Below are 71624 nucleotides of genomic sequence, written 5' to 3'. Positions count from 1 at the left end.
TATATAGAATTAATTTTGTAAATGGGTAGTTGGATTTATGGTGGAAATGATTTGGAATATGCTAATAATTAAATTAAAATGGCGAGAATAAATTCTAAAATTGGAATTGCAATAGAGAGAATAAATTGAAGAGAAAATCTATTAAATTGACGTACTTGGGTATCTGGATCCGTATCAACATGCATCATGGGCTAAATAATCTGTATTAATGCCAATTAAATCATGAGGGGGGAATCCACACCTCATGAACCACGCTCTAATCAATATGGTGCTAAGGGCTTATCGTGCCAAATAATAATAACCTTGTACTAGAGGGCCGGTGTAACCAAGGCGGTACTAGACAAGATTAGTATTATTTGTCGACGAGAAGTCAAAACATCCACAAAAACTAGAGGGGAAGAGAAAATAAATTTATCAAATTAAGCCCATGACACATGTTGAGACTTCACCTTCAACCCAAGCTTGAAAGAAAATTAGCCACTCATAATTGAACTAGGGGCAAAATGGAAATTTATTAAAATACGAAGAAAATACAAGATGGAGAGGGAATTACAGAAAATGGATCCCAAAAATGGATTCAGAGATATCAAATTAGGGGGGAGAGGCCCCCTTTTTATAGATACATGGAGTAAATCATGGCCATCGGATTAAAAACAGTTTGGACGCTCAGGATTGCGCCACGTCATCAGTCAACAGTCCACGGTTTGACCACGCGGATGAACAGTAACACGGTTTGACCCGACTTTGAACAGTAACGCGGTTTGGTTGAAAATAATCCTGTGTGATGCATGCACCATACGCGAGATTTTTCGTCCACTGATATGCTGCCACGTCACCATCAACAGTACATAAGAATTTTAGCCCAACAGGATCGTGACACCTCATCAGTCAATGCCACATCATCGGTCAATGCCACGTCATCGATCCGTCTATGTGAACAGTGTTGTGAACAGTAACGTAGTTAGTACCGTACACGTGAATAGTACCGTACATATGAATAGTGCCATTTTTCCTTTTATGCTCCTCCTAAGGTTTTCGACTGTCCTGAGTTCAAAAGTGATGTCCGTTTTGCCGTCTGATCTCTCCTTTATTATGAAATGACTATAATGCCCCTAAAATACATAAAATACTTAATTAAAATAAAACACATGTAATTAAATCACAAGAAGGTTAAATACATAAAAGTAAGGGTTGTTAGTAAGACTTGAAATATAAAATGACAGTTTTCTCCTTTATAAATATGCATTTTCTAACACTCAACAATACACACCTTTAGCTTACTCTTGTTTTTCATTATTCGATCCATTGCAAATAATCTTTTCAATATACTCACGAACAACACAAAACATACTGATCAAACTACTGACCAAAGTAAAATGAGAGCTCCGACGAGTTGCTTCAGGTTGTTGTAATGAACAAATTTAATTAGCTCCTGTACCAGTTTCGAGCTCCCCAGAGGCTATCAAATCAATAATTTTAGCCTCCCTAATAGATTTCAACGTATAATGACACTCATGAGAGGAACCAAAAATATTGAAAATGGAATTCAAAATTGAAAAAAAAAATTTATACATCAGGCACATCTTTGGAAACTTTCACTAATGCAAGTTATAACCGATGAGAAAAACAATGTACATAATATGCATATGGACAATCTTCTCAAAATAATACTTGCAATCCATTCCATACATCTCGCATATTACTAGCACCATTATATCCTTGTCCTCGTAAATCTTCAACCAAAAGATTATAATGAGTAAAGACGTTACATATTTCCTTTTTAAGAGTTGATGCACTAGTTTCTTTCACATTCACAACTGCAAAAAACCGTTCATTAACATATCTCAAAATAATAGCCATTTGTTCTTTTTTAGATTGATCTTGTGCTTCATTAATAAGAATACAAAATTTTGCATCACTAATTTCTTCACGAATCTTTTGCCGGACTCTATTGGCAATAATATTCAAAAGCTCTTTTTAAATATTGAATGAAGTATATTTTGCATTGCCTTGAGCATTTTCCAAGACAACTTTAGCAATATCTTTTTCCATCCTTGCCGAATACTTTATCATTTCAATAAAATTTCCAAGATTAGAAGATTTAATGGACTCATCATGGCCTCTAAAAGCACATGCTTGCTTTGCAAGCCATTTAACAGCTTATATTGAGGTTTGAAACTGTAATTTATTTTGTAAAATTTGTTGTGATGATTGTGCATTCATGACTCTATATATATGTTGAGATGAATTCTTTAAACCACCCTACTTTAGCATGGCCTTAGTATGATGTAAATTAAGCCCCCCTTCATCATGCAACAAAGAACATCTCTCTCCATTATCAATCATTTTCCAGCTCTTAAACCCTTCAATTGTAAACTTAAGATATGTTGCTTTTTTTCATCAAATAGAAAACATGCAAAATAATATGCAGCATCAATTTCTTTAGAATACTCAAGCCAAGGAAATTGTGCATACCAAGTGCATTGAAATCGATGAAATTGTTGCCCATTAAATGAATGTGCAAACTCTTCTAACTTTGGTTGATATGGACCCATGTTGATATACGTTCTCCTAACATCATCTTATTGATTAACATGATATGTCCATATTGGTTTATGTAACTTCGGATCCCGCTCTAATAAAGCAATATTTTCACTTTGAGCTTTAACTCTTCAAAACTTAGATGCGGATTGCTCATCTAGTTTAGAATAATCAACATCACATAAAACCTCACTTGACCACCATTTTTTTTCTTAAAAAATGAGAGAATATTTTTTTCTAGGCTTTAATGATTGATTGTTTGACATTAATTAACACATAAAAAGTAAAGAAGTTAATAGAAGTAATCACCGATAAATTTAACTAACAAATTAAGAAAAGAGTAGAGCCGTCAATCCGACACTGACACATTGACACTATCCAAAAGCCAAACAATAGTTGAATGGACAAATTAACATTATATATAATATACTAGATTGAATCTTAAAATTTGAATGCTAAAATTCAATGGCTAAATAATAATTTAATCTTACATAATCAGTTTTTCTAATCGAGTAATGTTGTAACCTATATATATTTCTTCTACTAAGGTAATTTAGTCTTTACTACCTTGCAATTTATAAATATATTATAAATGATTAAATAAAAAATAAATTTATTATCTATTCTTACTAAGAAGAAGACGAAGAATTGAAGAAGTCAAGAAAGAGAGCACAAAGAAGCCAACAAAGAGTGCACAATGATGTTCTAAAATATGAAATCTCGAATAAAAGGGAATCTTTTTCTTTTAATTTATTCATATGAATGGCAAAATTATAAATAATGGAGTGATATAGTTGTAAATAAAAGTACAAAACAATAACACTTTTGTAAATGGGGCACAAAGGTATTTTCATAAATTTTTTGAAATTTTGGACGGGCTGTAGCCCACTCAAGCCCACACATAGCCTTGCCACTGACCAGATGTTCTAACGTTTCAGTATTCTAAGCGAACGGCATGCTAGCAGTCTACACGTATAGTAATTGACGGGTCATCCGTGTAATTTACAGAAACGACAAGCATTAATAGTATGCACCGGCACATACTATGTAGACTCCATCATTTGAATTTTGATGTTGAATGATAGATCGTTTCTCTTACTAGTATTCAGACTTCATGTCATCTGTGTGTTCGCAATGCCAGTAATATGTCATCTTTTACGTTGAATTCCATGTAATTTTAATAAGAATAAGCGATTTTTTATTTTTTAATAATTAAATAGGGCAATGAAATATTGAAATTATTCATACAATTTTATATGCCTGTTTTCCCCAACACTGAAAATAAGTTATTTCTATATTCGCCTATAATTAAGGGGAAAAAAAACTTTAGCTTGAAGATAACGCTTATGTGTGTAAATGTATAGATGTACACAAAAACACACACACACTTTAGGCATTATACAGGAATGATCTCATAACCTCTTATTAGGCTCGTTCCAATTTTTCCAAAAATGTAAAAATTGTACATATTATATATAATACATTATATTTAAGATATTCATTTTTTCCATATATATATATATATAAATATTTTTTTCATAGTATATATATAATATTTTCATAACATACTAATACACGTGGAAAGAGATACCATTTATAGAACTAAAATTAGCAAATCGAAAGACCATTAGCTAAACCATAAGAAAATCAAAGGTAGCTCATTTTATCTCGAAATGCATTTCTCTTTTTTTCTTTTTTTTTTTGTTAAAAAAATTGTACTTTAAAACAAATTAAAAAAAAAGCACCATTTGCTCTTCATTGAACGAACGGGCATTGTATAATTTTATTAGACATGACAATTCATCTATTTTTATTTTTCAACAGCAATACATGCAATATTTTAAAATTTAAGGCTAGTAGGTACTAGATGACTCGCCATTTTCGATATTCCTGGCGAACAACATGACATGCGTTTACACATGCAAGAACCGACTAGTCATCCGCATCAATTAGGGAAATGACAAGTGTAAATAATATGTGCCCGCGCATACTATGTAAGCTCCATCATTTGCTTTTTGACAGTAAATGATAAGTCATTTCTTGGACCCTTATTTGGACAACGTGCCTTGTTTGTGTTGGCGAGGCTAGCAATATGCCATGTTTTACGTTGAATTCCACATGATTTCACATGATTTTAATGAGAGTAATAGATCATTTGTTTTTCTAATAATTAAATAGGGTAATGAAAAATTTTGATTATTCATATAATTTTACATGCTTGTTTTCTCCAACACCGAAAGTAAGTTATTTCTATATTCAGGTACAATTAAGAAAAAAATATTTAGCTTGAAAATAATGCATATTATACATACATACATACATACATACATACATATATATATATATATATTCATTTTTTCATAACATATTAATATACGGGGACAGAAAGACCATTTACAAAACTAAAACTAGCAAATCAAAATACCATTAGCTAAACCAGAAGAAAATCATAGGTAGGCTATTTTGTCTCAAAATTCAATTATCTTTTTTTTTTCTTTTTTTAAAAAAACTTGTACTTTAAAAGAAATTAAAAAAATACCATTTACTGTGCATTTCTATATTTTTTACTTTGAATCAATGACCACTGTGAAATTTTACTTTAGATATGATAATTAGTCTATTTTTATTCTTCGACGACATTGCATGCAATATTTTAAAATTTAATGGCCAGTAGGTACCAGATGACTTGTTGCTTCCCGTATTGTGGTGAACAATATGCCATGCGTTTACACCTAGGAGAACCAACACGTCTACTGTGTCATCCATGAAAATGACAAGCATAAATCATATGCGCCAGCGCATACTATGTACACTCCGTCGTTTGAATTTTGACCTTAAACGACATGTTATTTTTCTTACTGGTATCCAGATTTCATGTCATTTGTGTGTTTGCAGTGCTAGTGACATGTCATCTTTTAAGTTGAATCCGGCGTGATTTTAATAAGAATAAGAGATCATTTGTTTTTCTAATAATTAAATAGGGTAATGAAATATTTCAATTATTCATATAGTTTTACATGCTCGTTTTATCTAGTGCTGAAAATAGGTTATTTCTATATTCAGGTACAATTAACGAAAGAAAAAACTTTAGCTTGAAAATAATGCTCAAGTGTGTGTGTGTGTGTGTGTGTGTGTGCGCGCGCGCGCGTCCGTGTATACTTTTTTTTAGGAAAATGATCTCTTGGCCTCTCATTAGGCTCATTCCATATTATATCCAATAATCTAGAAATTGTACGTGTTATATGTAATATATTTTATTTAAAATATTCATTTTTTCATAATAAATTAATGCAAGCAGACAAACAGACTACTTATAAACCTAAAATTAGCAAATTGAAAGACCATTAGCTAAAGCAGAAGAAAATCAAATGTAGCCTATTTTGTCCTTAAATGCATTTCTCTTTTTTCTTTTTTATTTTTCAAAAACCATGTACTTCAAAGGAAATTAAAAAAAGAAAGCACCATTCATTGTGCTTTTTTTTTTTTAACTTTAAACAAACGACCACTATAAAATTTTACTTTAGACATGACAATTCATCTATTTTTTTTAACACCATTACAATATTTTAAATCAGATAAGCTCTTTCTGAAACCTAAAAAATATTTAGGGCTTCAACAATCCTTTGACCATGTTTGGCTATTACATAAAATTTGGAATTAGATTAATTCAAAGGATAAAAAAATAACTCCAATCCACAGTCATGTCTAAGTGTTAGGACTATTAAATTAACTCAAACTTTATTCCAAAATTTATGAGATTATTAATCTCCATTTTCACATGGGTTCATATAGGATTAATTATCTTATAATCTAGATTTGCTACTAATATAAAACAATTATTCAATAATTTATTTTTAACTTGTTTTAAGTTTAATATTAAATTTCAAATTTTTAATTCAATAATTTACTTTATCTAGTTTGTAATATTAAACATAAAAAAATTATTCAATTATTCATTTACAATAATATAGAATATTAAAATTAAATTTGACAATTATTAATACGACTTAAAAAATAATATATTATTTAAATAGCTATTTTAGCTTCATTAAAAAAATGAATATAACTTTATTTGACATTATATCAAATAAAAGATAGTACTATATAATTCAATCTAATTCTAAGAGTTAATATAGTCTTATATGTCTTTCAATCATAGCCTTAAAGAATACAAAAAATGTTCTTGATCACGAACAAAACTACAACCCAATAACCCATTAATCAAAACGTTAAAAAAAAGTCATTAATTACCTCTCATGAAATGCTTGTTCCTTTTGGTTCATTGCCTTAAATGGTATGAAAAAATTTTCATTTTACCACAGAGAAATTTGTTTTCTTTTCGACAACCAATCATCAAGTATATATTGTAACCATTATTATAATGTTAAGGAAATCTTAGCAAAATAGCAAGACTATCCCTGAAAATTGAATATAAACTTCATGCAGTTTGATGTAGTTTTCTAGATCTCTCAGATCATGTAGCAACAATAACTGTCATAAATGATTAAAATTGATAAAAATACAAAAATACAAAAGCCAAAGTCAAATTTACAACGCTTTTAAAAATGTTAAAAAAGAATTCATTATATGCCTTATTAAATTGACATACTTCAATTTACCCCTTAAAAGTGTGAAAACTTCAATTTACCTCTTAAATACCGTTATTTTTAATAGTTGACTAACATTTACCGATTAAAATACGAGAATGCCCTAATCCAATAACTACCAATTTTGTAGAGTTAACAAGAATAATTTTATTTCACCCCTTAAGGTCTGATATATTTTAAGTTAGATGACAAAAATAAATTTATCAGCGAAAACCCCTAATAGTAAAAGACCTGTAAAAGTTAAATTAATTTTTGCTTATATTTTAATTTATAAAACAATTATAATAATATCAAATTTTGTTTACAATATCACCACAATGAAAATAAAAAAAAATAATTTTTACCCTTATCTTGAATTTAAATATTTTATGAATATAAATCATTAATCAATTATTTAACTTTTACCATCCAAATTACCATTTTACCCTTCAAAGTTTTTAAAAGACAAATTAACCATAAATTTTGTTTACAATCCATTACTAACATTATTCAGTGGACTAAAAAATAGAAAATATAAAAAATTTAGCGAAATTCAAAAACTGAAGCCTTAATCTTAATCCTAAATTTTTGTCCTTTTCTTTTTTATTAATATTACTTATTATAAATTTTAATCTTACTTTTCTTAATAATAATTCTTTTTTTATTGAAGACCATTTTTCTTCCCAAACATGAAGCTAAGGGGTAAAATAATAAAATAATTTATAATTTATAATTATTTAAGTATATATAGTATTTATCATTTTTCTTAAAATAATATTTATCATTTTTTTATTTATTAATCATAGGAATCTTGAACAGTAACCCCTTTTAAATTTATAATTAAAATGTAAAAAATTAACAATTATAATCTTTTAAAATAAAATTTGAAATGAGTTATTGGAACAAATAATTTTACTCCTTATTTGAACTTTGAAATCTAATAAATTACCATCCACTACAATTTATCCTTAATTAAAATTAAAAATTGAACTGCATTTTCCTTTTTTTTTTCAAATTTGTTTTTCTTTTATTCTTCATCTTCTTTCCATTTTTTTCTCATCTTTGTCTTCCTTTTCCTTTTCATCTTATATTCTTTTTTTTTTCATTTTGTTTTTGTTTCTTTATCTTATTCTTTGTTCTTTTGCTTCTTACTTCTTCTTCTCTACACCAAGTTAACGATATCATAATCAAAGTTAAAGATCATAACATAATCAAAAATTATAAAAAAGCGGAATTTTTTCCCTTTCTTCTTCATCTTCTTTGTTCCCTTCCCTGTTCAACTTATTCTTCATTTCTTTTTTTTTTTTCTCCCCTCTCTTTCACACACTTAAAAACTCCACAACCACTTTCAAATCTAGTGTCTATAATCCCACATTGAATTCACTATTTAAAAATGAAACTTAATTTCTACAAATCAAAGTATAATAATCACAATCTTCATTTCCTTCTTAGAGAAAGACTTGGTCTTTATCACAATATTCTAATCGAAACCCTAATAAGGAAAACCCACTCAAATTAGCAACACATATAATTCAAACTCTGCCCATTGTCCGACAAAACCTATGGCTGCGCTCGGCCATGCCGAGTAAGTCCATGGCCACAAATAGCCATTCGAAACAAAACTATGGCCGCGCATGGCCATGTCGACCACACAATGATCCAAGCAATGGGTGTTGATGATTTTAATGATTAGTTTGGTTTTAGTGTTTATTGGTAAATTTGGGAAGAAGTTAGGGTTTGTTTAAAGGAGAAGATGGGCCAAGATTTGGAACAACGGTATTGGCACAACATTGTTCGATTCCAAATCTTCGTTGCGAGTTGCTGATGTGGCTCTATAGTGCTTGAAGAAGATGAAGCATGAAGCAGGTGAAGAAAAATGCAGTAAATGGAATTAAAAAAAGGAAAAAAGGAACTGAAGAAGGTGAACAATTTTTAGAAAATAAAAAATAAAAAAAGTGAGAAAGAATTTTGTTTTTCTTATTTAACAAGGAATTGATTTTTAACGCTTCTACAGTTAAAAATTAACTAATTAAAAAAATAAAACTTATCAATTTGGGTGCAAAGAAAATTTTATTGAAATGCTTGAGTGTTTGTTGCAATTTGTTGAAATATTTGGGTTTTGTGAATATTAGTTTATACATTTTAACTTCTTGTCAATAAGTTGATTGTTAAGAGAATACACCAATGTAATATTGCCCTTTTGAATGTTAAAATTAACGGAGGGAAAATAATATTAATAAATTATAACACATATTATTAACCCACAAAAATTTAGGATTAGGATTAGGGGTTAAGGTATCGGTTTTTGAATTTTGCTAAATTTTATATATTTTCTAATTCTTAATCCATTTAATTATATTAGTAATGAAATTTAAATAAATTTTAGGGGTTAATTTGTTTTTTAAATACTTTGAAGGGTAAAATGGTAATTTGGATGGGAAAAGTCAACTAATTGATAAATGATTTATATTCATAAAATATTTAAATTCAAGATAAGGGTAAAAATTAATTTTCTTGATTTACATTGTGGTGATATTGTAAACAAAATTTGTTATTATTATAATTGTTTTATAAATAAAAATATAAGTATAAATTAATTTAACTTTTTAAAGGACGTCTTTTACTATTGAGTGGTTTTCATTGATAAATTTATTTTTTATCGACCTTAAAACATATTAGACCTTAAGGGGAAAAATAAAATTATCTTTATTAACTCTAAAAAACTAGAAGTTATTGGGTTAGGGACATTTTGGTATTTTAATCGGTCAACATTAGTTAACTGTTACAAATAACGATATTTAAGGGATAAATTGAAATTTTTACATTTTTAGAGGACAAATTGAAGTATGCCAATCTAATAAGTGGCACGATAAAATTTACCCCACACCATAAATAGAGAGAAGCAAGGTAAGGATTTGCTCGTGTAGTAAATTGGGCTAGTTCTTGAAAATTTTCTTTGAAACCCAATGATCTTTTAAAAATTTCTTACAAACCGTAGTAAAATACACGATGTTCTTATTTTTCCTTAATATAAATTTCTTTATAATCTCAATAAAATTTGTAATGGACATGTAAGTCCCTAAAAAAAATTCATGTAAGTATAAAATTAAAAAAAAAATCATATTACTCTCAATGCATAATCTTTATTGAAAATTTATTTTAGTTTAGCCTGAATTAAAATAAGTTATTAGCTTCACCACTAATACGCTGCTGCTTATTTCATACATCATGAGGCAGAAGCTTGAATTAATAAAGAAAATTAAAAAACGACAAATACAATCTTTCTTGAATTAATACACTTGAAAATATTGCAAATACAGCAAATGGCAATTTCTGATAGATTCTTCATGATTAGTAAAAGAACATACACCATCACAAAACCAACCAAATCAAAAGGCATAAATACCGATCGATCATAAGCTAGAATTAATCATACAACAAAAAACAGATCAACAATCAGAAGTTCTTACAAAGATAGATGGGTTTAGATGATGTGAATGATTCTAGTACATTAATCATGACTTGAGAATTTATGATATCAGAAATAGAAACTCCACTGATGAATTATTTCATACATAATAAGGCTTTGATGAACCAACAGAACAAAACCAGAAGCAAGGACATGCATATAGAATCTCTCTAGCTAGCTCCAGCCACATATATATGATACATATATAGTTCCACAATTATTATCATCCCTCATTGATGCCTGGAGAGATTCGCAGAAAGTAAAAGTTAATTATGCCAAAAGATAGAAGTTGCCCTGTGAGAGAAACCGGCTTTGATCTTCTCCTAGAATCAAGAGATAATTAATTAACCCTTCATTGCATCACAAAATATTCCCATTTCTCCCATTGTAACAAATCCATAACCTCATAGATTATTCAGCCACCGCCACCGCCACCACGACACCGGTTCAATCGCCGACCCGCTGAGCGAGGGACCTCATCAGTGCCATGGTGGGGTGGCAAAAGAACTAAGCAAAAGGAATGGAACTGGTCCTCATCATTTTTCTTGTGAAGTGGCTTTGATGAGATGGAGCAGAGAGAGAGCTTTATATGCAACTAGTTTAGAGTTGAGAGGGGCATGGTTATATGATGAATATGATGAATTAATGTGGGCTGGTTATTTGTGCTTCTTCCAAGGGTTTGCAAAAGATATATAGAATCTTCCATGGTATATGCGGCGACCACCTCCATTGCCCTACAGTTGGTGATCATGACCGCACAGAACTTTAGTAGTAGTACTTCACTTTTTCTTATATTCTTTTTTTTTTTACTTTTTCTTATATTCTTTTTTTTTTTCATCTTTTGCCTCCTTTACGAATAATTAAATGTTACTCGACTCTGATTTTGAAATTTACATGCGCCACCCCATCACCCCACGAAATTATATAAAAACATCTACTCATGATATACAATAGTTCAATAATAATGCGGATGTCTGTATGTTTTAAATTTTAATATATTTAAAATGTTTGGATGTACACACTTGATAATTAAAAGACTTATATGATTTTATATAATTTTATGATAGTTAGTTGATTTAATAATTAAATTTATCAAATTTTGAGTTTAAATTTGAATCATTATTTTTTTTGTTTTGACCACGAGGTATCTTGGGGAGGGCCCTAACTGTGGGAGACACTTTTAAGCCCGTACCACAACTCAGACTAGAAGTCCCCGCTCGAACCGAGAGACACAGGTTCTCCCAACAAAGGCGACTTCCCTGCAACTCGAACTGAGGAGCAAACTCAGTCAAGCCACTTAAGGGGACTCCATTGCTAGTAGAGCCAACACTTTGTTGGTTAATTTGAATCATTATTTAATTCATAGTCCCATATATTTTTTTAAAGAAATAATAGTAAATGGAAATTATCTCTGAATCGTGGTTTCAATCAATAGAGTTTATGTAAGTATTAATTCAGTAATTCCAATAACCATAAAGAAAAATCATCACAATTATCATTACTTGGTTCTTGTCATATAGTTCAGAAGAAAAAAATCTAAATTTTATGATTAAAGTGCGAGACCGTGAGGTGATGATGGTGAGGTGCACGTGGTGCTTGGTGGTGAATATTTTTGATGAGCTGTGAATGTCTTTCACTTTGTGGTCTCCATTAATTAATTAATTAACCAAAGCAGCAATGTCTTTCACTGTTTGATTTAGAAAAAAATATATATAGATGACTCTTTTAGTAGAAGTTTCGAACCCACCCATGTGGCGTAATGCATTAAAAGAAATTAAAAAAAGATTGAATGGCCATGGCCCGTGTGAATGTCACCAAAGAAATAATCAACCAAAAGTGGTACTGGACTACTGGTATATAATATGAAAGATCATATTCATACCTAATTTTAATCCATGGATATTAAGCAATCACAAGTCACTAATCTTCATTAATCAAAGATTAATCCCAAGAAAAAAAAACCTTCTTATGTTTTGGTATGGTCGAGCTAGCTAGTTACTTGAGCACAGGCAGAGCCTATGACATTTGAGAAGGTATCTGCAAGGTATTTAAAGAGCTTGGGGTTGCTTTTGGAATACTTTGGGGAGAAGCAAGAATTATTAAATATGACTCAGGCTTGTTTGGTTTTACCTTTCTCGGCAGCCTAAAATTGATTATTTCTGACAACTGTTTGCTGGAAAATAAGTTCTAAAACCATAATAAATAACTTCTTTTTTTTTTTCTAATACACAGTGGTATTATTTACAAACACTTCTCAACTTTTTCTTGATAGTTGAGTTATTCATTCGACAACAATGGTCTTGTAAAACTCGCAACACCATATAACCAAGCAGAACCTTAACCTTAAAGTTGTACATTGAATGAAAAGGAAAAATGATTGAGGAAAGAGTACTGGCTAAGGCCATACTATACATACAAGCTCCACACAAATTTGAATTTATATCTGTATGTGTATTGAAAAATGTCAACAACAAAAAAAATTAATGGGAACTACCAAATAATGGTGACTCCCTATGCAATGCCAAATGAGAATGAGTTTCATTGCACTCATTTCCCATCGAGGAAAAAGAAAAAGCACTATGAATTTTAAAGGTGGTCAAGGAATGACTTGCAGGCAAGGCAAGAAACCATCCAGAATTAAAAACATGAACTTTCGTTGGCAATATTTAAAGCTGAAAATCTCTTTCATTTGTTTGGTGCATTAATTAATTGCTTCTTCTTCTCTTTTCACCTAGTGACCATGTAGTAGGGAGATACTTCGCATAATCACTTTAAAGTTTAAACTATGGATTTGATCTTACTTAACCGGATGACCCATCTTTGGTTTTATTATTTAATCTCCAGCTTTGCCGTCAATTTTGCTATCTTTAAAAAGCTAATTGAATTGTGATCAGATAGGCGGATGGCATCAAATGGGCACTTTTGTCTACATGGAAGCAAATTCTCTTCTTTGATTTAGGTCCAAAGTGAAGGATATAGGTTACTAACATAGCCTAGCCTGGCCTTAGCACTAGGGAATTAATTTTGGTTTCATGTAATGCAATTAATTAAAACTTTCTAGTTTGCAAATTTCCAGTAACGAAGGTCACAACACTGAATTGATACATGGAACGAGAATCTCTCAGATTTCTTGAGTTTCATGCAAGAAATGTTAAAGGAAAAAAGTGATCCATTTACAACCGTAAAGACAAAAGTGCGCTGCCAAAACATTCTCTTATATTAACTCACAGTCGAAGCCAAAATCTCGTACTAGCTTCTCATCAACAAAACTAACCTTATTGTACGCTTCTCGTTTAACATACATGGCGTCTAATCCCACAGCAACACAGCTTACAGCAGCCCCGGCAAAACGCACGGGGCTGGTCCGTTGCATCGCCATCGTCTTGCTAGCCCTAATTGTCCTAGCCGGTATAGTAGTGCTCATCATATGGCTCGTAGTCAAGCCTAAGCGTCCTGTTTACACCATTGAAGATGGTTCAGTCCATGACTTCAATGTAAACAACAACCACCTAAATTCCACATTTGGTTTTGTCATTAGGGCGCATAACCCTAATGGCAGAGCCTCCATATACTACGACTCCATTGAAGTCTCCGTTGCCTACGATGACCAAAACGTAGCGTTTAGCACACTTGTGCCGTTCCACCAGCCTACAAGAAATGTGACGCGACTAGATGCAAAAATTTTGGCACAAAACGTGGCCATATCAAGCTCGATTGCCAAAGATTTAAAGCTGGAAAAAACATCCGGGGAAATTGAATTAGCGGTTCGTGTCAAGGCAAAGATTCGGTTTAGGGTCGGGGCCTGGAAATCGAATCATAGGACACTCAGAGTTGTATGTGACCCGGTGATGCTGCACTTTTCTTCGTCCAAGAGTTTCCAACGGACTTACTGCGATATTGATCTTTGAGTTATTGGTTTTAATATCTTAATGTACTGATTTTTTTTTTCCTTTTTTCCCCTTTTATTTGTGGTCATTGGTTTATTGTGTGTGACTATGACTTTTTGTTTTATTTTATAATTATGTTGGGTGAAGAAAATTGTTGTAGCATTGTTGCTTTTATAATTAAGATTTGGGGTTAATTTTGTTCTTTAAAAAAAGTGTAAGGAAAGAAGAAATTGTTGTAGCACTTTTTATTATTCTTGTGTTTCGTTTAACTCTCCTTCCGCACATGTAATTTAATTTTCTTCACATTGGAGGGGGAAAAATCTTTTATCGTAAATATATCCTAATTAAAAATTTTAAAATACTTAGGAGAAAAAGCGAGCTAATTATACCTTGATCTTTGCATTTTCACTCTGTGGGTCACCATAAATTAAATTTAAAAACTATCAAATCCTCTTATAAGAAATTGAGAACTGAAACTTAGGAATGTCACATTTTGATCACTTGTTTGTGATTTGTGGTTGCTTTTTTGTCACAATTTCGTCTGCTAATTTCGCAATATTTCTTGCCACATTCTATTGTAACCTTCATTTTTTCTCATAAAATATCGTCATTTTATTATCTATTTATCTTTACCTTTCGTTTTCTTTGAACATACTAAACCATCTCAACTACCGAATTTTAAAAATTGAAGGGGTGCAATTACGGATTCTAAAGGCACTCACTATTATGTTGATCTGGGTGGGGGACGTTTAGATAGTGCGCTGGGCTTAGAGGCTAAGGCTTTAGTGATCATTGCATTTTCAAGCAATGGGCCCAGAGGCTGGAGCTTTACTGAGCATTAGGCCTAGAGCAACTGTTTAGTTAAGCCCGGAATGCATTGGCTTCTAACAGCGCTCCATTAAGGTTGATAGTTTAGCCGGACAGCTATTTACATGCATATAAGCCTTTGTCCGCGGCTGCTTAATTCAGCTGACAAACCTCAACTTTAAGTGTGAATTAGCCTCATCAGTTTCTGTAATAAGCACGCGTATGATTGTGTTTAATTAGGAAAATATACCTTATTTTCCCACATTAGTATCTTAATTTCCAATTTAGAATATCGTCCATGCCAAGTGAAGAAAAAGATAAACATGCCACTAATTTCAGAGTCATTTCTCTCTCTCTCTCTCTCTCTATATAGTTTAAAATAAAACTAAAGAAAACCCCCCACAAAGTTATTGTGACGGATCGATGTCATTTACACACCTTAAAGATGATTTGTTGTTGCACCTAAAATTGGAGGCTTTTTGTGAGGCTGTGTAATGTGTAAGCAGCTTACCCTCGTGCTTATGTAAAAAGGAAATCGTCTGTACATTACTTATGAATTTACTTAAGAGTTGGTAAGCTCCAAAAGCAAATTTCAGAGCGAAGCTTTGCGCGAGGTTTAGCCAAAAGAAATTCATTTCTATGTGTAATAAATTTCGCTTAAAACTCATTGATGAACTGTGCAGCAGAGATTACGACAGGGTTTGAATATGATGCCCCTTTGAATTAGTCATTAATTCTTCTGCCAATTGACTGACAACAAAGTTTTCCTACCACACATCACAGTCAGATTGAACAACCTCGAAGCGTCTAGCGCACAATTTTGCTATCAAATTAATTTCATCCGTGTGAATCACATTTCGATGACTCGGCATAACTCATCAACTTAACAATAATCTTATCTAGCAGTAAAACGGGACCTCGTGTAATTTCTGTTTAGTCTCGATCGACTTTCTATCATAAGATGCCAACGAAGCAAAGCAAACCGGTGAACAGTAACTCAGATTAAAACATCAATGCAAGACAAGCAAATAAAGTAATCCAGCTGTTCATTAGCCTCCCAAAAGAGATGGAAAACGTTTCTTCACCCACATGTTTACTGCATTATTTTTTGGGTCCTCTAACAAAGCATGTGTCGATCCCCGAGAATTTGCAAAGATGTTTAATAAAGTAAGAAGCTGTCGCCCTTACAAGCCACCAATTTAATTATGGTTAGCGATAACTTGTCTACACGTGCTTAAACTTTTGCTAAAATAAGAAAATTTTGGTTAATCAAAGGGAGGGTGATGTGAAGGGGAAAAGACTAATAATTCATGGACAAAGAGAAGAAACTGAATGACTAGTAACCTAACACAGATTTAACACTTCCTTTCTATCCTTAAGCCGTTGTCTCTATGTTTGTGGAGACATACAAGCATTTCCTTTTAGTTTAGGGCCATCAATCAACGATGTACGTAGCTTGCAAATTGCTTCATTACCATCAATGATAACAAACCTTTATACTTCTCCCAAGTGGGTTGAAGTTAGCATCTTTAGTAATGAGGTTTAGAAAGGAATAATTTAATGCTAAACTAAACGAAGTCGCAATTAATACAAGCTTTGTACGTATCGTAAGTGATATGATAACATGGGTGTCTCTCAATGAAGTTATCAACGTAGAAAAAAAGTCTTAGATGCTTCATAAGTATTGCTCTTTGTCCATTTACTCTTTACTATACGTATGTTTCAGCAACCAATTATGATAATATACATACACGCTTGACAAATAGTGAATAAATAACATGTAATGCTCTAGGACCAAAGACCTTCTTCAATGTAAAACTAACATACAAAAATAAAAAGTTTATAAAATCATTCTTAAATTAGTCATACAAATTCATCAATATTAGCACATATATGCTCCAAAACGTGAAGATGATGAAATAATAGGGATTTTCTACGTTCGTGTGTGTGTATAGCAAGACACAAAGCTTATATACAATCATGGGCTACTAGTATATATCAATTATAGATTAAATTTAAGTGGGTTATAATAATAAACATTTCTCAAATGTGATGTGAGTCTAGGGTGTGTGTACTTTAATGGTGACATGGGGTCCCTCCCATGCATGCATAGATACTCGCACGTCGGTTTAGAGGTGCCATTAACAAAAGACAACTAACACCATGTGTGGGGGACTTTGCTTATCATCTTTCTCAATTCTCCCGAGGTCTCTCATCCATAAACCGACATCGTTACCGGGCCCCTGCTCCGTGCTCATCAATCAATAATAATAATAATAGCACACAACTAACTTTGTGATATATCTCGCCGATTCGCGGTGCACCTGTCCTTAATTCTGTGTCCTTTTCTGTTTGTTCGTTTCTGAATTTCACTTCACAATATCCATGCTACGTTGCATTAATTGACGTTGCTTTCACTTTTCTTTTTTTTTTTTCCCTTAATTCTAAAACAAAAAATAAAATAAAATTTATTCCAAGTGACACTTTTGTTTATTGTTATTTTTTTATCATTTGAGTCCTCTATTAAATTTTTAATATTTTATTATTAGAGAAATTTTAGAGTATATGAGAAATATAGTTAATTAATGCATGTATGACTTGTGTAGTTCAATTAAATATTTGAATAAAAAATTCATGATTCAAAGAATGCTTTTTTTTTATGACATAATCTTCATTGTAGAAGAAATTATGTGAATACTTACTTACCCGTATGAATGATTAGTAACCAGTAAATTTTCTCAATAAAACACCCCCCCCCCCCCCAACCCCACCCCACGTCCCCACCCAACAAAAAAAAAAATCCTTCCTTAGAATTAATTGTAGTAAATTAGTGGTACACATAGCATACATAAATTAATTAGGTGTAGTATTCTAATATAATCTAGAATCTCTTCTATTTTGATCATCAGCATTCCTCCTTAAAATTAATTAGAATCAATTAGGAGTACATATAAATACATGAATTAATTAGGTGTAATATTCTGATATACTCAGAATCTCGCCTATTTTCATCACCTTTATCGTAAATTCGGTTAAGTGGTCACATCGCAATCCTTCATTGAAAAATATGTTTAATTTTAATTTAGTATTTGATAATAAAGTTGCCCGTATTAGAAATTTACAAGAGATCCAAGTTGTAGAATTTCTTTCCTATAACAGACGAAAGTGTTGTTGTTATTGGAACAAAAGAAACTCATTAATAAAAGAGTAGAAAAGTCATCATCTAATCGCTATAATGAGCCTTTATCATCTTTAAAACTTCATATTCATTTCTATTGGGTCAAAAATTTCGTCGGCTTTTCTATTAGAATTGCAATTTTGTTTTGGGAATTTTACAAATCACATTGCGTGGTGTTAAATTATGGAACGACACCTTCCACAATGGTGGATCGTTGTTGGCCACGCACAAATGTTCACCATCAAATCAATTAAATTAGGGTTTGGTCGGGGTTTGAGCTAACATTTTGGCTTATAATATTACTTATAATTCAGCATTAATTATTTCAACCCTAATGATGAGAGCCATGCACCGTCATCGTTGGCAAAAAAGATTAGTCAACGCATTTTATTGGGAATATATTTTAATCGGATAAGGTTATGAATTATCTTTCTACGTGCTAATGTGCCGTTCAAAATTAATATTAGTTGATTTAAGATTTTATTTGCTGAAAATATTAAATTAAAGCTTGTATTCCCAGTACTCTTACATGTTAAGACATAATTAGAGGGGTTCATTCATCTAAATTTAGTTATTATTGTGTTATTATTTGGTCTTAAAACAAAAAAAAAATTGAATTTTGATACTTTGAGAGATCTAGACTATATATTATGATAATGCTCTAATTTTATAGACTCCATGACGACAAGCTACAACAAAGCAACATGGTAGATGGGATTCAAGAGATTATTGTAATGTTATAATAAAGGATACGTTGAAATATAATAATGCATTCTTTATCCCTTCTCTTTATTGAAATAAAGAAAGTGATTTAGACATGCATGGCAAAGAATCTCTGAGTTTTAAATAATGAAGATCTTATAAAATACATATATTTGTAAGGTTTCTAAAAGGTATGCCTTTATTTGATTTTTATTTTTATTTTTTTACCCGAGGGTTTTTTCTCTACACCATTTTAATCATGTGAAAACAACTTTATTAAACTTCAAAATATATAAATATCTATTTACATAATTACATGCATCCTTTAGCTATTTACCAACAAATGATTAAGAAAGAATAAAAGTAAAAGTTTGAGGGGGCTGAAATTTTATATTCAAAGTTGCTTTTGGGTTCCCTTCAAACTCAAGTACACTCAATCTATATACAAAAGGAAGCAAAGTTAGGTTTTTGGGAAAATCGATCACTTAACTAGTTTTAAGGCATCTTTTAACCATCAATAGGGAAGCAATGATTATAATGACCAAGTAACTTTTGATACAATCTTATTAATATATATTTGGAATCACTTTTTGGTTGCACCAACTTTCAGACTGAACATAATCTAGTCATCAATTTCATTAATTAGCTAATTTGCACTAATCCAAAATATTGTTCTCATAATGGCTTGGAACCCACAAAAGGTACTTTTGGACAGTTAATTTTCTCATGAGAAGCTAATTATATTAATTAAAATACTTCACAAGAAGCAACCCTCTAACAATCTCGCTTCAAGTTCTCTTTTGAAGGTTCTTCAAAACAACTAGTTAACACTTTTAAGGTGTAAATTGTTCCAAGTCGATGCTTCACGAACACAATAAAATTGTGGATTGATACACAAACTTTTAACTGGTTCGTATTTCATTATATTTTAGGCTCGAATTCCAATTGACTATGAAAGTACGAATATTTAACTAATTATTTTTAAAATAATTCAAAAATAACACACAGCTATACACTTCAGCTATCTAAACAACTAAATTAAGAGAAATTTCAATAATATTTATAAAATAATAAAAAGAATTCAAAGCCAAACATTGACCACGAACAATATAGAGCAATAGATCTTGCCAAACCAATCAAGTTTGATGTAAGTACGATATGAAATATAAATGGGTCTATTTTTTCTTTTTAAATCAAATTAATGATGTGGCTCAATTTACTCCTTTTATCGTTAATTAATACAAGTGATTTTATTTTGTTTTTGAATTTTTTTTTTAACGAAGACATTCTCCTTTTAATAAGATGAAAATGTAAATAACAATTAAAAAAAAAACATAAACTTCAATTAATAATAATTTTAGTTGGATATTCTAGAAAAGAACTCAAACATGATTACAAGTATAATTTTTATACTTGTGTACTGACCGTGAGTTCTAGAGTCCACTCATTTTGACATTAACGTTATGCTCATAGTGAGAACCCAAGTGTCGAACGTTAGAAATCTCGCGAGGAGCGACTCACGCGCACCTGCCACCTACTTACCCACTCACTCAATCAAACGCTGTCGTTTTATTGAAAAGAGCTTGCTCCCCACTTCCCGTTAAATTCAAGATTTGGAAACTTTCCGTGGGCAGCCCCAAAAGACAGGGACATCCGCTACGCGTCACATCCTCATTGCTCCCCCCACCCACGAAAACAATTTTTTAGACGTTAGTGTTACGGCAAGATTTTATAAGCAAATGACAGTGAGAGACCCCCCCCTGGTGACGTGTCCCCCCCGAACATTTATTAGAAATTGCCTGCGTTTCCTCCCTCCCATTCTCTCTCTCTCTCTCTCTCTCTCTCTGTGTTCGTTTCTTCACAATTTCTCTCTCTCTCACTCTTACTTCAAAACGACAGCTTTTCGGTAAGTTTTACGCCTCATTTTTCGACATTTGTAACGTAGCATTTTGTGAAAATTTTAAGTGATATATACGAGTCGCGGATCTCGATTCACTTGTGCTTTTGTGAACTGATTTTAATTTTTATAGTTTATTTAGTTTCTGTTTGGATGCTGAGAAAGGCTGAGAAAATAACGGAATATCATGAAATCCTGATTCTGTTAACTTGCGTCGTCTTGAAAGTTCAAAATTTCTGGTTTACTAGGGATTTTAGTTTGGGTTAGTTCCTGCGTGATTGAGGTTTGAGATTTGAACTTTTAATTATATCTCTTGCTCCGCATTTCCTTGGCAACCAAATATAAGAATAGATGTTAAGGGGATATGGAATTGATTTTTGTGTGTTAGGTAGGTGGCTTTGTAGACTTTGACTGTGTAATGTGATGTATATGGTGCGGTTTAGAATTGAGGAAATGACAATTTTTCAGCTGGTGCAGTAAAAACTTGGAGGAAGCACTTCTCCAGTATGCTTTGTTAATGTTGGGCCAAACTGATGATTGTATCTCATCGTATTCATGTGCTCTGAAGGCGGTGATGATCACCATGATGGTGATGATGATGATGAACGACTCTGATGGTTATCGATTTTTTGTGATGATCTGATCTTGAGAGGAATCCTCTGCTTGTATTTATTGTAAATACGTGCGCCTTTTTATGCATTTGTAGCAGATGGGTTGAAAAATTTAAATTGATTTGTTCATTTAGTTTTTGGAGTCATGGCTATAGCTGGTCTACACAATGTTTCTGCACTTGATTCCTCTTTCCTTAGGGAGTCTCAGTCTCAAGAACCGAGAAGAAGAGGAGGTGATGAGAGGGGAAGCACCCGGGCATCCTCACTCTTGCAAATGTGGCGGGAGCTTGAGGATGAGCATGTGGTGAGTCATTCCCATGAGAGGGTGGGTGAAAGATTGCAGGAACAAGGGAGTGATGGGACAGTTTCTGACGTGTTAAGGGTTGATGTATCTGAAAGCCATGGTAGCGAACATGGTGGTGGATCAGATGATGCAAGTGTGAGTGAAAATGAGTGTGGAATGTGGTCCCCAAATCGATTCGGGTTGCCAAATGGGCATGATGATCCTGCCAACTTTAATTATGACCGTTCTTCAGACTTGGGAGAAGTTGAAAGGGAAAGGGTAAGGCAAATTTTCCGGGAATGGATGAACAATGGTGTGAGGGAACGTGCATCTGGTATTTCCCGCATGAACCATAGTTCAAGGCCGGAATGGTTGGGTGAAAATGAGCAGGAGAGAGTGAGAATTATTAGAGAGTGGGTTCAAATGAATAGCCAACAAAGAGGTGCTTGTAGTGACAGTAGAGAAGATCAAGCAACTGAAATGGGTGATCAAATTGAACAAGTTCTTGATGGTCTCGTTGTTAACCAGAATAGCCGAAATGACCATACTCGGAGGGGCATTCGTAGATTGTGTGGCAGACAAGCGCTGCTTGATATGCTTAAAAATGCTGAGAGGGAAAGACGAAGAGAGCTTCAAGGTTTGTTGGAGCATCGAGCTGTATCCAATTTTGCACATCGCAACCGCATTCAGGTGAGATGCTAGTTGACAGTAAATTTTTGCATTTTCTTTTCTTATTGTTGATGATGATATGAATATCATCCTGTATTGTATGACTGATCCTCTAACAATCAACATCTATCCATTGTCTTTTCTGTTTTGTGCTCTTAAACTGTTGGTTCTCAGTTTCTTTTGGTATGTACCAAGGAAGTATTAGTTGATGTTCCCTCACTATTACTGTTAAATAATTATAGATTTATCTATTTATAAATTCCTTATGCAGTCATTACTCAGAGGAAGGTTCTTGAGGAATGACAGAGTGGTTGAGGATGAGAGACCCAGGTCCACAGCAGCTAGTGAATTAGGTTTATTGAGGCAAAGACATACGGTGTCTGGGCTGAGGTATACTATTCTTTATTCCATGTCCTTAGCAATCAGAATTATATTAGATGCCCACTTGAACCTGTTCTGCTTTATTTTTAGTGAATTCATACTATGTTTCTTTTTTATCATTACCAAAAGTGTAAATTTCCACAGCCTCTAAACTTCTTCCCCATCAACCTTAAAAATGTAGAAGAGCTAAACTTAAACCATGGTTCAATTTTTATTTTAATAAAAGTGATAGTAGTGAAGGCATGCTTAAAATGGATCATGCTACATGGAATTTTCATTTAATGCATGAAGAGGCAAACAGTTCTGTCTCAAATGCACTCAACAGACTGTCACGCTTTGGTGATAAACCTCAAGAGAACATATTATGTTCTAGAATTTTATGGTATTTCTGTAGGATTAAAAGAGGTTTATTATCATATCTGTTCACTGTTTTTGGAATTAGTGTGAGGTGTGATTGTGTTTGTTCTGAAAATTCGATACTTGTGTTTTCCTCTGTCACATTATTTTCTTTATTTTTGTTAGGGAAGTGATGAATGTGATTATAAACTTTTTGTCATGATTAATTCTTGTGATACTGGATATTTATTGACTTAAATTCTGTTATTGCATCAAAATTCCTTTTTTTTTTTTTTGCTGTTTTATTTGGGTATTTTGATGGAACATTGTTAAAACTGTTTTTTCGTGGCAGGGAAGGGTTTTTCTCCAGATTAAGCAGCTGCCATTCTGATACATCATCTAATGCTGACATTAATGTTAACAGAAATGAACAAAACCAAGTAAACAATTTACAGGAAACTATGGATGAATTTCATGAACAATCTGAACTTAGAAATGGTGAAAATGCTTGCCACGATTTATCGGATGTTAGAACTGATATAGAAGGTGACATTGTTGGAAATGTAAGTTTTCAAGGAACTACCGCTCGAGGAGAAGGGTGGCAGGAACAATCTTCTGAGAATGAAGTTAGAGAATGGCAAAGTCCAGCAAATACTGAAATTATTGAGAGGACAAATAGTACTGGACAATTGCTGGATGGAGACTGGATGGGAAGTACTTCTAATGAGTTATCCCTAGGAGCTTTACCGGATGAAGCTGCTGAACATTCTCATCCGCTAGAAGCTCGTGAAGGTTCTTATGAACAACCTCAGCAAAGTGGTGAGGAAGGAGCATTCCTTGGGTCAATGGATACTACAGAACATTTAGAAGGCAACTTGATTGAATATGTAAGTGGGCAAGAACCTGCTGCTCATGTAGAACATTCGCAGGAACAAATGTTGGGTAACGAGGAAAGACTCTTGCAAGGACCTGATGTGGAATCTAATGAATGGAGAAGTGAAACCAGAGAATTTATGGATGAAAATCAGCAGGAAAGTACTGCTTATCAATGGTCTGAGGAACATGGTCATCTGCGAGATGGATTTCAAGAGGCTGTACGAAATTGGTTAGAGGAACCTTCTGATTCGCAAGCTCTTCCCATTGGAAGGGTTGATACATTTTATCTGCCGGAAGATGATAATGTATACAGCACAGAAATCAGGGAACTCCTTAGCAGGTAACCATTTTTATCACTACATGCATTATTCTTTTGGTCCTTTAAATGGATATATTTTAAGGGGCAGTTTTTTCTTTTTCGTAGGAGAAGTGTGTCGAATCTTCTTCGAAGCGGTTTCCGCCAAAGTCTTGATCGGTTGATACAGTCATATGTGGACAGGCAAAGTCATGCTCCAGTTGACTGGGAGCTGAATGGAACATCTAGTGGAGCTGCATCTGCAGAACAAGATCTGGAGCAGCAAAATGGGGATCAGAATGAGGATCAGAGGGAAACCATTGAGAGTCCCCCACTTGCCCTGCCTTCACCTTCATTGCCTCCTGTTCAGCCACTCTGGGACCAGGAGTCACACCATGATAATTGGCAATCACATGACATGCATCAGCGCTTTGGAATTGTGCGTCTATTTTTCCCTTTGCTCTTCTGAATTTATTTCCGGAATATGCTTATTTACAAAGCAGAAAATTGATAAATGGGCAATATATAATCATGGTGTTGGTTAATGTATATTGTCTTTCTGTTATGGAGAGACCCTAGTAAAGCTCAATGTTTAGCTGGTCTTAGCATCTATAATGGTGAATGGATATGTGAAAGATTTGTACTTTATTGTAGCTGGCAATTCCAACGCACGTCCATTATTTTAGATGGTCAAAAAATGAAAGTGAAGAAACTCGTTTGTTTTAATTATGTTTTTTGCGAATTAATTTTGGTCAAGTAGTTTCTAAATTTTTGGGGATTATGCTTATGTTGTCTACTTCTAGTTTAAACAATCCTTGTGCTCAATTGGTGCAGGAGTGGGACATCATCAACGATTTGAGGATTGATATGGCTAGGTTGCAGCAGAGGATGAATAATATGCAGCGGATGCTGGAGGCCTGTATGGATATGCAACTTGAGTTGCAGCGATCAATCAGACAAGAAGTGTCCACTGCCCTGAATCGTGCGGCTGGCTCACCAGGTTTGTTTATGGTTCTGTTACTTTTTCTCTTTTGGAACTTAATTCCCAACGATCTAATCCACCTTGCATCTGGTAGTACATCTTTGTTGCTTGTTTTATACACACCCTTGTCTTTCTCAGTAAATTACTGCTAGCCTTTTGTTTTCACCCTCCAACCCCTTCTCCTAGGGAGAATAGACGCCAGTACACCGTTTGGCCATTGAAATGTAGTTAGTTCTTCAATCTTCTACCTTTCTCGTTTTATGATCCTTTTCCATTTCCACTTTACAAATGTTTTACAACCAAATAACTAATACAAATTGAATGTACCTATACATCCTAATGGTTTTTTCTTGTTCTATTTAGTTGATCACATAATTTGCCTTTGTGATGCTGCAGGAATATGTGAAGACAGTTTGTTGCAAGATGGATCTAATTGGGATTATGTGAGGAAAGGAGTTTGCTGCATATGTTGTGATAGCAATATTGATTCTTTGTTGTACAGGTAAGTTTCAGCAAATTTCTCTTTGGTGTGAGGTTTTACATGCATGATCCCTCACTTTGGCTTTCCTTTTTTTTTTTTTTTTTTAGTTTGTTATTATCATGTAATATATCTAATTATATGTTTTTGTCAGCAGGTGTGGACACATGTGCACATGTTCGAAATGTGCAAATGAGTTGGTCCAAAGTGGAGGAAAATGTCCAATGTGTCAAGCACCCCTAGTTGAGGTGATTCGTGCATATTCAATCCTATAGTAGGACCTGGAGCTCTGGTACTTTTTTTTTATTTTTTCCTTTTCTTGACCTCAAGCTGATTTAATACATAGTCAAGGAATCGGAGTGTATAATTTGTTGAAGCAAATGATGTCATTGATTCATTGTTCAAATTTGAATAAAAAAACGCGTGGCAAATCATATATTTATAAATTTTCTGATGCCTGATATTTGTCTCTGATGATTTTGATACGTATTATTTCCCGGGCTATGTATTAGTTTTCTGATAAAATGTATAAACAACAACAGTCCTAAAATCAATGATTCTGTGCTGAAAGAAAACATGAGTAGAATCATGAAATGCAGTCATCACCGTATGTTAAAACTATGCAAGTAGCAGATACATTCACACTACGTGACGCCTATAGGCTACATGTCTACCCGATTACAGGACCCTTTTAAATTACGTGCAGAACAAAAACTCAAAAGGTCATGCAACAATAACAACATAACAACGAAAATTAACTGAAAATAATTCTTAAGCTTTGGACCATTTTGCATCATAGGACGTGTAATTAGTCACAGCTTTAGTCCCCTCAGCGACAGCATGCTTCCCAAGCTCTCCAGGCAAAACCAGCTTCACTGCTCCCTGAATCTCCCTGGACGACATTGTCGTCCGGTGACAATGCTTAGAAAGCATCGCAGCCTCGCCGGCAATCCTCTCAAACATGTCGTTCATTAGGTTGTTGATTACAGTCACTGCCTTGGACGATATCGCCATCCCGGGATGCACTTGCTTTAAAACCCTAAACACATACGTCTTGTACTCCTCTCCGATACCTTCATTTCTCTTCCCTCTCTTTCTCTTCTTGCTACTCGGCTTCTCATGGGCAGCACTAGCTTCTTGTTGAGCTGTCTTTTGAGCTTCGTTGGGCTTCTCTTTCTCTTTATTTTTTGATTGTTCTGGAGGTTCTTCTTGTTCCGCGGAAGCAGCAACATCTTGTTCTGGCTCTGGGGAAGTCTCAATGGATGTCTTTTTTTCTTCTTTCTTTGCTGGTGTTGCCGCTTCTGCTGCCACAGAACTCGAAGGCTCGGCCTCTGGCTCGGTCGGAGGCTCAGGCTCTTCTATTGGAACTTCAACTGTAGTGTGTTTCCCTTCTTCTTTGTCTTCAACGGTAATGGTCTTCGAAGGCAGTGTTTCTTCAGAATGAATAGCAATTTCTCGCTTTCCTTTCTTCTTCTTCTCGTTAACTACAGAAACCTGAACGGTTTCTTCGACAACTTTCTTAGTCAGGACAACTCTTGCGGAACGCCTTGGAGGCATTTTTCCTTTTTTTCTCTTTGGTTTTGCACTCGAATGTTTTATTCCCTCTCCGCAGACTGTTATAAAAAAAGAGGATAATGACAATCTTTGTTACCACTAGTTGCTTGTTTTGTCTTATAACTGTCCATTAAAGTGTGTAGATGCTACCAGAGAGAGACACGTGGAGGACATGTGTCCAAAAGATAATCTCTTCTAGGATGGAATGGCAATGTGTGGTAAAAGTTAATGAGGTGAAAATTCCAGTGTGTTTCGCATCTTTGCTTGAGCCTGCAGGAAACAGAATTGAGATCATGGGCTCACTCGGGCTCCCAGTGGCAGTGGATCTGACAGAGCCCGAAATATTTGTCAATTTGTAAGGCTACGCCCTGCAAGCATCCCATGAACGTGTGTGCACCAAGCAGAGTCTTCTCCTTACCATTTGATAAATAATCAGGCTATGTAAATAACACAATGCATCACTTGTACGTTTCCTTCAAGGCAAGCTTCGTGATTGTCAAGTGCAAGAAGGATGTTAAACACTCCAATTTTCTTTATGCTGCTCAGCTTGAATGCATAATACCAACTATATTTCTCTTGCTAACTCAAATCACGAAAGAAGGTTATAAATTACAGATTTAGATTTAATGTTGATCGAATTTTTGGACTGATTTTTGAGAAAGCTGGGATTTGTAATTATTGGATAAGAATATATATATGCACGCATGGTAGATTATTTTAGCACAATTAATATCAGCACGGATCTAAATGAATAAATAATATGTATGGTACGATGATATAGACCCTAGTGGGGATCACTCATTAAGGCTGCAGGCTTCCCAAGAAAATTTTAAACTTGGGATCCCTCTAAAAGCAAGTCTTCTAATAACCGTCCGACCTATCTCTTAACGACAATTAAACTATATACATACTACTTTTTGAGAAGGCTGGATTTGATTGATGTTACTTCAATTGCCGATGTTTCGTTTTTTTTCCATTTGATATAGCATATTCATAACAGGAAAGAAAAGGATTGATGTAGATGCAGAAATAAATGAAGCACTTCTGATCAGAAATTAGAAGATAAGAGTATTATTGTTATTATTATCCAAGAAAATTATGTGTTATTCAGCAATATTACAGATGCAAAATTTTCATTTATATATACACATTAAAACTGAAGATAAACAAATTAACTAGCTAGAAGTAATACTACAATAGTTGAGGGATTTCATAAGCTCTTACATCTCTTCTTGACAGCATGAGAATCAACCCTAAACAGCTCTGAGTGTGATCTGAAGAAGGACTCTACCTCCTCACGCCCAGTAGCTTCAAAGAACAAAACCTCATGCATCTTTCTCTTGTGAAAGGACACTTGCCCTTTCTTCCTCGGAGTTGTTGGGCAGCTTTGAATTTTTGGTATCTTGTGATCACTAGAAGTTGGTGTCTTGCAATCTTCATTAGTATAATCTTCTGACGCAGCTTGAATTTCTTCGCCAGCTTCTTCTTCTGTTTGAATCTTTGATGATGGTTTAAGCTTTGGTAGGTTAATTTGCTGAAACTTGAGATCTTTAGACATGGTGATTATGTTAATCATACAAGTGCTACTAGCTTTAGAGAAGGTTGCTAAGGAGGAGGAGGCAAATGAAAGAAATTTTTAAGTGGGTGAGAAATTGACACAATTAATAATAGACTTCCTATTTTTACTGTTTTCTCTTATCTTCTTTGGAAAAATACGTCTACTCTCATTTGCACTTTTGTTTCTTATATATTCTCAATTTCTTTTTGACGGTGCCATTTTCCTAACAAATGACTGCATCAACATCTCATTACAGTCAAAGTCCAAGTTGACCAACTATATTTATGAATCTCATAAAATAATATTCAATTCCTATGAATTTGCTTTTCGACTGTTTATTTATGACATCAACTCTTAATCTGTCATAACAAGTAAAACTTTAATAAACACTTTATTTTATTGTGGGTTATACCTTAAAACTAAACTAAAATAGGTTTATATAGGTTTATATCAGGCAAGTGGACATATCAACAATGCAACCGTTGTATATGAAACTTCCAAAGGTTTACTTACACCCGTCCCCAAATTTTTCATTGCTGAATTTTTGTTTACGATACATAATATATAATATCACAAAAATTTAGATGGTCAATTTAGAAAAAATATGGGAATGTAGCAGAAAATTTAAAATTTTCAACAGAGACTAAATTTACACCATATAATTGTTGTACTGTTGTCATTCTCATAAGCAAATCAAGTAACTATTAATCTACTATATGTATGAAAGGCATGTGACGGCAGAGTTCTCAAGCTCAAACATCCGAAGCAGTACGCAACTATAGTACATGAACTATATGTGAAGGCATGTGATGGCCAGTACTGATGGCAGAGCAGTGAATTACCGGTGGCTTCAGTTCAAATACAATTTGCCTTCCCAGTTATAACCTGAGCTACTGAGGTCCGAGCATATCTATATATTGGATTCAGTAGGTGGTAGTAGTAGTGGTCCTTGGTCCTTATCTTGATTCACAATTTCTAAATTCTCTTCCTTCATCAGCTGTCACTTCATACATATATTTATAGATATCTTTCTTGTCTTCATGCACACTCCATGCATAGGATACCATTTTGAATGTAGAATATTATTACCCTCTTGATATCGACATCTATGCAACTATCCCTGGCCCCTATCATATATATGCTTGGCCATTTCTTCTCCACATGTTGCAGTTGCGCCGATCACTAATCACATTTTGGTACTTTTGTAATTTTGGCCCAACAAAAGGTTTATTTAGTCAATACAGGTTTGTTTGATTTGTGTCTTAATTAAGCAATTCGTAGAATCATTTTAGATGATTAACTAGACCAATCAAATATTCGATATATATTGTGTGGGTTGTTGGATTAATTTGTTGAACCCGTCGGCTGAAATAAATGCAATCGTAGAAGCGTATACGCAACTATAGTGGTACCGATAGATCAACATTATTGAGATGCTCTAATTTTTAAGACATAATTATTGAAAAAAAATAATTATAAAATAAGGGTCGATAGTGTTTAGTGAATATAATTTTTAAATAATAATTTTGATCAAAATAACAAAAGTATTATAAGTTTTTCATCGTATAAGTATAGGATCAAATTAACTTAGTTTATAAGGTACAACAATTAATGTTTATTAAATGTTTGAGTATTATAGGTTCTAAACTACAATTACCCAAACCCAATATCGAACATGACAAAATTTTTAGGCTGATTTGGATAATCAAAATTTGATTATGAATTTTTATTTGATTTTGTAATTTCATTTCTCGCAGAGACTGTTGTAGCGAGCTGTTTAACTTGTATGTGACATGCTAAAATAACATTTTATATTTCAAATGTTACATAAATATATACCAAATCTTTCCCATTTTGACTCGAGTGACCTATTACCAATTAAGCTCATATGATTCATTGATTTTGAAGAAAGTGTGTATAAATGGTGCTTTGACAATCAGTGGGCAAGTGCGACCTGCACGGTGATAGAACTAGACTCATAGAAGTAGAATTAGACAGCCAAGTGGTGATAATAATTCGGTGTAGATTCAAACCATTACAATTACAAGGTAAAAGTCGTTATACTAATTTTCTTTTGCTTAATTTATTATGTTTCTTCATTCTTCAATCGTTGATTTTGGGGGAAAAAATGTGATTACACAAATGAAATAGAATAAGTAAATAACGCTATAATAATGAAAAAGATCTACTAGTAGTTCTCGTGCTAAGGTTAAAAAAATAGTGACATACGGAAATTGTGAGTGCCTAGGGTTCCTCGCCATGCTAATTAGATGTCATTTTTCCCATTTCCGTGCCTACATAGAGTAAGAAAAAGAAATTATTTTTTATGGAATTAAAAAGGGAGTCAACGACTTCATCGAATCCCACAATGGGATATAAACTGAATGTGGTGAAAATTTTCATTAATGTGCTTATTTTTTATTTTTAGAAAATCAAATGGGTCGGGAGATAATGATTTATTTTGTTGGAACAAGATCCCATCAAATTGCATAAATTGAATATATTAGCATATATTTTAAATCAAATCGCGACTGTTCAAATTAACTGATGAATTGATTAAGCTTGATCTTTTACATTTTTTTCCCATTATCTTTCTCTCAATTAGAACGCCCTAATTACCCTTAAAATTATCTCTGCTTGGAGTTTTTTTTCCTTTTTTTTTCTTTTAAACAATCAGTGATTATATTGATGGGTTCAGATCGATATTCTTTTTACATGAAAAGTACATATATTAAATATAATATATATTGTCAACATAATTAGCCTAACTTTTATTTAACTAAGTCTCGCTACATTCTTGAGCACAATTGCAATATTTTTCAACAACAATTCAGCCGCCAAATCGATACAATTTAATGTACAGATATCCCACGTGCTAGCCTACTTTAATTTATAATGAAAAATCGATTTTAAACAAGGAAATTGAATATTTGTATCCTAAAATATAGCTACAGTTATAAATTTGAACCAAGATAAAGAGAGAAATCAAAAGGCTCGAAATGTCATGACATTTTCATAAAGCTCACGAATTTGGCTATTACAGTTACCATCACATCTATGTTATCCACGTTTCATGAACCAAAAAACAATTAACATATTGATCAGCTGTTGGTGCTTTCTATATATAAAAGACCGTTCATGTGTACACATAACATTTACACCTAGCATTGTCCCAACTCCCAAACATTAACGCAGCATTATTGAACCCTTAAGTCAGCCCCAAATTCCAAAAGCAACAGCTTACATTACACCTAATTTTGCTTGTTTAAAGGGACAATATGCACTATTCTTTTAGGGCACATTGCATCCCACGTGGTGGCCTATGTAGACTGAGCTGGATATACATAATTTACAAGGCTTAAAGGGTTTAATTATAAGTTAAATTATTAATTAATTAATTTAGGTAACGAAGGGGGCTCTTTGAGGAATGCCTTTTCTTCTCCTTGAATTAGAATGAGTTGGAGGAGGCGTGCTTCTGTACATGTCTTGTTGTCTTCCTTCACGCAATTCTTCTTTTTCCTTAGTTGGCAATCTTCTTTGCATTCCTTCCCTTTCTTGCGGTATTTCTTCCTCATTCTTGTTGCTTAAGACAAAACTTGCTTCCCCATTTTTCTTAATTCCTTCAAGCTAAATTCAAATATATATATATATATATATATTAAACTGAATGAAAGCTAGCTTTCAAAACAATTAAGGATATGTTGGAATTTGGAAGAATTTTTTTCTCGATAATTAACAATAAATACTTATGGATAAAGCAATTTCAACATTCATATAGTCAATCATCAGTACCGAAGTTGATCTACGGGTGCTGAATTATACACGGCGTTCACAATATGGCACTGAACATTACCACTAGCAATGTTCAAGAGTCATCTTTCGTGCTACATTCATGTGATAAATTTTAATTAGCATTAGCAATCTAGCGCCCAAATAGCTACTAATAACTATGTTCAAATAAATTTTCTGCCTTGAAGTTGAAATGTGGACGGTTAGCGATTTATTGCCAAAATTGCTACTAATAATCATATACAAGTAAATATCATATGTAGACATCCATATGTTGAATTCCAAACAGCATAAGTAATTTTGGCGCGCAAATCGTTGCTAATAATCATATACAAATAAGTCTTTCCTACGGATTTCCACGCATTGATTGTAAATGGCATTATCAATTTGGTGCCTAAACGACTATCCAAATACAAAAAAGCACTTTATAAATTAAGGATGTCTGCAATGAATAATTTTAACTAAGACTTGCAACACATTTAAGATAAACACCTAACTTATCAATAAGTACTTCTTCAAAGAGCACTTTCAAATGTTTTACATATTTGTTAGTCTAATTTGGTCTATATCAACCGAACGTCACAAACAAATTAATATATGTTTCATCATTTAAGAATTATATATATTAAATAAGAATTCTAAAATGGCAAGTCTTAATCACAATATATTGTCACCGACAATAACAATGTGATGGAATATTAATTGATATTAGAAAATGAAGGAATGATAATAATAATAATTTGAGCAAGAAGGAAGAAGGATGAGAGAAAGAGACAAGCTGGCGGCTAACCTTACATCCCAAAGAACAGAAACGAAATGGGTCTAAAAGACTTCTTCCACAGATTTCACAAAGATGTGAAACCCCTTTACCGACCGGACCCTTCGGCTGCGGCCTCTCATTCAAGAATAGAACTCTTGCACTGTTTATCACATACGTCTGCACTTCACTTATGTCCAATGCCTTTTGTATCTCTGCAACCCTAACCACATCATGATACGACGACCGTCTGATCTGTAAACATAATGTAAAGTAATCATTAAAACACAATTGAATTGAATGATCATGTGCATATATGTACACATAGATATAGATATAGATATATATATACCCACTTGAATAACGGGGTGATCTTTGTGTCTAGAAGATCGGCAGTAAAAGCAAAAGGCACCGCTCATGCAATCAAGACAGTACATATTGCACTCGTTTCGAGGTGAATCATTATGCCTGGGGCAAATGGTGAAGAATGATGTTGACAATAATGATTCTAGCCATGGTGGTACCAACATTGTGCTACTGTTTATCTGTTTGGACACCAAGAAAATAAAAATAAGAATTAGAACAAAGGTTAGGAGTTTACGATGAGTCAACAACTAATAAAATGAACAAAAATGAGGGAATGCTAATGAAGAAAGCTGAGCTTGCATTACCATAAACAAAGTAAAGGTAGTAATAATGAATTAATAAAATGCGAAATGGGTTTTGAATTTTAGAGAAAATGTTGCTGCGAAAACATAAGATTCATCAACAAAACAATGAAGACGACACAAAGAATATGTGCTAAAATATCAAGAGGGGTGTGAGATGTAACGGCTGAGATGAGGTATTGGTTAGGTTAAAGTGGCTTTTAGGCCGTCGGATCGGGGAAAGGGGGCCGAAGAATAAAGAGAGAGAGAGAGAGAGAGAGAGAGAGAGAGAGAGAGAGAGAGAGGAGAGTGTTTGGAGCTTACGCAATGCTTTAATCTTGGGTTCTTTGTTTGCGTCTCTCGGTAAGAAGGGCACAAAGTCGGCAAATTAATTAGGTTACGTTTTGAGATTAGATTAAGTCTTTTACAATAAGTTAAAATATCATTCTATACAAGTTAAAACATCATTCTATACAAGGAGAGTCTCATAAAAACAACAAGGAGAAATACAAATAAATTGAATTAAATTAAAATTATATTTAAATACCCACGTGTGACAATTACTCCACATGCAAAGTGCTAGAGTGGAACTTTTATTACACGAGTTAATTGCCGTTTCATGCGGGATTTTGATTTTTTTTTTTTTAGTTGATGTATAAATTAACCTAGAATCTATTTTTTTAATTGAATTGCTAAAATAAATTTGATAGGTTAGTCATGCTCAAATTCCTAATTCATTTTATTGAACAATTACATTTTATCTTTTGCTGGTAAAAGTGTTAAAACATTTAATATGTTTAATTGTGATAAATTAGGTAAGACTATTTATATGATACATTTTTTCTGTTTCCCAAGACTTACCATGTATCATTGCATTTAATTTTTTTTTTTAACATTAGAAGAAATAAACAAGTAACTAGATAAAAAGAGAGATTATGAAATAAACAAGTAACCAACAAAGTGTTGGCTCCACTGGCAATGGAGTCCCCTTAAGTGAGTTGACTGGGTTTGCTCCCCAGTTCGAGTCGCAGGGAAGTCGTCTTTGTTGGGAGAACCCGTGCCTCTCGGTTCGAGCGGGAACTTCTAGTCTGGGTTATGGTATGAGCTTAAAGGTGCCTCATACAGTTGGGGCCCGCCCCAGGATACCTTATGGTCAAAACCAAAAAAAAAAAAAAGAGATTATGAAAAATAATTCTGCTAATTAAACATAGCGAATTGAAAAGCGAATTAAATTTTTCTATTTCCTAAGACTTGCCATGTATGATTGCATTTAATTTTCTTTTTAACATTAGAAGAAATAAACAAGTAACTAGATAAAAATAAAGATTATGAAAAATATTTCTGCTAAATTAAACATAGCAAATTGAAAAACGAATTAAACACCACGAATTAACCTAATCTAAAATCAACTGTAGGACATGGACTTCTAATTTAGCATAATCCTTTTTTTCTTTTCTTTTTTTGGTGTTTTAGGGACGCTTTGACCAATTGCTTTGTTGCGTTTCCTTGACAACATAAATTAATAATATTTAGCATCTTGAAAGGACATATTTAACAGTATAACTTTGAAATAATCTAGCAAATTTACGAAGTAGATTATATCTTTGAAAAAGAAAATGTCAATATGTCCAAGTAGATAGTGGCCAAACTTAGTAAAAATTGTCTACTTTTTTTGCACCCACAGAAAAAGTAGACAATTTTTACTAAGTAGGGCAGGTTCTGTAAGAAATAACATCGCATTTCTTTTGATTGCATGTTAACTATGAACTACAAAAATTAAATAAATAAAAAAAACCCATCGCATTTCTTTTGGTCATTGAATATTATATATACACACATAAATTCATGGCAATGTAAACATAGTGTGCATCACATGCATATTGTCGGCAGTGGCCAACCTGAAAAGTGCATATTTGAAATAGTCCAATAACAAAATACATTATACTTTTAAAACAAGAAGCTTCAATACATCTGACTAGATATTGGCCAAACTTAGGAAATTTGGTCCGATCTTTTTTTTTTTTTTTAACTTTTAGTAGATTGTTTTATTAATAGAGATTCTCTTCATTAAATCATATATTTTTTGTATCTTTGTAACTATAGTAAGCATAGATTCTTCTCTTTTAATTTTCATTACTTGATACAATAGATGTTCTTTGTTACACAACGATTGTACTTTTGCAAATAGCAAAGTTAATACAATGGTGAGGTTGCTTCTCATTAACTAACATGAGTCTAATTTCATAGTTTTCATGTCTATGCAGGGCACAATCTATAAACAATCCCAATTAATTGTAACGAGTTAAAAACCAGATACAATTTAAGTCCGCTGTTAAGAAATGTCAAATTCATGATCCTTAGATAATTTTTACATTAGAAACCAAGTTTCAACAGTGTTGAAGACAAAGAAAGTCATTCAGTGCCGAAAGAAAATAATACTATCATTCATTCAAAGATTTCTAAAAGCAGCAACAACTGCAATATTTTAATGGTTGAAAGTTACTTGAAATTCTCTCTATTTTTTCTTGGGTATTGGGTTCCCATTTAGCTTGAGGAGCAACTTACAATTTGGACATGAATTTAGAATATTTCGCAAAACTAGTCTCTTAACGACTAATTTGTTTGGAATTTTCGACCATACCTTTTGAAAATTCACTTGCTATCGAATTTATGAATGTTACCTCACATGTATTATGAATGAGTGTCATATGTGCCAAAATGTTATTGGCTAAGTTCTATTTATAAAGATTGGTTGATAAATTATCGAATGAGTCTTAATCAATTATATATTGTTGTACTTGTTCGGAAATAATAAATTTATTGTGGAATTTTCGATTTCCCACCACTTAAAGAAAGTTCAAATGTTATGAAACGGTCGAATATTACCTGCATTGGACAAATGTCATTTCTTGGTTGAATTATATCATGAAAATTGGCTAAATTGTAAAGAAAAATTCCTCTCTTTTTTCCTTAGCTTGTACCGTTTAGCCTCTGTAGCTTTTCTAATTCACTCTTTCTGTATTATTTTTATGTATATTATCAACGTCAAAACACAAATAAACATTTTTAATGATATGGTATGAATGGTATCGTTATCCTCTCTTAGCATAAGATCCTAAGCTACTTTGCCACATTTTATTGCACTACCTTGAGGCCCATCATGTGCAGCAATCTATGGCTAAGGCCCATGGCTCTGGCCCAGCAATTGGTTTGTTGATATAACACAGTAACAACTGTGTCAGGCGTACAGTAGATAAATAAAGAGTTACAGAAGAATTTTTTTTTGATAAATTACGTCTAATTACGTGCATAATTCTGCAAATTTGAATATGCAATATTTTCAATTAATTTTTTTATTCAAATTAATTATCTGCATTCAAAGATTTAATTGAAATATTTGAGTTTGTTTTAAAATATCAACGAGAGATCTCATTTTGAAGCATATGATATAGCACGGTTTGATTTAACTATACTGTATGCCCCGGCAAGTAGGTCCAGAACGTTCATTAACAGATAATATATAGTGACGGCAAATTGCAGACAAAAAATTGCATAAATCATGCATGCACGCTTCATTGCTTCGCTGTTGTGGTATCACAACAATTATTGGTCCAATATCATACGCAATCTGTTTGTGGAGCACAAAAATTTATTAAACGTTTATTCTTCACTTTATCGATCATTAGGTTAAGTGTTATGTCTAATATACATATTAGAATTGGATGTACAAACAATAATGTGATCTGTAAGTTGTATATGATATAGATATTCGAACTTGAGGGTAACATATTGGACTTTCGATTCGATTTTAATAGGAATATGGAATCAACAATTTTCATTAACAAAATAAAATGCAATAATATATCTTAACCAAATTTCTAATGCAGCAAGTACCTAAATTTGCCAGCATTAATTAAGTTAGTGAGTCTTCAACGTAATTTTCTTCGAATATATTCAGTAAGATCTACCTATATATAGCCATATTATAACTACAATATAGTCATATTACATCTACAAAAATTAATGTTTTGACTTATTAGTTATCATTGGCAAAAGTGATATAAAATTAAAATATGTATTACATTAATATTTAATTGAAGGAACATGCCAAATCTAATATATAGATATTGATAAAAGAGATGGACACGGTTTTAAAAAATTCAGTTAATGTAGTGTTATACAAAGTCATCTTAAAAATTAAAATGTCTGCATTCAATTTAATGTTTTTCTCTCAATACAGTTCCTTAAATATTGTATGTTGTATAAATCATTGTCCCATACAAATTTTTTTAAAAATAGTTTGTTCCATCTTGAAATTCTAATGTAATATAGCATATATATTTTTGGAATATATACATAGTTATTATTACGTGGAGGAAAGTTCCTTAAGATTGAATTTTAAAAAAAAAAATTATAACTTATTATAATATAGAATTTATTCTTACTTATAACTGTCTCAAAATAAAAACATAATTATAAAAAATTATGCAGAGATTATTCCTTAATGGAATATCATTATGGAGAAAATTTACAGTAGCTCAAAATCCAAATAAAACTTTTTAATATATCTAGGGTCGTGACCATATATTAAGTGTGACCTGCTCCAATTATAAAAAGTTTTTAATTTAATGAGCATGTGCTGGCAAAATCTTGCAAATGAAGGCACGTAGTCGAAAATGATGGGACATAAATGTTCGTGCGCCCACATCACATGTGATTGGTGTTTTCACTTTTTAAAGCTCCTGATTATTGAAGAATCTTGCTATGCTTTCATAATTTTTTTTTTTTTTTTTGTAGTTATTGAAGTTGTTTGGTTGGAAAGAAAGTGTAGAGAAACTGAATACTTAAATATTCTTTCAAATTTTCTTTTTTATTGGCCCCTCCGGAGTTAGCGTATACGTCTCGTTACTTAAGTAGCATGCACGCTACTTGGTTGTCATTGTTTGACTACTACACTTACTGTTCATCGTCAAGAAGTTCTACAGGTTATTTTTTGAAGAGAATATTGATACATTAACCCCACTCTTGTTGAAAAATCTGAAGTTTAGGGTTTTATTATTTCAAATTTTCTCTCGTCACTTTTTCTAACAGAGATAGTGAAAGATTAATTGTTGCATCAAACAGCTGGTGATTGCATTTATGATATTTTGAAAATGGATGCACGAGTGACAACTTTCTTGATAAAAGTTTTGATACGTGACTCGATTAATTGCCTGATATTGTAGGTATACATATAGAATATATATATATATGTCAATTATGGTTTTACCACGTGGTTGTCATTTTCTAATTTAAGATTAGAATTCACTGTTTTTCTTGCCGATGCTCGGAGACAAACCTTATAGGTACAAAATTTGATTGCATTGCATTATTGGACTTTTGTTCATGGGTATCACTGTTTTCAGATAATGGTATCTTTTTTTCTGGGACATTCCTCATTAGGAGAAATAATGATCAATCAAAAGTGGGTGCACATTAAACCTAATCACTTCACTGAAGACAAAAATTGCAATTATGATCTCTTTTACCTTTAATCTTTTTTGGGTTCATTGGTTTCACACATTCACTTGATGGTTCTCCTCCATTAGGGTTTTATTATTATTTTTTAATTATGGGCCATTGAAAGAAAAAAAAAACTATATATTAAAATCTTTTATTATAAATATGCACATGAAATAAGATCTTTAAAATTTTGATACTATTTCTTTAAAATTTAACAACCTTTCAAAATTTAGAGATTGTTAAAATCAAGATTATATATTAAGGTGAGTAAAACCTAATTTTATATTTTAACCCATCACTGAGAAGGTTCGAATCCAAAATCTAAAACGATCAAAAGATTTTGAATTCGAAAAATCAGTTAAATAAATCTACTTAAAAAGTATTGAGTCACCCCCCTAAGGGGCAAATACATATTTTATTTTCTTAGAATTTTTTTATGTATTAATTAATTTGATAACATATATTAGATGAGAAGAGAGATCAAAGGGTGTCTCAGATAACTGTTACCAATTACCCATTTCCTCTCTGAAAAAGTAATGAAAAAATAATCCAAAATCTCCACTATTCAAGGGATCCTCCATGAGAAATTCAACAGCGGCAAGATTTGATTGGTTCCCAAAATATCCCCCATAACCCTCACAGCCTCAGAAAACAAAAACACAAACAAATGCACTCATTCAACATAAAAAATAAAATAAAAATAATTACTGTTGTGTGCAAGACTTTCAGAAGAGAGTAACACTTTTGACTAGTTGTGTGTTACTGTTATGTCCTTCTCTTTACTGCAAAAACAAAACTATGTATCTTTATGTAAGCAATTCATACAAACCGCAGCCCAACTCTTTTTTATCAATTTTTTTTTTCAATTAGCCTATGCTCTGAAAACATAAAACAAATTGCAGAATCAGACACCTTGTAAAACAGCCTGTAGCAATAGCTCTACATGTTTTGTTTTCTCTTTTTAACCTATTCTTTTAATATTTATATATACATACATATATTGGCAGATAAAAAATCATTTGGTATATTGATATTATCATATTTTAAATTCATATAAAGTAAGGAAAAGACAATACTGTATAAAAATACAAATCTTCTTGTTTTGATTCTTTATACAAATCTAGTATGCTTTTACCTTAAATTAGCTGTAGAAGTTTCAACTTTTTTGTTATATCTGTTACGGACAGAAACAAAGACCACTTTTTCAATCAACCCTCCAATGATATTTATTTTTATACATTTATATATAACGCTATTGGTGTCTTGTATTTTCATTTTCACTTATTGAAATGGAGAAGCTTTGTGGCTTTGTAGCGACTCTACTGTTCCTTGTTTCTCTTCTTTTTAATGGAGGAGCAGCAGCTAGAGCTCTGAATAAAAACCAGGATGCCTCAGAAGAGTGGGGGTATGTTGAAGTTAGGCCAAGTAAGTTTTTAGAATTGTTCTTTTGCTTTTTGTTTGTTTTACTTCAATTTTTTTTTTCTTGTTTCTTTTAATTTTCAAGATTGCTTAAATATTTGCAGAAGCACACATGTTTTGGTGGCTATATAAGAGTCCATACAGAATTGAAAATCCCTCAAAGCCGTGGCCTATCATTCTTTGGTTGCAAGGCGGCCCTGTGAGTACTAATCAACAATCTCATATGTTAAACCACATAATGTTCCCTCCTTTAAAAAAAAAAAAACCCAGAAATTATGAATTAATATTGAATATTAATGTATTCATTTGTGATGAAACAGGGTGCTTCAGGAGTTGGGATTGGGAATTTTGAAGAGGTTGGGCCATTAGACACTTATTTGAAGCCAAGGAATTCAACATGGTTGAAGAAAGCTGACCTATTATTTGTTGTATGGTTAAAACTAAAGCTTAGTTCGAGCTTAAAGAGTACTGAATTTTGTAAAAATTTTACTGGTTTTTAGATATTTTAATGTATGCATTTGTTCTTAATGTGTGATACAGGACAATCCTGTGGGAACAGGATACAGCTATGTTGAGGATAATAGCTCGTTTGTGAAAAACGATGTTGAGGCAGCAAATGATTTAACTACATTGCTAATGGAGTTATTTAACAAGAATGAAATTCTGCAAAAGAGTCCTCTGTTTATTGTGGCAGAGTCTTATGGAGGCAAATTTGCTGCAACTCTCGGACTGGCAGCCGTTAAAGCCATTGAAGCTGGAAAGTTAAAGCTCAAACTTGGAGGTAATTTAATTTATTGTCAAATCACAAAAGCAAAAATAAATACGCAAATAGATTATCAATATATTTGCTCCTCACTTTTATGCAGGAGTTGCCTTGGGAGATAGTTGGATCTCACCAGAGGATTTTGTGGTAAATATTGAAATGTTTTATATCATCGAAATAAATAAAATTATAATATGAAGAGCGTGCATTTAGATTATTAATTATTGAGTGAAATATATACATATATATGCAGTTTTCATGGGGGCCTCTACTTAAAGATATGTCAAGGCTTGATACCAATGGCTTCGCAAAATCAAATCAAATAGCTCAAAAGATTAAGCAGCAGCTTGAAGCTGGTGAATTTGTTAGTGCCACAGACTCATGGGCGCAACTTGAGAGTGTGATTAGTCAAAACAGCAACTCTGTGGTAATTGCATCAATTGTTTCACGCATTTTTTCTTTTTCTTTTTTTGGTTCAAGTAAATGTTGGATTATTTTATTTTACATGTTGAATTAATCGTGCAGGATTTTTACAATTTTCTACTGGATTCGGGCATGGACCCTGTGTCTTTAACAGCATCAACATTAGCAGTAGGAGCTTCAATGAGAAAATACTCAAGATATCTCAGTGCCCATAAATCTTCCACCCCTGATGGTGATGGTGATGTTGGTAGCTTGATGAATGGTGTTATAAAAAAGAAGCTCAAGATTATCCCAGAAAACGTTACGTACGTCTTATTAAATTTCTCCCAAAAAATTATATATAATTCATTGAATGATTTGTAAATTTTAATCCATGATTGCAAGTACAAATTTTGTGTGTTCTTCAGATGGGGAGGACAATCAGACTCTGTTTTCACAGAGCTTTCTGGTGACTTTATGAGACCAAGGATTAGTGAGGTATGAGGGGTTCAGCCTCTTCCTACAGAAGCTGTTATCATTAATGAATGTTTTTTTTTTTTTTTTTGGTTCATTTGATTTCTCGGCCACCAACGGAGATGTTGAAATTTCAACCAGAACTTCTTTGTTGATTTTCATTAAACAACAGGATTCCAAATATCCTTTTCAGGTTTTTTTTTCCTTGTTTTTATTGTTTCTTCACATTCTTGGCAAATCACAGCGCATGATTCTTTTAAGTTGCTTCCAAATAAAGTGATTATCTTTTTCAAACAAGATGATTATGGTGTGTGATTGAATATTCTCATCTCTGTTTCCTCTTATAGGTTGATGAGCTACTTGCCAAGGGAGTGAATGTGACTGTGTATAATGGGCAGGTAAGATTCAATCTTTTCAACGTTTTCCCACATTAAATTGATTGTGAATAGGCAAATATAAAATTGGGTGGACTCCATTTGGACCACCCACTTTATCCTATATATATATATATATATTGAAAATTTTGTGTGTGGACTCTACAAGGTCAATTCTTTGTATTCAGGGTTGTTAAAATATAGCATTTTATTATACAGTCAATATCTCCAAAATTGACAAATTTTTATCTCTTTTATACAATGCGAACATTTATATTAAAAAAGAACTATACATATATTTATTTATTTTTCTGAAAAAGCCTTGCTTGGGTGATGTATTGTGTAGCTTGATGTTATTTGTTCAACAAAGGGAACTGAAGCATGGATTGAGAAGCTAAAGTAAGCTACTCTTAATTGGATATATTTTTGTAAATTGCTGTATGAACATTTTATATGGGATTTTAATTTGTAAATTTTTTTTTTTTTTTTAAATTGACATCAGGTGGGACGGGCTTCAGAAATTTCTGAGCACTGAGAGGACTCCATTATTCTGCGGGAATGACAAAATTACAAAAGGGTTCAAAAAGTCATACAAAAATTTGCATTTTTATTGGATTCTTGGAGCTGGCCACTTTGTAAGTCATCAAAACTTAGAACAACTCTTTACAAGAAAATTAATTTAAAAATCTAGGTGTCGTTTCATGATTCCAACTACCAAAACCATCACTCTCATCCTTAAGATCATCATAACACCATCATTACAGTCAAAATTGTCTGCATCTATGGTCAATACAATTTTTGGAAATAAAGTTTTCTGTGTTTTTTTTTTAATTATTAAGAAAAAAATAAATGTAAAGAAGATTAGGAACTACTCTTAACAAATTCCTTCCAAACTTAAATAGAAAACGAAGTTCCCATTAATGAAAACTTTATAATACCCATAACTCTTTTTCTTTTAGAAAAAAAATTAATTAACTATTTTTGTTAATGATTCAACTTTGCAAAATTTCTTTAAGTAGACATTTCAATTGCTAAAAATCGGATTGAAACAAATACAATGGTACGAAGAAAGTTTGTTAGGTACAAGGTATATAAAGTCCCTGTGGTCTATAATCTAATAATTTGAGCATGTGGGGACGAAATGTATGCACAAATATGACAATTTTTTTTTTGGTTGCACATAAAAATAGGGTAAAAGTCTATTTAATCCCTATATTTTAAGATTAGTATCTATTTAGTCCTTATATTTTAAAAAATATCTCAAAACATCCATGCCGTGAAAGTATTGATACTCCTACCGTTACTTTTTATTTCTTTTGGCTTATTTTTACAATATTACCCTTTAATAATAATTTTTTGTTTGGACATTAATAAAAATAAAATAATTAAATTACCAATTTAACCCTAAAAAATAAAAAAAAATATATTAATTTTAATTGTAAAAAATTGTATGCAAACTACCAAGTGTACAAACGGTGCTTTCAAAAAAATTAATATAATTTTATTTTTTATTTTTAGGGTTAAATTAGTAATTTAATTTTTTCTTTTTATTAATGTCCAAAAAAATTACAAAAGGGTAATATTGTAAAAGTAAGTTAAAAGAAATGAAAAGTAACGGTAAGAGTATCAATACTTTAACGGTAGAGATATTTCGAGATATTTTTAAAAACACAAGAACTGAATGAACACTAATCTTAAAATACAAGGACTAAATGGACTTTTACCCCATAAAAATATCATACAACTTGCGACAAGAGACCGAATATAGTTATAACTACAATAGTGAAGTGGCTTAAAAGCATGAATTAGCAACAAATAATAATAATAATAATAATAATAATTAAGTGGCTTAAAAGCTTGTCAAATCTGGTAACCCGTGCAAGCTTTCTTTGGAGAAGCAAAAGATGCTTGCTAATTTAATTTTTTCTTTTCTTTTCCCCTAAGCCAAAGGTTTAGCTTAAGTTGTAAAACTATAACCTTCCTAAAATCAAAGTCTTAAACCTAATTCAATAAAAAGAATTGATGAAATTTGATATTCCTCTTACATACTACATTAAATATAATATATAGATTCCACATCATTTGACTACACAAAAATCTGATGGTCAACAACGAACAATCAAAGGGTGTAACAAAAATTGTAACTTTTTCAAAAGAGTGAAAGCCAATGAAATATACAATGCCTGAATTGTAGATATGCTCCCATTTAATAATAAGAATTTGATTTAGTATGCACAGTTTGCATATCTTATAATATGGGATTGTTTGTATGTGTGGTGGCTCTCATTGAGAGGAGTTTTATTGTGGGTTATAGTCTCAAATGAGAACTCACCATGTGTGTAGTCGTGTGCGATTAAAGTGCGGGCGCACTGCATGCATTAGGTTAGGCCCCTTTAATAATATACATAGGTAGGATTTATAAATAAACGAGTAATAATGAATTAAATTATTTTGATATTTTTTTTTATATGAAATTATTCTGACACTTTTTTTTTTGTTGTTTAATAGAAAAATTATTGTGATACTTGGTCAGGGGAAAAGGGGTAAAGGTGGACAGTGGGGTTGAAGCATTTAATGCTGAAAGTACTTGTCGAAAGTCGAAACTGACGGACTTTTCTGACTTGGAAAATCTTACTGTGTTCTCACATGAAATTCTGATTTTGTTATTATTATTATTACTATTATTTTGCTTGTTTCTGCGAATTATACTGTGCATTGCATGGACATGAAATATAATGTTAATTTAATTGTTTGATTAAGCAGGTGCCAGTAGACCAGCCCTGTATTGCATTAAACATGTTGGCTGCAATGACAGACTCACCAGCTTCTGCTTCTGCTAGAAAAGCAAAGCTGTGATAAGTTGACATTATTGTTGCATGCAATAAGCAAAACATGGAAGAACAGCAAGATACAGAGATTAATTACAGAGTCTGAGCTTACACGACAAGTAGTGATTTGATGATTAATCCTTAATAATAACTCGAGGAGGGGCAGAAGAAGAAATACAGCAATAAAAGATAGAGAAAGCCGACATAGCATTGCCGATGGGGGAGTTCGGAACCTTGCAATTTATTGTTACGAGTGATTTTACACACAAACTCAATAATGTGTTACATTTCTTTGAATTTGTAAAGGGAAAGTCCTTGAAGAATGGAATTTCTTTTGATCCCCGATACAAAAAATCAGAACATGAAAAACAAGTGACTATTGATACTTGATGGTTTTGGAATTTTATCGGATCCCTATTATGCATTTATTTTCTTATTTTTGAATAGATCCTCTCAAAGTCTAAAGCTCGTATCTGAACCTTCAACCTTAAGTTTTGATGAAGAGTAGGAATCCATATTATACTAGAATTAGTTTCCTTATTAACTAAAGTTTAAGACTTTTAAATTCCTTTCTAATTTAGAATTTTGTTTCCCTTTCAATTTAGGATTTTGTTTTTCCTTCATGAATTAGGATAATTACTACTACTATAAATAGCTCCCTCTTGTAACCTTTGAAGGAGAGAATTTTGAGTTTAATAATATTTCAATTTTCAAATCTCTTTGTGAGTATTTGAACAGTTAATTCTTGGTATTCTACGGAATCAACGAGTCTTAACCCCTAAATTCACGGTATTCTTTTGAATCAACGTGAATTTAGTTGTTCTTTTGTTCCGGTATTCTCTAGAATCAACGGAATATTTTGAACATTAAACTTCCGCTGCATCAGTTTGGTATCAGAGCAAAACCTGGTATCACCAATCTAACTTCATCTACCACAAAACCTTTCATTTTTCCCTTTTTGATTTTTTTCGTTTAGCTTAAAAAAAAAAAAACATAACTTTTTCAGACAAACCACCACCACCATCATACTTACCAACCCAAAATCTTTCAGATCCACCCATCCTTACTCGATTTCTGACCACTGTCATCGGAAATCTAAAACTTTTGCTTAATTACAGTTTCGGCCTAAATTTTTTTATTTACTTTCAGTTTAAGCCCCACTACCTTTTTAAACCCGAATTTAAAAAAAAAATGCCTCCAAGAAAAGCTCGTGATGCTCAAGAAGATGTTTCGAAAGATGAATCCCTGGCTAGTATGACAGCCAGAATTGATATGTTAGCTGCACAAATGGCACGAATGGCAGAGTTACTTGACGAACGCCATTGTACTCCAGAACGTGAAGACAAATCAAGTGGAAGCTTTGCTAACCCATTCTCTGGGCGTCGCCCTAGAACTGAGTCTACTGATGACAGAAGATGGGAATCTGGGTTGAGAATTGACATTCCCGAATTTCAAGGAAGTGGTCGACCTGAAGAATTATTGGATTGGATTAACGCCATTGAGGAAGTTTTCGAATACAAAGAAGTTCCTGAAAATAAACTAGTTTCGCTTGCTGCAACTCGATTTCGTGGAAGAGCAGCAGCTTGGTGGCAACAAACTAAGCTCACAAGGATTAGGCAAGGCAAAAAGAAGATTGATTCTTGGGAAAAGTTCAAGAAGCACTTGCGTGGAGCATTCTTGCCTCATAATTACGCCAAACTGTTATACCAACAGCTACAGAATTTAAGGCAAGGTAATCGATCAGTGGATGATTACACTACAGAATTCCATTGGTTGGTGGCACGCAATGACTTGACAGAGACAGAAGAACAACATGTTTCCCGCTATATTGGAGGCCTACGATCTCAATTTCAAGACCAATTAAATTTACTTGACCCATACTCTGTTTCAGAGGCACACCAACAAGCCTTGCAGTTGGAGAAGCAATTTAGTCGACGTACTAATGACTCAAGCTTTCGGGGTGCTCGAAGTGTTGTTCGTGATAATTCAAACCCGACTTCCCAATTTCGTACTTTCACTCCTCCAAATCCTCCAAATAAAACGAGTAAGCCTAGTGAAATCGGTCAAAGCAGCAAAACCCAATCCTCGGGTTCGGGATTACGCTGTTTTAATTGCGGAGAAAATGGGCACCGAATGACAGAATGTAAAAAGGGAGAAAAATATGGTAAAGGCTTATTCGTAGGCACAGAGGAAAGCGAAAACTATCAGGAGGAAGAAATTGAAGAGTTTGCTGTAGAACCAACTTTTGATAGTAGTGGTAGCGCTCAATCTGTTGAAGAACATGGTGATAGCGGACCAATGTTGATCGTGAACCGTGCATTCTTCACTCCTAAAGGTCAAGACAAAGACAAGTGGCTACGACAAAATATCTTTCAGACTACTTGCACAATTGGGGGTAAAGTATGTCGTATGGTCATAGACTCCGGCAGTTGCGAGAATGTCATTTCAGAAGAAGCCATAACAAAGCTAAATTTAAAGACAGAACCTCATCAAACTCCATACAAGCTCACATGGCTGAAGAAGGGGAATCAAGTGACAGTATCGAAATGTTGTTTAGTTTCCTTATCCATTGGTTCAATTTATAAAGACAAAATTTGGTGTGATGTTGTGGCTATGGATGCTTGTCATCTATTACTGGGTAGACCTTGGCAATATGATCGAAACGTAGTGCATGATGGGAAGAGAAACACCTACAGCTTTATGTTTAACAACACCAAGATCGTTCTCCTACCTAACAAGGAGTTTACTCTCCAGCAAGACTTGGGTAATTATTTGTTAAGCAAGAAGCAATTTATAGATGTTGTAGCAGAGACAAAGAGAATCTACATTTTATTGGGAAAAGAGAGTAACGGTAATTCAAAGATTCCTGAAGCTGTGACACTTATTCTGGCGGAATTTCAAGATTTGTTCCCCAAGGAGCTACCATAGGCTTTACCACCTCTTCGGGATATACAACACCAAATTGATTTGGTACCAGGTTCTACACTACCAAATCGACCTCATTATCGTATGAGTCCTACAGAACATGAGGAATTAAGGCGCCAAGTAGAAGAGTTACTAGAAAAGGGATTTATCCGTGAAAGTCTTAGTCCCTGTGCAGTCCCTGCTTTATTGACTCCAAAGAAAGATGGTTCTTGGAGGATGTGCGTGGACAGTCGAGCTATCAATAAAATTACAGTTCGATATCGTTTTCCAATCCCTCGATTAGATGACTTGTTAGATCAACTCAGTGGAGCAACAAATTTTACCAAACTTGATTTGAAAAGTGGCTACCATCAAATTCGAATACGACCTGGAGATGAATGGAAAACAGCTTTTAAAATTCGCGAAGGGTTATACGAGTGGTTGGTAATGCCGTTTGGCTTATCCAATGCTCCGAGTACTTTCATGTGAGTCATGAATCAAGTTCTTCGCCCTTTCATTGGAAAGTTTGTGGTTGTTTACTTCGATGATATACTTATATATAGCACCAGCCACGAGTTACATCTACAACATTTGAGAGAAGTGCTTTCAGCCTTAAGAGCAGCAAGTTTATACACAGCAGTAAACAAGTGTATTTTCTTAACAGAGAAAGTATTATTTTTGGGATATGTGGTGTCGAAAGATGGTATATCTGTTGACCAATCAAAAGTGGATGCTATTCGAGATTGGCCTCCGCCAACTACTTTATCCGCCACCAGAAGTTTCCATGGATTGGCCTCTTTTTACAGGCGATTCATTCCTCATTTCAGTACTATTATGGCACCAATCACGGATTGCATGAAAGGAGGAAAATTCTCTTGGACAGAGGCAGCTACTAAGGCATTCGAGATTATCAAAGAAAAGTTGATTACTGCCCCAGTACTTGCTCTACCAGATTTTTCGCTCACTTTTGAGGTACATTGTGATGCTTCTAAGGTCGGCATTGGAGCTGTTCTTAGCCAACAAGGTAAGCCTATAGCTTATTTTAGTGAGAAGTTGAATGGAGCAAAGGCACACTATAGCACTTACGACGCGGAATTTTACGCAGTAGTCCAAGCGTTAACACATTGGCGACATTATCTAATTCATAAAGACTTTGTTTTATACACTGACCATGCCGCGTTAAAATACCTCAATAGTCAAGACAAACTCTCTCACAGACATGCCACGCGGACAGTATTCCTTCAACAATTTACTTTTGTGGTGAAGCATACCTCTGGTGAATCCAACCGGGTAGCAGATGCACTTAGTCGACGAACTTCTTTATTGACACAGATGCATAATCAAGTTCTCGGATTTGACACATTTCGAGAGTTATATGCTTCTGATCCTTACTTTGCTCCTATACTAGAAGACGTTGTTGCAGGGTTTCGCTCAGATTATCATTTACATGACAAATTCCTTTTCAAGAGTAATCAGTTGTGTGTTCCTGACTCAAGTTTGAGATTGAAAATCATTGCAGAGTTACATAATGAAGGGCACATGGGTCGTGACAAAACTCTGGCTCTAATAGCCAACACTTATTTTTGGCCTACTATGAGGCGTGAAATATATCACTATGTCGAGACTTGTCGCATTTGTCAAGTTTCCAAGGGCGCAGCAACTAATGCTGGGTTATATATGCCGCTACCGATTCCAACACAACCTTGGGCTGACATTAGCATGGATTTTGTTTTAGGATTACCCCGCACTCAGAGGGGTATGGATTCAATATTTGTTGTTGTTGATCGATTCTCGAAAATGGCTCACTTCATTGCTTGCAAGAAGACTACAGACGCTTTGACTGTTGCTCGCCTATTCTTCAAGGAAGTCTATAGATTGTATGGTTTACCAAGTTCTATAGTATCTGACCGGGATACACGATTTTTTAGCCATTTTTGGAAGACATTATGGAAATTGACTAACACTCGCCTGAATTTTAGTAGTGCTTACCACCCACAAACAGATGGTCAAACTGAAGTTGTCAACCGCTCTTTAGGAAACCATCTACGTAGTCTAGTTGGCGATAACTTGAAGATGTGGGATCAAAAGTTATATCAAGTCGAGTTTACTTATAACCGTGCAGCTAAGCGTAGTACTGGTTTAAGCCCTTTTCAGGTAAATTACGGATATAATCCACGAGCTCCTATTGACTTGGCTCCAGTTCCAAATTTAGTTCGCAAAAGCGGTAAAGCAGAAGACTTTATTGAGCAGCTTCAGAAGATTCATGAAACTACGCAAGAGTCTTTGAAGCAGACGACCGAAGGTTATAAAATTATGGCAGACAAAAAACGTCGAGCTTTGGAATTTCAAGTGGGAGATTTTGTTTGGGTTATCCTAACTAAAGATAGATTCTCAGTTGGTGAGTACAACAAACTTTCTGCCAGGAAAATCGGCCCTTTGGAGATTATAGAGAAGATAAATCCTAATGCCTACAGATTAAAGCTTCCTAGTCATATCCACACTGCAGATGTATTTAATGTTAAGCATCTTATTCCTTACAGAGGTGATCATGATGAAGATGTTGCTGACAATCCGAATTCGCGGACGAATTCTCTCCACCCTGGGGGGAATGATGAAGAGTAGGAATCCATATTATACTAGGATTAGTTTCCTTATTAACTAAAGTTTAAGACTTTTAAATTCCTTTCTAATTTAGAATTTTGTTTCCCTTTCAATTTAGGATTTTGTTTTTCCTTCATGAATTAAGATAATTACTACTACTATAAATAGCTCCCTCTTGTAACCTTTGAAGGAGAGAATTTTGAGTTTAATAATATTTCAATTTTCAAATCTCTTTGTGAGTATTTGAACAGTTAATTCTTGGTATTCTACGGAATCAACGAGTCTTAACCCCTAAATTCACGGTATTCTTTTGAATCAACGTGAATTTAGTTGTTCTTTTGTTCCGGTATTCTCTAGAATCAACGGAATGTTTTGAACACTAAACTTCCGCTGCATCAAGTTTTAACCCAAAATTTTGATCATTCGATTAGGAATGAATACGAGTTTGAATAAAAAAACAATGATGTTTCCAGTCTCATTTACGTAGGAAACAAAATCATTCAAATTCCACTAAATTTCAAATTGTCTCTTAACTGGTAAAACATCTTGATGTTGTAAAAGATGTGCTTTGGATTCGAATTCTCACACTAAACACAACTCTGCTCACACTAAATCACCATCCACATCCTGACATTGGCCAAACCTGACAACTTCAGTTACCTTACTTTAAATTAAGGTTGTGTTTACTTGCTGGAGTGGGAGTGAGGAGTGTGAATTCCTCCCACTCCAGTGTTTACTTGCTTAAAATGGCCACGGATTGGGAATCCCACTCCGTGAGCCCCACTCATTTTTGGAGTGGGGAGTGGAAGTGGGACTCCCATTGGGGGAGGTGGGAGTGGAAATCCACTCCCATCTCTCCCCTTTTTACCCTTTCATTTAATTTAATTTAATTTAATATTTTATAATTAATAAAATAAAATAAATAATATTTATTTGAATAATAATATTATATTTAACTAAATAATAATTTACATTGATTCTAAGTTAAAATTATTTTAAAATAATACTATTACATTAATAGAGAATTAATAAATATAATAATATTATATTTATTTTAAAAATAATAGTACTATATTTATTTAATATTAATAATAATAAATAGTTTATTCTAAGAAAATATTAATTTTGTACTAAATAATATTATATTATTATTTTATATAATAATAAATTTAATAAAATTATATTAAATAAAATAAAATAAAGTTTCATTTTATATTAAAATTAATAATTTATTGTTCATAATTAAGAATATTAATAATTATAATAAATTTATAAATATAATAAAATAAATATTATTCATTAAATATATTTTTTATTAGTTTTGTAATTAAAAATTATAATGCTTTAAATAAGGATAAAATTATAATTTAAAACTATTTACTCCCAATCCAAGACAAAGTAAACACATAAATTGAATTCTGATCTTTATTCCATGCTTCCATTCTAGTATAAGTAAACAACCTACTCCCACTCCCATTCCACACTCCTAATCCAAAGATTCCCACTCTTCAGGATTCCTACTTCTATCTAAAAAGTAAACGCAACATTAAATGCAGGGCATTTGTTAGCACTTCAAACAGTACACTCGCAGAAGACCGAAAAATTACTAATTCCATTTGTAATAAAGGAAGCAAGGGCGGAAGACTGAAACTGTTCCATTTGAAAACCAACCAGATATGCTGTGATAAAAAATTACATGTGATATTTCCCTTTTGGGAAAGATGATGAATTACACAAACTGATGCATCAGGAGATATACAGCCTTGGAAGTGTGGTACTCTACATACTTAAGTGAGACCGATATACATCACTCGGTGGAAAGGACAGAAGAATGGTAGCGTGAGAGACCGAAACTTTACATGCTTTTGCAGACTATGCACCAGCTGACTCAATCTTTTCTAATATTTCCAACCTGGTTTTTCTCTTCCACCCTTTCATTGCAGCAACAAGGTTGACCAGCCCTAGAATTTGACTTTTAGTGTATTCCTGCAAGCCAAAGTCGTATCATGACGGAATGAATGCACTAAAAAGGTATACAAAAGTTTGACATAGCACAAAATTTCTTACAGGGTGAGCAGCAGCCCAGTGAACATATTCAGTTTCTGGAAGGTAGTAAGCCTGTTAAACGTGAAAAAAAAAAAGAAAAAAAAAAGGAGAGTGAGAAAGCATAGGTTAATTATTAATTGAGACAAGTTGTGTGTGTGCATTTCCAAATGAAGAGCATGTCAAACAGATCAAGCTGCAACCTCCACTTCAATTTATCACCTCAATATTTTAACTGCATTAACTTATGGATCAATTAGTAATATTACTATTCACCTTGATGAAGGTTTCAACTATTTGTAACTTTGGCTTGACATTTACAGGGACAAAATGTTGTAGGCCATTGATTAAAACCTGATAACAACAAAAGCAGCAGTCAGCTGTCTTAGTTTAACCAAAAATACATGGAAACATTTATATAGGCAAATTCCACATCACAGTTTAACAAGCACCTGAAGATCTAAGGACATTAAAGCTCGTCCTTCATCAGTACATCTCTTCACTCGTGATAGACCTTCTATAAGAGTCTCAGCAACAATTTCAACTCCATATTCTAGGAGAAGGTCTTGAACCTTTATGAACCGTAAGACAGTTTCCAATAATTAGTCATTCTAAATTAGTATAGAGTCAAGCAAACAGTATTCACCCACACCACAAGTAGTCGTCCAGAAGCATAGATCAACCATTCATCGAAAAATGAATGCAAAATAAACATAAAAACAAGATCTAGTATCAAGAGAGAAATACCTCCTTGTGAATTCCCCCATGAGCAAGCCTCGTCTTATAGTGCTTAAATTCTCCCAACAACAGATCAACATATCTATTATAAACCGATGTCAGTGAGTAGAAATTGGACAGGAATAAAAACAAATATCTAAAAGATAAAATGTAAGGAAAGAAAATTTTGTTAAAAAAATAGTAGATTACAAAAGTTTTGTAATGCATGATTAAACAGAGCAGCAGCTCCTTCACAATAACTGAAAAGTGCAGTCTAAAAGAATGTTGGAACAGCTACGTTGATAGTAATGGTTCAAAATTTCCACCAGCTGAGATAGAAGAGCAGGACAATGTTTACAGCGAACCTCCTTTCAGACAAGAATTATATGAATATTTCTGTAGTTACTCACTAACTTATTTTCAATTGTTATATACACTTTTGCTAGGAACACAGAAATGGTTATAAAACAACAGCTGCAATCCACCATTTGTTAAAAGCTAATGGCTAAAGTTGGAAATAGGATTACAACAGCAGCCGTTAATTCATTTGTTCTGCAAAGAGAATTAACAATAAAGAAAAATAGCAAATAGCAGCAGGAACAAAATAGAGGGATGTGATTTTTATGGCGACCACAGCAGGAGCAAGACTGACCCGGATACAAGTTTTGGTCACAAGAAGAAGTTGCATGCATTAATTATTTTGCAGAAAAACGGGTCCTGGAGTAAAGGTAGGGCATGGAACCCAGAGTTACTAGATGCAGATGATGAGACAGACTACATATTCTTCATGAATATTAGCTACACAGCCAACCTCAAAGGGATGGAAATATGTCCTATCAAAATTTTCAGGTAGCAGCAAACAGTGCAAACAATCAGAACTGCCCAACAGGAAGACTCGGTGTCACCCATACCAGAACCCTCACACTCCTCCAGGAATCTTGAAAAACTCATAATCCAAATAAATCAATACACGCACTAAATATTGGTGCAAACAAAAGCATATCGGGTGCATATATATATTAATCTCTTTGCCAAGAAATGCTGCTAATAGTTAAAAGATTTTTAAGAACATTGTGTATTTACAAAGTTAGAATCTAAAAAAAAAGTAGCAGATAGAAGATAAATCAAGGAAACAAACCCATTATGCTCTAGTCCGAGCTCCTTAACCTCCCATTTAGCATTAGAAATTCGATCGACATAGCTGTCAAAAACGGGTTCATCCATTAAAGATGAAAAGAAGAGACAGGAGAACACTGATAGTTCAAAATAACAGAACACACAAGTTGAAAGAGGAAAAGACCAGCTCCAAACGTCTAAAGTGTGTCTATAACATGTATAGAATACATGGTTCCACTGCCAGACCCACAACTATAAAATTGAAATAATTTAGATGGTGGAACTCCTAATGGAGAAAAAAACAAATACAATATTTTGCTTTATGATCTTACCCATCAATATGGAGCAATAGTCTTGCAGTTGTCTTATGTATGTGCTCTATAAGATCCGGCACTGAATCCACCTGAGAAAAACCACATAACTGTTAGATCGTACAATGTGGGAAAACCCTTTTTCCCCCTTTTTTGGGCAGATGGAATTTATTAGATATGTAGAAAAAACAATTCTCTAAACAAACCTTCTAAGAAAGTAAAAAAAGTTAGTTCATTTGTCAAAATAAATAGAAAGTTAACCAATATGCTGAACGAACACGGCAATGGGGCAGATTTTTCAATAATACAGACCTATAATGTAGTGACTTGGAACATTAGGATGATAAGAAAAAGTTCTATATCTGAGGGTAGCTTAAGCCTTTAGTTTCAAGCCATGAAAATTTAGTGTTCTTTGCTTTCCTCTAAACATACGCAACATGGAAAATAATTGATTTTCAACATTACAAAGAAATGCACAAAGGCTGGCTCTTGTATGTCCATTAACTTGAGAATTTCATTTTAGAGGCACAATATGACATATATTTGTGCAGTATATCTACTAAATAGTCTTCAAGTTAGAGTTGGGCAATACCTCAACAGTATTGTTTTATTCTTATTTAACATAAATCAAGCTATTGCCATGTCTTCCAATCTTATTACACATAAATCAAGCACTGCCAAATCTCAATCCATTACAGACTTGTAAATGGATTTAGCAAAAATCTTATAATTTTGTCAATCAATAGTAAGTGACTAGGCCCGTGTTTAGTTTGAGATTTGAAATGTTCATGACGGGTAATAAACATTCCAAAACATAACGGCAAAAGTACCAGATTGACGTAGAAATCTTCAATTGCAGTATTTTGCAGAAGCATTGATTGGAGACGAGTTCTAGATCTATGCAACATCCGAGCAACAAGAGATACAGTATCAGCAGCCGCACATCTTTCCTGCATCATAATAGTCCGGTTATTTATAGGCCAGTGTATCACACATTGCTTCATTTCTATATTTGAACAACAACATTTACTGAATGTAAGCTACAGTATAAAGTAATAAAGGAACTCACACGCATTTCTTAGAATATAACAAAAATCAGCAGAGAAGAAATTGTCAAACCAGTTAATTATTCTATAACCAACAACAGCAATAACTTACTATTTTTTTCTGGTGATTTATTCACGATTTCAATTCCTTGAAACATTTGAAAGGAAGTCCGTAAAAGTAACCCTAAGTAAGAATATCTTTCTCATACATTTTTAAGACAGCCAAGTCTATAAAAATGCTGAGACCGGTTTCTTAGTACTCACCCATTAGCGTCAGGTTATGCAAAATCAATTTGCTGGATAATCATGAATGTGAAGCCTAGGGAAATGCTCACAAGATTAATATCCTCTAAACCAAGGTCACAAATTTTCCAGACACGGGGCTTTCTTCTCATTGAAATGCTCGGTTGTTTAACAAAGAATCAGATTGTTCACAATGCTAATTCCATGGTCCATTATGCGTCAATACACAGTTATCTTGAGAAAGTTTTCATCCACAACTTCATTAAATGTTCAGGGCCCAAAATGTTGCATTGAAATGCAGTTGCTTCCTTAAATGGCAGGAAACCAAACAAAGTGACAAGAAGTGCAACTGACTACTTTGAATTATGAGAACTTCTACCTTCTATGTTGATTCCCCTCCCAGGGAGAGTAATTTCAGTGGTCTATAAGTTTAGAGAATGCGCCAACTTGGGCAGAACATGCAATTTGCAAAAAGGAAAGTACATCAAGAAAACAAGAACATTACACAAACAACCCATATTTATTCAATGTCAAGATATACGAGAGGATGTTTGTCCTCAAAAGACTCCTAACATACAACATTTGTATATCCACAGCTTAATAGCCAAGTAACAGTTTATGGTACATTGTGAAGTTAGCTACTCAGTAAATGCCAATGGATTCTCTTCTCTGACTCACCTAATTGAATGTGCTTAAACAAATAAATCGTCACCACATTGCAAAGGTCAGTGGCATTTCAGATATATTCGACCAAGCATGTGATCTGACCACAAAAATTCACATTCAGTGTTTATATATCTGAAGCCAGGATGTTCAAATTCACTTTTTCTCATTTCTAAATTCCATAGTCAATACTGGGAACCAGAACTTGGGCCATCAGTTAATTGTATTCCTGGGAACTATTGATAAGTTCAGACTATTATCATCTCCAAATTTTGAATCATTGGGAATTTGATCATCAAGTATTACCCTTAACAAAAAGCAGCCGATACAATAAATCACTAACAGATAACAACAGGAAGTACCGCCTTAAGACTAGGATCTTGATCAATCATATAATCGACAGCATCTTCTGATGACTGTCTCATGCACAGCTGTGTAATTGTACATTTTTAATTCAATATAGCTTTTTTCCAAGGAACTAATTCAATGTAACTTAGGAAGAAATAAAACTAGAAAAAACATTAATACAGAAGGAACAACAGAAGTTGGTAATGGGATACAGTGTAACTTGAAGGGTGAAATAACACTAACCTTCTTAAAACAGAACAATGAACAATAATGATAGGCATAAGGGCTTAAAGAATTGTAAAATCAAAACCAGAATTATGGATAGTTAGAGGAGATACAACCGAACAATTAAGATATATAAAAAAATGGGTCTAAGGGCATTAAAAAGAAATAATAGTACATATTAAGCACATTTTGGAAATAAAATTTACAAGACAAGCAGCTGTCAGAACGCCCAGAGCCCCAACACCACAGTGGATACTGAAGCGGGGGAAGCAAAAAGCAAAAGATCATGCTAATTAACTAAATGCCTTAACTAAAATATGAACATTACCTTGAGACCAAAAGATGCACCTGAAAGACTCCGAGGACTAGTAGGTGTCACATCCATATTTGCCACAGATGAAGGTGAAGAAGATGAAAATGATGTCAACTGGGGTTTTATCCACTCATCACAATCTTGTGTTATCTTGTTTAAGGCTGTCTTCAGCCGATCTGAGTATCATATGAAGATAAAGTTCTTAATTAAGTGTTGACTCCAATTTGAAGGGCTCAGTCTAGGTAGAATGATTTTGGACCAAATCTATAAGTTTTAAAAATAGTAAAAAGTAAAAGAGTACGCGCTGGTAAATACAGAAGAACCAGATAAAGAAATTTAAAAAAAGGACCTTACAGTTAAGAGGATTGGTTGAACCTTTTCCATTTTGCTGACAGAATGTTTCAAATACATAATGGAAGAAAACCTCAAACAACTGGCATATCCCCTGCAACAATATTCTGAATCAGGAAACCACCATTCAGGTTGCATTAACAGCTAGAGACATGAAACATGGTACAAGGATGGTAAATAATGAAAACATACCTTAAAAAACTCAACATTCACTATGTCTAGTTTCTGCATCAGCCTTGCATATTTATCCATTGACCTAATATGCAAAACCATACAGACAGCTGAATAAAACATACTCTAGATTCAATTGTTCAAGCAAAGAGTTCTATATATATTCTTCCAAATTAATTTAGAGCATCTGACCTGAGAAGGCAAAGAGATGATCCTGTTTGAGATGTAATCTCATCATCATTCCAATGTGATGAGTGATTTCTCCAAAGATTGGGTTTTGAAATTCGACTTGGAAGTTGACTATCCTCGTCAATAAAATCTGCAAGAAGATCTTCATTTTCCTCTTCTGGAACAGAATTGGTACCGTTCATATGACTTTTGTCACTACTTTTTGGAGTGACTTTATCTCCACGAAAGTAGTCATCATATTCGCCATCAATTGCTCCGTTAAGTTGTGGCAAATTCAGACCTTTGGAGATATATATTAGTTTTTGTGAAAATGGGTTCCCAGACTTCAGCCAATGAGAAAATCCACTATTCCTGGAAGTGACACCAGTTGGGTTTGCTGATTTATTGGAATGAATTACTCTAGCACTAGAAGAGTCAGATGAAACAATTAGTGGTGCTCCATCACCAACAAGCCCAGCAAAACTCACTACTTGTACGGTATCTGCTGGTAATTTCATCCAAGTCTCCTTCTCCAGAACCATTTTAAGTGCCTGTGAAGGAATGAAAAATTACTTAGACCACACTGGAGGCATAACATGATGAAAAATTATATTCCACAAAAAGTTTGCAACCATAAATTCAGTTGCTAATTGAAAATGGGAAACAAAACAAAATGCCATCATGACTTTTCAATCAAATTGATGTGCATGTCCCGGCACTAAAGTCCTAATTCTCACTTCAACTTCATGATGCAGACAATTCAAAACCAAAATCACATCACTAATAAACCCACTGAGAAGCACACCACAAGAAGAATTTGCAAAGGATTTTCAAACAAAAAAATACCTCTGATGAAGTTCTTTAGATCTCAATAGTTTAAAAAGTAAATCATGAAATTGAAGGCATAAAAGTAATATCTAAACAGTAACTCTGAAGAGGACTGAATATGTTATTTCCACAAGATGCAGTCATTGTGTCCATCATACAAGCCATAGATATTTTATGTGCACAACATAGAAAACAAAATAGCAAATTGAGAATATAATTATGCTGATAAACAAATAGCCAATAAGAGATAGGAAATCTCAACTTACATATATATTTTGTCGATGAAATGCTACAAAATAATTTTCACAAACAGTCTTCAACTTTTCCCTGAACTCAACTGCCTCAATTCCACAAAAGGCTTCCCCGGCCAAGATGAAGACATTTAAATCTTCATAATTTCTCAAGAATTGGTGAATGCTTGTCGAACAAACAGCAGCTGAAAAAATCAAAACCGTTACACGACTAGTTGTAAGTTGCCAAAGATTCTTGCATCCTCTCCTGAGAGTTTGCGAGACGAATGTTGTTGCATCTTTACGGAGATAATACCACGGGGATCCACTACTGGATGCTGCACTGCCATCATCCCTAATCGCCTCCACTTGATCATAAGATTCTACATTCGCCAAATTAGATTGAACTGGGTCAACCAAAGAGCTGGTAGTTGCTGACTCTGGCATAGAAGATGATCCAGATTTCTTGTCTACAGAACCAGAGGTGGAGCCATTAACACCTACGGTATTGCAAGAATTTCCTGGATCTGAATTAATTTGATGAATCTCTCCAGAACTCATTGATATGTCACTTTCCTTCTGCTTCGTATTTGGAGTCTGCAGAAATGTATCAATGTTTCATTGTGCATATTTCGCGTGCATAAGAAACTGGAAGAAAGCAATTATATTTGAATTCTGCAGGAAGAAGTCAATGTTTTATTGTGTTTATGCTGTGTATATGAAGTAATTAAAGGAAAGCAATCAAGGGAAACACTTGGGCATACAAAACAGCACTATGTCTTCTGGGAATTTATTAAAGAAAAAGGAGCAGCTTTATAACAGCTTCATCCTACATATGAGTCTACATAATCCAGAACCAACAGGCTTCAATTTAGAAAATAATAGGCAGAGACCCATTCATTCAGTACGCCTAACAAAAGAATATGCCAACAAGCATGCCCACAAGACATGATTTACCAAAATGAGGAGAAATATATTAATTTGCTGGTAGCAAAATTATGACATATAGACATCTCTTTTGTACGCAGTTGACAACATTGTTATAAAAGAAGAGTTTGATCCCAAATTATCCCCAAATTGTTAGAAGATAAGAGAAATGTCAATTTTAACAACTGGGTAATAATCTTTGGAGCTAAACTAATGGTTCATTATTTATTTCTGACAAAATAAAAGATGGATATGAAAATAAAAATATTCAATAAAAGATATCTTCTTTTACAGAATAACTTAATATTTGAAAAAAGATAAAATTGCAATTACAGGAAATAATAGATGTAATTTTTGAGATAAAGGAATGTAATTAAATTTTATTAGTCTCATGTAAGTGAGTTTAGCACAAAGATGGCAAACCAAAGCTAAATGAGACCTGATGCAGGACGTAAATCTGCCAATCACATTCAGTAGAAAAGCATAATAGTATACGAACTGAAAAAAAAAAACATAACTAAAGCACAGGAGAAAAGGTAAAGTATTTTATTTAACCAACAAAGGGAACTAATAGGAGGTGTATCTACTAGTGGAGACAATATAAAATTGTACTGCATAAGAGAAGAGCAGATGCAAGAAAAAACCAAAAAGAGGACCAAACAAACAGAAAAGAAGAGTATTAGCAAAGGAAATTACCTTATTCTCCAACTGAAAGTTCATAATTTCATGATATGAACATATCAACTTAAATAAAACAGCTAATGTCTTCAATAAACACTGTCTAAACTTAGATTCAGGTATCCGCTCACACAGATCACTGTAGGTAAGTCTGAAAATGATAAAAATAAATAAGGAAGCAAATCAAAATTAGTTAATTACATAAGCAGCAACAACGCTGTTAAAACATACCTGCTATTTAGCATCTGCACTTCATGATCCTGTAAAAGTTAATGTGTCATCTTACTAACGATGTCCTCTAATATAACAAAGAAAGACAATGAATTTAAACAAAGAAAATGATAGAATAATAATGAGAACAAGAAAATGACTATCAACAGCATTAAACTCATGTTTCATGCATGTGTATGTCTAGATTCACATATACTCCTAGCCAAAAATACCCTTATAATCATTTGCATACTTAACGTATGAAATCCACTTCAATTGAATGACTTATAAATCCATCACAACTAAATCCAGAAGCGGACCATGTGGTCCCCTATAAGCTCACACAAGCACAATGCATTGGTAATTGGATAGGGGAAATAGTAGAAGCATCAATTCTGGATAAAGGTGCACAGTATGCTTTCTTTTTCAGGTTAACCAGGTATCAAGGTACGATAACATGTAACTAGATTGTGTCAGAACTGGTAGGATCATTTGGCTCAGGAAGAAAATATATGAATTTGCATGGTAGCGCAACTTTTATTATTCTTAGCATCTGCCTTATATCCATACCTCTAGCACAATACTCTTCAAAACGGAGTGGGTCTCCGAAATAACTTCCTGCATAAAGAAGCTTTGTATTTTCTCAGCAAGACCTGAGACATCTCCGATTAATGCATAAGCATCAACCACCTGAAAAGCATTTAAGTAAACCATCACCTAACCTACAAATAAAAAAGACTTACAAACAACATTCGTAAATCCTTTTGTTCAAAAAAGAAAAATAATGCCCAGCTTGGCTACGACTTTGTGACAACCACCTTCGGATAACCAAAAAAAAAAATGGTTACTACTAAGAGCATGAAATCTACATAGGGATGGACCAGCAAAAGATGCAGCTGTTACGATTGCTATAAGTTTTGACTTGGTTGATGTCTTACACAAAGATATAAGCTACCACTGCCACAGAAAATTAAAACTGGTCCAAAGAAAATGCATTAAATATTATGAAGAAAATAATAATTCAGGAAATTAATAATCTCCCACCAAGAATTCGATTTATACAAAGTTGGCCCTTCAATTTATGTTAGTGATTTGGGACAAAGAGAGTTCATAAATTAGATAAAAGATATCAACTAATGATGGAGATTATAGCATGTTAAAATGCTCAAAGTAGAAATTGATGACTTCATGCATTCACTACAGAGAGAAGGAAAAATGAACTATCATATCAATGGCTGATATACTGACATTAATGTATGCCTCCTCTTTGAACTCCTGGCAAACTCCTAAAAGAAGTGAATCCAGCTTCTGAAGAGTTCTTCCCAGCCAAACCTGGATTCATAAATGGTATATCATAAATGGCAATCGACATAAGCAACTGTAGGCATAAATCATAAATCGTAAAAGGAAGAGCCTATCATCTCAAGGTGAAAACAATGCAGCATCACAAATGTTTCTAATTTTAGAAGTGAATTTTATAACCTTTTATGAAGACTGAAAAATACAACTGAATTTGAAATAAATTATAAAAATACTTCATTAAGATTTTTAGTACTCACCTCAACACCACGACTCATCTCTTGTATTGCTGAGAGCTGAGAGTAACTATCTAATAGCTGCAAATACTCAGATAGGACTTGAAATGCCTGTATAATGTAATCATTTAGCCTATATGGGCATAAAACAAGAAAACGTACTGAAGGTTTACTAGATACATATACCCACCTTGCAGTAATTTCCTTCCTCAACAAGGGATTCTAGTGCCAATTGCATGTCACGTGCATGACAAAGCTCAGTCAATATTGGAAGCATGTCCTGCAAGCAAGGAAAATAAATGGTGATTGCTGAACTCAAAAGGCATATGCAACTATACACCACAGAAAAGAATATATCAGCATAAAGGTAAAAATGGGATCAGAAGATGACAAGAGGAGAGAGAAGAAATTAAACGTAAAACTGTGACAGCACCAAGGAGTTACTTCGATAGAAGCCACGAAAAGAACAATGACATAATAGGTCATAAAATAGAAATGGACAATTTCTTGAGACTATTTTATTACTCTCAGAGTGGACAGAAGCATGAGGATCCACAAACCCAACTCCATTTTGTAGAGATTACAGCTTAGTCGAGTTCAATTAGTTCCAAGAAGAGTATGGAACTCTAAGTATCAATATGATCTCAGTACTTCCTCAAGAAAAGTCAACAGAACAAGAATAACATTGTTTAACCCATGTGACTACAATTTGCTGTTAAAATCCCGCAATTATTATGAATTGAAAAACAAACTATGAAAACTATAGTCGCTTGCTAAGGTGTCAACAGAAAGATATATACCAGAAGAGCTTGCTTCTTCTTGGAATTGGTATTTACAATGAGGTCCCTGGATACCTCATTGATTGATGAGGTTATATGTCGTCGTCCATTCTGCAAAGTGCAAAAATAACAGTAAATAAAACCACAATTGAGCTAGGAAATCGATAGTAGCAGCAGTTGCAAAAGAATAGTAAAAATAACCAAATAAAAGTACTTTTGTAGGTAAAAATGTTTTATGTGGAAAGAAACAATATCTGCACAAATGAATTAGCATTCACAGAAACCACTGAAAGAAGATGAATGAGGTCATGCCTAGTCCTGATGAAGTTCCTCTAATAAAGCAAAACTCAATACTTACCATACAGATGACGTTTGCAACCTTCAAGTCCTTTTCCAATTCCCTGACTAAATTCATCCCCTTCACTGGCCAAGAGCAAGTATTAGTATCTACTTTATAAATAAGAAAAATGCATTTCAAATATCTTCCTAATGCCAACTAAAATCACAGTTAGACCAAAAATCCACATCCGCTCCTCCCCCCACTGTCTCGCAACCCAAAAAAAAAAAAAAATTTAAAGACATAAATTCCCGCAATTGCACCTGCGAGTCTTTGTTTAGTTTAATTATTTTGGAAAACTAAAACCTTAACAAATAAAATAATAGTTTAAAAGTTAAACCATATCACACAAACAACAGAAGACTAATAATTGCCATAAAGATTCTAATAATGTACATGTGAATATAAACAAGAAAAAATGCCCCCCCCAAACCAAAAAAAAAAAAAGAAAAAAGAAAAAGAGAAGTTGGGGAAATCTGATGAAAAGAACTTACCCATTACTTCATGATGCTCCATAACTTGACGGGATAGGAGCTCAGATATTCTATCCAGCTGTGCTAATCTAAGAGCAGCCTACAAACAAGCAATTTATATTTCCGTTATAATGAATTATAATAATAATAATAGTCATAAATGAGTGTCTGCTGTCTAGTGACATTATGCAACAACCTTCTGTATACAGAAGGTTATTAGTCACCACCAATAAAATGATAATAATTTAGCACAAAGAACACATTAACAGTCTCATTCATATAATGGGAACAACAAAAATGAAGTTATGAAATCTAGGAACAAACTCAGACACAGAAATTTATAATGTAGTAAAATCACGAATGCAACTGATAGAAGCATATGCAAACCAACAGAAATCTCAACCCTTCTAACAACAGTAATCAGAACTAAGGAATCATATTATACAAATGAGTAGCAAAAACATAAAGAAAAGAGAGGCAAAGGTATGATTATGCATGCATGGCTTATGATGTTGAACAGTATTTAATAGGATGAAGCAATTGGCCAAATCCTTTTCATGAATCGCAATTGTATTTCAGATGACCCAAGTTCTCTTGGCAATCTTAAACCTGTTGGAGTCAGCTAGAAGAATCATTTTCCAGTATTCGATATAGTATAGGACCTTTATGGTGGACTGAAACTTTATTATAACCATGGGACTTGCACATGATGTAGAAGGTTGACCCTTTCTTGGGTATCTAGATTCTCAATCTGTCAAGAGGAAGGCCAAAAGGCTAGAGGAAGCAGATCCAAGTCACTGGAAATACCACTCAGCATTTAATAAAAATGATTTTGGGCTTATCTTTTATGGTTTAGGTAAAAAAGGGTGGTATAGTTGGTCAAGGAAAAATAAGATCATCTTGAAGATGTTCAATCACTTACAAAATTACTAGAACTCCCATGCATGTGGCATTTGAATGAAAGATAACCAGGAGAGGACTTAAAGAAAATTGCCTTGATCAAGTGCATATGATAAAATCCAGTTTTTTATGAGCAAAAAAGCATAATTATTAAGATTTATTGAATATCTATCATCCCTGGAGCTGGTGCATTGATCAGAATGTTTCCCCGACAAAGACATTTAAAATCAGGCATCACTGGTTTTGCCAACTGAAAGCAGTCCAATATAATGAAACCTAGTCTGCTACTCGCTTGTCATGAGCAGTGGTGGGTGCACTATGAACAGCTTATGACCCACTGGCTCGAATTTGCCAAAGCAAAGGCTAATAAAGAGCCAAACAGCATCATCAGAGAATCAAGAGAAGTACCGAAGCTTTATAGCTCCTCAAAGCAGAGACAAGCCAAAACCAGTTGAAGGAAGGCTTCACAGCCTTACCTTATTATTAAAGACATGGGAAGTAACTTCAATTATACTATAAAAAATAACTAAAAATTAGGTTAGAAACTTGACTCCCTAAAAAATGCAAGGATGCTTACTGGCAGGCATCCCAACCCTTCACTATTAAGGAAGGGCAGATGCACCCAAGCCATTCTCTACTCTTCACTAAAAGAAAATAAATAATAACAAAGAATTTGAAGCAATACCTGTTTCTCAAAATATTCCAGATCATTCTCTTCAGGGGGGATATGCTCTAATATATGACTTACTGGATCAAAATCCTGCATAGAGAGATTTAATCATGCAACATAATTGAAACTCTTTTTTTTTTTGGGGGGGGGGTAAGAACATAATTGAAACTTAATACACATATAATAAGGAGTTTAAAATCTATATACAATTTTACAAAATCACCGAGAAGATAAATTAATGATAATTGTCTTATCTTTAGTGATAAATCTGCCAAAGAAACTCATTATATGGTGGGTCTGGATGATGTTAATGTTGCAAAACTACTCAATTTACTAAAAATATCTAACTTGATGCTTTACTTACACAGAAACAAAAAATCAAACCAGAAAATATATATTCATGTATATGTGTCTACATATATATATTTTACAAGTCACCATCATTCATTTTGAAGCAGAAATCACAAACATAATTGAAAAGATTAAACAAAATATATTTATTATAATTTCAATATTTTGCAGTAGATGCCAACAATAGCATATCATCTGTGTTTATCACCAACTTTTGCAACAAATTAAAATCTGTGTTGGCTCAAGACTTGAAATTTTCATTGAAAATTGCTTCAACTTATCAGAAAATGAATGATAAACAAATTCATTCAATGAGAATACTCCACTGTCATAAAAGAATGACAGAGCAAGGTTGGCCATTGTTGCCCACCTCATATCAAACATTAGCTCTGCCCTGTTCAGAAAGAAGTTCCTAGATTAGCACAGCAGTAAGGTCAGAATAAACATCCTACTTTTCCAGCAGTGGATGTATGTCATTTAAGAGAGAAAGCAGAGTGGTTGAAAAGTTGCAATATTAGTTATATGCTCTTTGTCTCACAGATGAGGGTAGGAAAAAAAAAACCAATAAAGATCCTCTGTGTGCTTCTCAGCCCATTGACAAAATGAAATCAACAAAGCAGCTCATGAGGCCACATTTGGGTATCTAAACTTAAAAATTCCCCATCAAGCATGCAAGTTTATTGATATCAAAAGCACATTTAGATAAACTAAATTAAGTGCTGATGAAAACCCAGGCCCATCAGCATTCACTTTTGAAGAAAAAAATTTACATTCCCCAAAATGTTAAAGTAAACCATTTCAGGATTGAATGCAGACTTTAACAGTTCAAAAAATTTTACAAGTGGAATAAATTTAAATTACATATAAAAAATTAGTAGTCAGACTTTTACAAGGTAAAGTGTTCCTATAGAAAGGCTATTCTGGAGACCAGAACACTAAATGAATCATATATATGGCACGTCAAAACTCACAACTTCTGAAGTATCATCCAAGAAAGCAGAAAAAAGAAAATAAACCAAAGATACATTAGTTAGTCGAACCTCTTCATAGAAGTCTTCCTCTAGATCTTCCACCACTTGAACCTGAGGTCTACTGCCATATATAGAGCTCAGTTCTTCAGAACTTGATGAAAGACTGTATCTTTGATGTGGAGGCAATCCTGCAAGAGCACGAGCAACAACTGCTGCTGCTGCAGCTCGAGCCGGAACCTGCAAAAGAAAGCAAAGAACAGATAACTCAAATAGAACAACAAAAGACTCAGTTTAAGGTCTTCAATAAGTAGAGAGAGATAATCAGTGCAAAGCACACTGTACACTAGACTGCCAACTTTCTATCAACATAAAGTTCATAGCATTGGCTGTCTGTTCATAGTGACCTGATTCCACATTTTCCTCCCATACATCATGTAGACTAAGACCCTTCATGAATTCACAACAGAGAGAAGCAGAAATTATGACACTTATAAAGATGAAAAGTCAGTTTTACAATATTATAACAGCCATGGCTCACCAATTCACTAACTACAATCTATAAGGCATGAAGCATTTTTTATGGTTTTTTCTTGTTTCAGGAAATAATAAATCAGGAAATATTGATCACCAATCATAGTTTTCAGATGATCTCAACAAGCCCAACAACAATGTTTCATTAGATAATTTGAAATCCAGCAAATCTGAAAAATCAGCCAGAAAATAAAGTATTACATCCATAATTTGTTCATGAGATAATCAAGTAGGTATATGCTCTGTGGATGACTTTGATGAGACACGTGGACTGCACTCATCATAAGAGCTAGTCAGGAATCAAGCAAGAATAGGAATATTGGCAGGATGATTATTTCTTTCTCCTTCACATCCCACCTATTAACAATACCAGAAAACTCTGACAGCAGCTTTGTCATTGGTTGCCCTTCTCTTTTTTTTTTCTAGGATTTCCTCAATTACTTCTCCCAGCATTTCAATGATGAGGAAACCAGAAAAATCACTTTTATCTCAACTATCATAGGCTTAACCTACTAATGACGGCCATCCAGTTAAATAAACATAAATAGATATAGATTGCTGAAGCATTATAACCCTAATTATCCACATAGCTTCCCTAGCTATTCTCCCTAGCCCAAAATGCACCAACCAAAAACTAAGAGAGCTACTTTTAACTGCTCCTAGAAGAAAAATAGCAGCAGAAAAAGTGCCACGAAGATAAATGTCACAGTACAAGACTTAAAGCATAATCCACTATGCCAATCATAACAAAGCCATATGAAAAGTCTCATTAAAAAACTTCTTAACTTCATAAAAAAGCGATGATATACATAGTAACAACCAGCATTTCCATAGACTCCAAGAAGATTAAACTATACTGCTGACTACAAAGTTCACCAGTTTCCTCGCATATCTCTATAGCATTAAATTACAGCGCTAAAGGTCATTTTCAGTAAATTTCACTAATTACATATCCAATTATCTGCTCATAATACTAAATACGGGCATTTAATCAAAACGTAGACCACTACATTTAATTACCTCTGGGCGATCAGAGGTGGAAGGCAAAAGTCCAAGCGATCGAGCGGAGCGAACGGAGCTGAGCAGCTTCTCGCCGACTTTGGACAAATCCATTCCGCCTCCTTGGAAAAGCAAAAAAGGGACCAAGAACAAGACGTTAGGGCTCTGGTAACCGGCGCCGCCCTCCTCGGTCAAATCTCCATTCAATAAAAACGGATTTCCAAAAATGGTGCCGAATGGAAATGGATTCGGATGCATCTCAGCTCAGATCACGCCGTGTGGAGGAAGTGCTTAGAGCCATTTGATTTGATTGTGGCGGAGATCTGAGATTTGAGAATTTTGTTAATGAGATATGTGAATGAATGTTAAGTGTTTGCTAGGAGAATGGAGGAGCTGGTGACTGTTAAGGCTTTGTTTGGCAAAGACTAATAAAAGAATTAACCAATAATGTAACTTGACTTTTAGAGATCTTTCTTAACTGATCAGACGGACTCGCACAGACACGGCATGGCCTAAAGCCTGACTTTTGAGCGTGTAATGTTTAACTGGGATTTAAAAATACCTAATAAATAATAATAGGGTAAAAATTTGTTTAGTCCCTATATTATGAGGTTAGTGTCTATTTAGTCCTTGTATTTTTAAAAACACCTCAAAACGTCCCTGCTACTAAATATTGACACTTATGCCATTATTTTTTTTTATTTTTAACTTGCTTTTACAATATTACATTTTTACAATAATGTTTCTTTTTTGGATATTAATAAAAAATTAAATTATCAAATTAAACTCAAAAATAAAATAAAAACAAAAAAGGTATATATTAATTTTTGTGGAAGCTCACGTATGTCTAAAAAATTAATATCGTAAAAAATTACATTATCAATTTTTTTAGAAAAATTAATATTTTAACTCAAGAGTGTGTTCCACAAAAATTAATATATATTATTTTATTTTATTTTATTTTTTGGTGTTAAAGTGGTAATTTATTTTTTTCTTTTTAATAATGTCTAAAAAAATTATTATAATAGGGTTGTTTTTTTTTCTTTTTAATAATGTCTAAAAAATTATTATAATAGGGCAATATTATAAAAATAAGTTAAAAGGAACAAAAGATAATGGCAAAAGTGTCAATAATTTAATGGTAGGGATGGTTTGAGGTATTTTTAAAAATATAGGGACTAAACGAGCACTAACTTCAAAATATAGGGACTAAACGAGCTTTTACCCATAATAATAATAACAATAAAGATTTTTGTGAAATGAAATAATGTAAATGACATTTTTGATAATTTGTGAAATGACAATTTCAGGCCCCTTTATGAGACAAAATATTTTCAAAGTATGTTTATTACAAATATGACATCATTGGATAATCACGTTTCTTAGTTCTTGAGAATTTTGGCACGATTTATAAACTGATGGAATAATCACTAAAGCAAAGTTTGGTATCACAAGATATGTCAATAATTATTAAAAAAAAATGTTTGATCTTTGATATGAAATACAATACTTTAATAAGTAATTCTTTCAACATATTGAATTCTAAATTTTTCATGTTAAACAAAGTATCTCATTAATTTGGCACAACCATAACATTGGATACTATAATTTTAATAAAATCTTATATTATTAAAATAAACCTAATATAAATTACCATTAAGAACATTAATATAATTTAAGAAAATTTTAATGCTCTTAAAACTCATCTATCACATATTAAATCTCAAAATTTTCCTCTTTATCGTCCCATTTAATCCATTGTAAAAATAAAAGTACTTAGGTCAACATGGTATGAGAAGTCATCAAGCGGCCCACACACTCTTTATGTGAATGTGATAAAAAAAAGAAAAAAAAAAAAAGAAACGAAGCTTTGTAAGGGAATAACAAATTTGAATAAGATTAACAAATTGTACCATTTGTCTACAAGGACATCAAATACA

At 33.3% G+C, this 71624-nt stretch overlaps 8 protein-coding genes across 11 annotated transcripts; 4 read left to right on the top strand and 4 right to left on the bottom strand.

The window, feature by feature from the left end:
* The first annotated feature begins 13827 nt into the window (after positions 1-13827).
* On the top strand, positions 13828-14745 carry LOC102624170 (hypothetical protein). The gene has a single exon (XM_006487928.4). It carries the CDS (start codon positions 13899-13901, stop codon positions 14502-14504), a length of 606 nt encoding a protein of 201 aa, XP_006487991.1. The 5' UTR covers positions 13828-13898; the 3' UTR covers positions 14505-14745.
* Positions 14746-20931: 6186 nt separating this feature from the next.
* On the top strand, positions 20932-26439 carry LOC102623678 (uncharacterized). 2 transcript variants are annotated; one of them, XM_006487927.4, is made up of 8 exons: positions 20932-21076; positions 21536-22651; positions 22902-23020; positions 23700-24563; positions 24648-24957; positions 25353-25518; positions 25897-26002; positions 26136-26439. In XM_006487927.4, the coding sequence occupies exons 2-8, from the start codon at positions 21824-21826 to the stop codon at positions 26251-26253; spliced, it is 2511 nt and encodes an 836-aa protein (XP_006487990.1). In that variant the 5' UTR covers positions 20932-21076; positions 21536-21823; the 3' UTR covers positions 26254-26439. The 2 variants fall into 2 exon arrangements, with proteins under 2 accessions (XP_006487990.1, XP_006487989.1); XM_006487926.4 differs by having other exon boundaries at positions 20938-21076; positions 21545-22651.
* A 147-nt stretch (positions 26440-26586) lies between these two features.
* Positions 26587-28233, bottom strand: LOC102623377 (histone H2B.5-like). Its single transcript, XM_052432067.1, has one exon. The coding sequence runs from the start codon at positions 27533-27535 to the stop codon at positions 26750-26752; it is 786 nt and encodes a 261-aa protein (XP_052288027.1). The 5' UTR covers positions 27536-28233; the 3' UTR covers positions 26587-26749.
* Positions 28234-28742: 509 nt separating this feature from the next.
* Positions 28743-29090, bottom strand: LOC107178325 (cyclin-dependent protein kinase inhibitor SMR2). The gene has a single exon (XM_015533288.1). It carries the CDS (start codon positions 29088-29090, stop codon positions 28743-28745), a length of 348 nt encoding a protein of 115 aa, XP_015388774.1.
* A 3095-nt stretch (positions 29091-32185) lies between these two features.
* On the bottom strand, positions 32186-34579 carry LOC102626349 (protein RGF1 INDUCIBLE TRANSCRIPTION FACTOR 1). Its single transcript, XM_015533337.3, has 4 exons — positions 34308-34579; positions 33993-34181; positions 33670-33891; positions 32186-32717 (listed from the first exon to the last, which is right to left on the bottom strand). The coding sequence occupies exons 1-4, from the start codon at positions 34308-34310 to the stop codon at positions 32490-32492; spliced, it is 642 nt and encodes a 213-aa protein (XP_015388823.1). The 5' UTR covers positions 34311-34579; the 3' UTR covers positions 32186-32489.
* A 6400-nt stretch (positions 34580-40979) lies between these two features.
* On the top strand, positions 40980-46469 carry LOC102622907 (serine carboxypeptidase-like 51). Of its 2 annotated transcripts, none has more exons than XM_052433007.1 (12): positions 40980-41210; positions 41309-41403; positions 41525-41632; positions 41745-41985; positions 42071-42114; positions 42221-42394; positions 42493-42695; positions 42798-42867; positions 43191-43241; positions 43564-43616; positions 43720-43852; positions 45726-46049. In XM_052433007.1, the coding sequence occupies exons 1-12, from the start codon at positions 41075-41077 to the stop codon at positions 45762-45764; spliced, it is 1347 nt and encodes a 448-aa protein (XP_052288967.1). In that variant the 5' UTR covers positions 40980-41074; the 3' UTR covers positions 45765-46049. The 2 variants fall into 2 exon arrangements, with proteins under 2 accessions (XP_052288967.1, XP_006487986.1); XM_006487923.4 differs by having other exon boundaries at positions 40990-41210; positions 45981-46469.
* A 767-nt stretch (positions 46470-47236) lies between these two features.
* LOC127899419 (uncharacterized) lies at positions 47237-48973 on the top strand. The gene has a single exon (XM_052432803.1). The coding sequence runs from the start codon at positions 47237-47239 to the stop codon at positions 48971-48973; it is 1737 nt and encodes a 578-aa protein (XP_052288763.1).
* A 4216-nt stretch (positions 48974-53189) lies between these two features.
* Positions 53190-70194, bottom strand: LOC102622404 (uncharacterized). Of its 2 annotated transcripts, XM_006487921.4 has the most exons (25): positions 69706-70194; positions 68224-68391; positions 66848-66922; positions 65284-65362; positions 64811-64875; positions 64474-64563; positions 63864-63953; positions 63698-63784; positions 63387-63470; positions 62709-62828; positions 62160-62188; positions 61947-62079; positions 60360-60920; positions 59290-59816; positions 59119-59182; positions 58930-59020; positions 58591-58751; positions 56568-56687; positions 55759-55829; positions 55449-55511; positions 54341-54413; positions 54046-54165; positions 53870-53947; positions 53618-53668; positions 53190-53536 (listed from the first exon to the last, which is right to left on the bottom strand). In XM_006487921.4, exons 1-25 carry the CDS (start codon positions 69940-69942, stop codon positions 53423-53425), a joined length of 3351 nt encoding a protein of 1116 aa, XP_006487984.1. In that variant the 5' UTR covers positions 69943-70194; the 3' UTR covers positions 53190-53422. The 2 variants fall into 2 exon arrangements, with proteins under 2 accessions (XP_006487984.1, XP_006487985.1); XM_006487922.4 differs by lacking the exons at positions 68224-68391; positions 69706-70194 and having other exon boundaries at positions 64811-64870; positions 66848-66916.
* Between the last annotated feature and the right edge of the window lie 1430 nt (positions 70195-71624).

Source organism: Citrus sinensis, chromosome 8 (assembly GCF_022201045.2).
Source record: "Citrus sinensis cultivar Valencia sweet orange chromosome 8, DVS_A1.0, whole genome shotgun sequence".
In the NCBI taxonomy this organism is placed as follows: Eukaryota; Viridiplantae; Streptophyta; class Magnoliopsida; order Sapindales; family Rutaceae; genus Citrus; species Citrus sinensis.
This window is presented reverse-complemented; position numbering and strand designations above follow the sequence as displayed.

Coding starts and splice junctions, on each gene's coding strand:
- LOC102624170 (XM_006487928.4), top strand. CDS start 13,899: ATGGCGTCTAATCCCACAGCAACACAGCTTACAGCAGCCCCGGCAAAA.
- LOC102623678 (XM_006487927.4), top strand. CDS start 21,824: ATGGCTATAGCTGGTCTACACAATGTTTCTGCACTTGATTCCTCTTTC. Junction 23,021..23,699: donor CATACGGTGTCTGGGCTGAG/GTATACTATTCT, acceptor TTTTCGTGGCAG/GGAAGGGTTTTTCTCCAGAT. Junction 24,958..25,352: donor TGCATCAGCGCTTTGGAATT/GTGCGTCTATTT, acceptor CAATTGGTGCAG/GAGTGGGACATCATCAACGA.
- LOC102623377 (XM_052432067.1), bottom strand. CDS start 27,535: ATGCCTCCAAGGCGTTCCGCAAGAGTTGTCCTGACTAAGAAAGTTGTC.
- LOC107178325 (XM_015533288.1), bottom strand. CDS start 29,090: ATGTCTAAAGATCTCAAGTTTCAGCAAATTAACCTACCAAAGCTTAAA.
- LOC102626349 (XM_015533337.3), bottom strand. Junction 33,892..33,992: donor AAGATCACCCCGTTATTCAA/GTGGGTATATAT, acceptor TTATGTTTACAG/ATCAGACGGTCGTCGTATCA. Junction 32,718..33,669: donor TCTGTTCTTTGGGATGTAAG/GTTAGCCGCCAG, acceptor ATTTGAATTTAG/CTTGAAGGAATTAAGAAAAA.
- LOC102622907 (XM_006487923.4), top strand. CDS start 41,075: ATGGAGAAGCTTTGTGGCTTTGTAGCGACTCTACTGTTCCTTGTTTCT. Junction 41,404..41,524: donor TTTGGTTGCAAGGCGGCCCT/GTGAGTACTAAT, acceptor GTGATGAAACAG/GGTGCTTCAGGAGTTGGGAT. Junction 42,395..42,492: donor GTCAAAACAGCAACTCTGTG/GTAATTGCATCA, acceptor TTAATCGTGCAG/GATTTTTACAATTTTCTACT.
- LOC127899419 (XM_052432803.1), top strand. CDS start 47,237: ATGCCTCCAAGAAAAGCTCGTGATGCTCAAGAAGATGTTTCGAAAGAT.
- LOC102622404 (XM_006487921.4), bottom strand. CDS start 69,942: ATGCATCCGAATCCATTTCCATTCGGCACCATTTTTGGAAATCCGTTT. Junction 64,564..64,810: donor TTGCAAACGTCATCTGTATG/GTAAGTATTGAG, acceptor TGCACTTTGCAG/AATGGACGACGACATATAAC. Junction 55,830..56,567: donor AAGATTTCTACGTCAATCTG/GTACTTTTGCCG, acceptor GGTTTTTCTCAG/GTGGATTCAGTGCCGGATCT.